This window comes from Arvicanthis niloticus, chromosome 8, assembly GCF_011762505.2.
Source record: "Arvicanthis niloticus isolate mArvNil1 chromosome 8, mArvNil1.pat.X, whole genome shotgun sequence".
Taxonomy (NCBI): Eukaryota; Metazoa; Chordata; class Mammalia; order Rodentia; family Muridae; genus Arvicanthis; species Arvicanthis niloticus.
The window spans coordinates 55,000,143-55,072,231 of NC_047665.1; the positions used below are offsets into that span (position 1 = coordinate 55,000,143).

Genomic DNA, 72,089 nt, shown 5'->3' on the forward strand with positions numbered 1-72,089 from the left:
TTCTTTCAGTGAGAATGTTTAAAATATTGTGGCAGGACTAGACTGTATTATGGTTATCATGTCATTTTTGTTTTTTAGGTTGGTGTTATGAGTCTCAAGTTCTGTCCCCATACCTCACCTGAGAGTAAAATGTCAACTGTAACATTAGACACTATCCAGCTATATACTCCTGATTGCTGGGTTAATTTTGTTGATTGTGACTTTCTTATCCCAACTCCAGGGCTGTCTTACTGCTGAGCTTTTCCTCTGTGATGGGCAGTCACTTTGTTTCACCTCAGTTTCTGAAGACTGTTTCAAACCTGTGTGTGGCCCTGGCTTTCGATGGAAGCAATGCTTTGGCTCTGGCTCCAGACCAGGCTGGGGTTTGGGCTCTAGAGCTTGAAGTCCGGAAATAGCTATACCAGTGGATTCTACATTTTGGAGTAAGTATCTGACACTGAGCTGGGTGAGTGCTTGGCTTGACCTAGAGTGCATCCTCAGCTTAGCTTGACTCTGTAATGTTGGGTGTCCTAAGAAGATACATGGAGATTTTACTGGTACAGTAGGTGAGGTGATCTCAGCTTGACAAGTGGATTTCCTTATAGAATTCATGGAGATGAAATACTAGAGACAGGGAAGGGACTGTGTGCAGGAGTTACAGTTCTCTGACCTCAAATTGACCTGTCTGATTTGGTGCCCTTCATGAAAGAGCTGTAGTTGTAGGTCTTAGGCTTTAGATAAAAGCCCAAGTTTGTGGCAAGAAAAAAATCTAGGTTGAGTTAAGACTGAGAATGTGCTGGGGTTGGAAATACAGGTCTTTGACCTCACTCAGAACTGCTTTGAGTTCACACAGACTCAGGGGTGAATTTCTGGGTTGTTGCAAAATTCTATTTATTTTCCTACCTGTTTCTTTCATTGTTGTGGACAAAGCTGCTTAAAAGATCCTGAGATTGCATTTTTAATTTCATAAGTCAATATTGTTAACATCATTGTGTAACCTCAATTTACATTGATTACACAAGATTCTACCCAGTCATGACCACATAAGTGTTACAAGTACTTTTCAAACCTAAATGCTCCACTCCTCATTTTTGGGACTCAGATCCTGAACTGATCGGAGGAACTCAGACACTGTAGGCTACTCTTCCTAGACATGCCTCTTTGATCTGAAAAATGTTTACTGTGTAGTCTGTTCCCTGGATTAAAAGAATCAATATTCTGACAAGACTTTCTATTGTTTCTTTGAATCAGTTCAGAATGAAGTCCTGAAAAGGGAGGATTATATAAATGAACGTTGTTGTGCTTATATGACACCTATTAACCATATCAATGTCCAGTATGCCATAATAACCCTAAGGGAGAAATTGTGGCACACATACTGTGATGGTTTATATATGCTCAGCCCAGGGACTGGCACTTTTAGAAGATGTGGCCTTGTTGGAATAGGTGTGTCACTGGATGTGGGCTTTAAGACCCTCATCCTAGCTTTCTGGAAGCCAGTGTTGTGCTAGCACACTTAAGATGAAGATTTAGAATCACCAGCTTCTCCTGCAACATGCCTGCCTGAATGCTGCCATGTTCTTACCTTGATGATAATGGACTGACTCTCTGAACCTGTAAGCTAGCCCAATTTAATGTTGTTCGTAAGAGAGTTGCATTGGTTATGGTGTCTGTTCACAGCAGTAAAACCTGAACTAATACACATACCTGGGCCATAACCAATAATTTCATAATTATACTTAAGACCCATTAAACAAGAGGGAAACCATGCCCTGTACATGAAACCTAGTACATTACTCAGTTCTAATAAAGTCATGGATATTAGACAACTTACAATTATTACTTTATTAAAGTAGCATAATCTCTAACAAGAATCTACCCACCTGTCTTTATACCCACTAATAAGTGTAGTTGTCCCTCCTCCCCAAAGAAAATTTTTCTTGCAACAAATGGAGACCACTACAGAAAACTAAACCAAAATCAAGAATTGTGGCACCCAGTCCCTATGGATTCATCTACAAAGTACTCCTGAGCATAAGGCACGGGGAACATTGCCAAAGAGGGGGCAGAGAATTGTCCAAGCCAGGGGATCAGGAAACATGTTGTAAAATTGTTTAACCTAGTGACACTAAAAGCAACATCCATAAAGTCTCATCAATATGACTTACAAACATTGGCTAAACAAAGGTAACTAAGTGGGGGAATGGGGAAAGGGGATGGCATCTGAAGTGTAAATAAAATATCTAATAAAAAATAAGAAAAAAAACAAAGGTAACACCAATGAATATATCAAATTGGACAAAGAACAATCCATGAGTCCTCAACCCTACATAAAGACCTATAGGTAACTGAAGAAAAATAGGAACAAGAAACACATTATTTTGTTGTCTAATATCAAATGGTCAGCTCTGAAAACATTTAGGTATTATTGTATGGACTACATAGGTATATATATATATATATATATATATATATATATATATATGCATGAAATAATAATTACTGAAAATGAGGCCATGAAGTTGAAGGAAAAGAAGGAGGAGCATATTGGAGGGTTTGGTGGAAGGAAAGAGAAAGTGCTATAATTAAATTATAATTTCAAATAAAAAAGTTGTGCTTATTACCAAGATATAGGACACTGAGACCCCCCCGGGCTGCATAGGCAACCAGAATAATGTCTCTTGACTTGCAGAAATCCAGAAACTTGCTCTGGTTCAGATAAGGGTGACATTCTACCTATGGATGGATAATATAAACATATATTGTACTATAAAAAATTCCATTTAATAAAATAGTTTTAAATCTATCTATCTATCATCTAGTGTGTGTGTGTGTGTGTGTGTGTGTGTGTGTGTGTGTGTGTGTGTTGGTGTTCTTTAAGGGTCAAATAAGTTATTAGATTCATCAAAGCTTTAGAAAAGCAGCAAGCACTCTTAACTGATGTGCCATCTCACTACCCCCAAAAGTGTCAATATTAACATGAAAACATTATAAAAATATAAATACAACATAAGAAAATATATGCAAAAACATTTTTAAAAAAAGAAAATATATGCAACATTACAACACAATTAGTGTCTCATATAAAGTGATTTCATACCAGTGACTGAAAGTTATGAGAAATAAGTTAGAACAAAAGACAAATGTGCTTAAATGGTTGATTTGATTGCATAAGCTCCAAAGAAGATGATGACTATGATGCCGTCAGAAACAAGGTCAGCTAATGTTCTGTGAGTGGACTTCATCTACCATTGAAACTCTTGTAAGTAGGTAGCTTGTCAGTCTACTCTGGATACTTTTTATAGCCTCCAGTCAGGAACTATGCTTTTGACTTTGGGGTTTCATTCATATCCACAGATTCTTACATGCATTGGACACTAATATTATCCTGTCTTCTTTACTAAGGCACCATCAAGAAGAGATATAATTAAAAATCAGTGATGTTCTCTCAGCTAAAGACAACTGCTATTAGAATTTTGTGTTCTACAAATCTAAAATAAATGAGAAGTGGCAAGGAAATGCTATGTGACAGAAAGAACACGAAGAATAGAAAAAGAGGCTTGAGTGGTCTCACCTGGTTGCACACAAGCTTGTACTTGAGCCCAGGCTTATTCAGGATCATCACCAGCTGTCTGCGGTTAAAGTTAGACACCCGGATGGACTTGGCCAATCCTGTATCTTTACACTTCTCCATGAACTGGGAAAGGAGAAATTGCATAGGATCATGTATATCTATTCATAAAAGCATGGCAGCAAGTTTTATATCACATTGAAACAAACTGGAGTCATTTGAGGAGAGCTCTCAATTGAGAAAATTCCTCCCTAAGATTTGCAGATAGGTGAGTATGTAGGGCATTTTCTTAATTAATGATTGATTTGAGAGAATTCAGGCCATTGTGGGTGGTGATAGTCCCTGGCAAGTGTTTCTGGATGGTGTAAGAAAGCAAGCCAGGCAGTAAAACAGTACTCTTCCATGGTCTCTGCTTCCAATCCTGCTGCTAGATTCGCCCTTGTTTGAGTTTTCCTGACTTCATTCAGGGCTTGACTGTGATATGGAAATGTAAGGTAAAATTAACCTTTCCTCCTTCAAGTTGCTTTTGGCTTGTTTTATCATAGCAATAGAAACCCTAACAAAGAACTAATGTTAATATAAATAAAAAATTGAACTGTTTATATATGTTTATATATATACAAAAAAAGCTAAACATAAGTATGACAAAGGATTAAAAAATAAATTAAAAACCAAATAATCTAATTTAAAAACTGTATTATGGAACCAATAATGGAGTAACAAATGAAAAAAAATATAAGTGGCTAAGAAATAATTTTAGAATATTCAACCTCCGTGTCTATAAGGAAATGCAAATAGAAACAATTTTGAGACTTAATCTTAATTCAAAGCATGAAAGATCATGGGGAGAAATGAGAGCATACCAGTATAAATATGGGGAAAATAAAACACTTATTCACTGTTGTTAGAGGTGAACATTGGTGTAGACACTAATGAAGTCGATTTAGATGTTTCTCGTGAATCTAGAGATATGTCTACCATATGACACAGCCATACCACTAGGAGTACACCCTCCTCTCAAGACACTTGCTCACCCATTTCTGCTCTACTCACAGTATCCAGGAAATGAAAACACCTAGTCTCCATCAAGAATGAAAGAGTAATGTAAATTTGGACCATATGCACAATGCAATTTCATTCAGCTATAAACACAAATAAAATTCTGAAATTACCAATTCCTATTAAAATTCTATTGCAGTTGGTAAATAGATAGAGCTGGAAATAAATAATTATTCAGAAGGAAGCATCCCAAAACAAGGAAGATGAATATCATGTTTTTTTTAAATATGTGAATCCTAGCTATAAATTTTACATTTTGAACTTACATTAGAACACTGTAGAGGTCAGGTGATATGAAAATGGCATGGAGCAGTCACCTTCAAGGGATAGGAGAACATAGGAAGGATGAAAACAGAATGGAAGTGATGGAGGAAGAAGTGTTGAGTAGTTTAGGGAAGGGATGTTGGAGTAGGGGGGATTGTACGGGAGAAGTAACCTCCTCTAAAGTCTTATGATAAAGCCAGATGGAAGCCTACTAATGTAAAGGCTTCCACATACATATATATGTAGATAAGGGAAACTTGAATGAGGTTACCCTCCAAGGAGGGGAGAATGCCCTTCCTAGTTACCATAGAATATCAAATAAAAACCAGGTGTTGTTGGTTCTTAGAGTATCATAGACACCCCCAACAATGTGAGTTGTTTTTTGGTACCCTCCATAACTTGATAGTAAGATATTATTGCTGCAAATAGCACATAGTTGACTTGCAGGACATGAAGAAGTAAATCTGGTAGTGATCTGGCTTTTTATAGTGCTGGGAGGTGCTGTGTACATGAATGAGGGATAAAAATAATCAGCAAGTTTATTTAGCCATAAAACTTGAACTACAATAATAACCAGCATGGCAAGATGTGTCCAGTGGTGCAATATTGCTACATCTGCTTTTAGAATTGCTGACCACTTTCTGATCAGATTTAAGGATGACTCCAAAAGATATAATTTATATCTGGACTGTTAACCAACCCACAAATCTGTAGTTGTCTAGGTCATAGATCTTCAAGGAGAAACTATTATACTTCTGCTAAATGAATATACCAATAAACTGCCTGCTACCTATTTATGTTTATTTCTACAGCCTAGTGTAGCTCCCAATCCATACCAGAAAGCTCCTTTTTTGCAGTAGATGGCAATTTATACAAGCTCACAATTGGTCAAGGGGCAGAACATAAAAGACTGTGGATTGCTCAGTCCTAAGTTAGAAATCTATATCAAAGGTTTTTCTTTAAGGCTCAGGGATCATTATGGGGGTGGGAGTAGAAGTATGACGAGGCCCGAATTAGTGGAGGGCTGTGGTGAAACAGGTTTGATTTTTTTAATATGTCAAAGTTTTGTACACATGAACTCACAGCAGCTGTACCTGCATGAACAGTCCTCACGAGTTTAGAACCATTCATAATTCCATCACGGATCAGATGGGTCTTACAGATTCCCACTCCTAGCTGAAGGACTATTGATAATTGATGGCTGCTACAGGAGAGAAAATCTGTTTTCATCATGTGTACCTTAGATAGCATGCCAATCTTGGAGCACATCAGCCATGCACATCAAACAGTACTAAGTGGGCTCAGTAAATTTAAAAAAGAGCGCATGAATTAAAATGACAGTGTGGGTAAGGAGGAGTTGTTTATTTAAAAACAACCATATATGATATTTCAGAGAGACCCCTCTCAATTATATTCCAGTCTTCATTTCTTTTTTTCCTTTCTACTTAGTCAGGTTTTCTGTCCCACTACTTTAGGGAAACACCTGTGAACACAGGATGCTTCCTAGACTCAAGGGTGCACACTCCAATTTCATAAGTGAAATGATGGACTGTTATTCTCTTTTCAGGTTCTCTGAGGTCTCACCTTTATGGACTCACCTCCCATATAGCACAGAGACCTACTGTCTCAAATGACAGTTTTCCATTTTCATCTTTTGTATATAGCTCCTCTGATGGCTGTAATAAAAGCAGTTATAGAAATCTCAACAAAGACATGCATCCCCCCTATTGCAATGGCCTTAAGATTCTATGGGAAACAGAAAAGTAAACATCCATGTAGTAATTGGAGAACAGCATCATCTATCAATAGCATAGACAAAGTTAATTAGGCTACATGATGCAAATGGCATACCTTAATTGATATCGGCAAATGAATAAGATAGAGGTCAGCAAAATCTAGCTGAAAGTTTTTCAGTGATCTTTCTAAGCCAACTAGACTAGACCAGAAAAGAAATACCTCCCATCACATAATAATCAAAACACAAAATGCACAAAACAAAGAAAGAATTTTAAAAGCAGTAAGGAAAAAAGGACAAGTAACATATAAAGGCAGACCTATCAGAATTGCACCAGATTTCTCACCAGAGACTATAATAGCTAGAAGATCCTGGACAGATGACATACAGACCCTAAAAGAACATAAATGCCAGCCCAGGATACTATACCCAGCAAAACTCTCAATTACCATAGATGGAGAAACCAAAATATTCTATGACAAAATGAAATTTACACAATATCTTTCCACAAACCCAGCACTACAAAGAATAATAGGAGAAAAGCACCAATACAAGGAGGGCAATTATACCCCAGCAAGAGCAAGAAAGTAAGCCTCTTCCAACAAACCCAAAAGAAGATAATCACACAAACAAAGCCTCCACTGTTAACAAAAATAACAGGAAGCAACAATCTCCTCTCCTTAATATCTCTTAACATCAATGGTCTCAATTTCCCCGATAAAAAGGCATAGTCTAACGGGCTGGATATGCAAACAGGAAGACAAGGAAAAGCCCACACTCACATGGAAATTGAACAATACTCTACTCAATGATAATGTAGTCAGGGAAGAAATAAGGAAAGAAATTAAAGACTTTTTAGAATTTAATGAAAATGAAGACACATCATACCAAAACCTATGGGACACAATGAAAGCGGTGCTAAGAGGAAAACTCATAGCTCTAAGTGTTTACAAAAAGAAACTGGAGAGGGCATACACTAGCAGTTTGACAACACACCTGAAAGCTCTAGAACAAAAAGAAGCAAATATACCCCAGAGGAGTAGATGGGAGGAAATAATTAAACTCAGGGCTGAAATCAACCAAATAGAAACAAAAAGAAATATACAAAGAATCAATAAAACTAGGCGCTGGTTCTTTGAGAAAATCAACAAGATAGATAAACCCTTAGCCAGACTAATCAGAGGGCAGAGAGACAGTATTCAAATTAATAAAATCAGAACTGAAAAGGGGGATATAACAACAGAAACTGAGGAAATCCAAAAAATCATCAGATCCTACTACAAAAGCCTATACTCAACAAAATTGGAAAATCTGGATTAAAAGGACAACTGTCTAGACAAATACCAGTTACCAATGTTAAATCAGGAGCAGATAAACCATCTAAACAGTCCCATAACCCTGGAAGAAATAGAAGCAGCCATTAAAAGTCTACCCACCAAAAAAAAAAGGCCAGGACCAGATGGTTTCAGTGCAGAATTCTATCAGACCTTCAAGGAAGACCTAATACCAATTTTTTTCAAACTATTCCACAAAGTAGAAATAGAAGGAACACTACCCAATTCATTCTATGAAGCCACAATCATGCTCATACCTAAACCACACAAAGACCCAACAAAGAAAGAGAACTTCAGACCAATCTCCCTAATGAATTTTGATGTAAAAATACTCAATAAAAGTCTTGCGAACAGAATCCAAGAACACATCAAAACAATCATCTATTATGATCAAGTAGGCTTTATCCCAGGAATGCAGGGTTGGTTCAATATACGGAAGTCCATCAATGTAATTCACTATATAAACAAATTCTCAGCTGAGGAATCTCGAATGGTTGAGAAGCACCAAAAGAAGTGTTCAACATCCCTAGTCATCAGGGAAATGCAAATGAAAATAACACTGAGATTCTACCTCACACCAGTCAGAATGGCTAAGATTGAAAACATAGGTGACAGCAGATACTGGCGAGGATGTGAAGAAAGAGGAACACTCCTCCATTGTTGGTGGGATTGTAAGCTGGTACAACCACTATGGAAATCAGTCTGGTGGTACCTCAGAAAATTGAACATAGTATTACCTGAGGACCCAGCTATACCACTCCTGGGCATATACCCAAAAGATGTTTCAACATACAACAGGGACACGTGCTCCGCTATGTTTATAGCAGCCTTATTTATAATAGCCAGAAGTTGGAAAGAACCCAGATGTCCTTCAACAGAGGAATGGATACAGAAAATGTGGTATATTTACACAAGCTATTAAAAACAATGAGTTCATGAAATTCTTAGGCAAATGGATGAAGCTTGAGAATATCATCCTGAGTGAGGTAACCCAAACACAAAAGAATATACATGGCATGCACTCACTGATAAGTGGATATTAGCCCAAAAGCTCACAATACCTAAGACACAATGCATAAACCACATGAAACTTAAGAGGAGGAAGGAAGACCAGTGTGGGAGCTTTGATTTTTTTTTTTTTTTAGAAGGAGTAGCAAAATACTCAACCAGAGCTCCCAGGGTCTAAACCTCCAGCCTGAGAACAGAAAGGGAGGGACTCATGGCTCCACTTGTATAGGTAACTGAGGGTGGCCTCCTTAGGCAACAGTGGAAGTGGAGGGCCATGGTCCCCAAAAGATTGGATCCACAGTGTTGGGGAATGCAAGAGCAGGGAGGCAGGATTGGGAGAATGGTGGGAACACACTCTCATAAAAATTGGAAAAGGGGGTATGGGATAAGGGGTTTGGGGGGGAAAAGGAAGAGGAGGTAACAGTGAAAGGTAAATATGTAAAATATCCAATAAAAACAAACAGATAATGGGTCTGGCAAAAAAATTAATATTCTTAAGAGAGATGCAAATCCTAATTTCCCTCAACAATTAATTGACAAAAGAGGAGTAATTTTACAAAAAGTAGAAGCTCTCATTAATTGATATATAGATTGATTAATTGTTGGCTGTTTTATAATAGTCCTTTGATAAAAGAAATTATTAATAAAGAATTCTATTTCTTTAAATAGTGTCTTTATGACTTTCTGAGGGTGGAAGGAACATGCTAGTTTACTCTAGTTTACTCTAGTTTACTCTAGTTACTAGTTTACTCTTAACTTTCTAAAACTGAAAGCTCATGTCAAATCTGCCAATGATTGCCTCTGGCATTGCTGAGACCAATAAAAACTGTGCCACAACTATGTGGAAAGACCCTTTTACCCTTAAATGGGCCAAGACTTAGTTCCTATATGGGGCCAAGGATTGATATGCCTGTTTGATACCACAGAAGGCACAGCTAAATGGCCACCAAAAAGATTAATGAATTAAATAGATACCCCCACAAAACCAGGCCCAATTACAAATAAGATGAATAACAATTGACATCCAGGGAAGAGAAATCTCCCTGAGAATTCCCTTCCTTTTTTTTTTTCCAGGTAAAAATCAATCACCCGTGATGTCTGCTGTTAGGAGTTCTAATCCTGATGGTGGCCTTCCAATTTATACTACTCAGACCTCCAATGGGCCTTTGACAAGGACATCAAACAGCTATAGACTGACATCACTAATCTGAAGAAATCCCTCGTTTCGCTGTCTGATGCAATCCCCCAAAATTGCAAAGGACTTTATTGGACTTGATTTTCTCTTTTACAATAGAAAAGACTGTGTACAGCTCTAGACTGTGTACAGCCCTTTAAAAAGAATGCTGCTTTTACATAGACAAAACAGGGATGATTAAAAAGAGCATGAAAAAGGCCAGAGAAGGTCTTGAGAAAAGACAGAGAGAGAAAGAGAAAAATGAGAGCTTGCACAAGAATTGGTCTTCAACCTCTCCATGATTGTTAACCCTCTTCCTTCCATCTTGGGACCATTAATTAGGTTATTTTTGCTTATTTCCTTTGGTCCCAGGGCCTTAAATAGGCTGAATAACTTTGTGAAACAACAAATAGATAATCTAATAGCAAAATCTATTAAGATACATTATCATAAGTTAGCTATGGAAGACCACAAGACTCTAGATGAGGATGTTACTCTATCCAGGGTGTTCCCAAGTCCCATCTCCACCCAACCTAAAAGAGGGGACTTCTGCCCCTAGACCAAGCAGAGAGGGGCCACCTAGAACCCTCTCTGTCTGGCGATCTGAATTCTTGCTTAGGCTGTGAGAATGTACTTTTACCATGTTACTGTGCCCTACCCTGTCATTACCAACTATTTCAGGTTAAATATTTTTCACTTGTTCCGGCTATAGCCCCACCTAGATGACTTGCATCTTTCTCTGTGGTCAGGAATGTGTCTTCTTGCTTTAGGCTTTCCCCACCCTGAGGCTTGAGGAATGTTAATCCAGCAAGTGTCCTCTGATTCAGGGATAATGCCCTCCACCCAGAATGTGTCCCGGGGAAGTGACAGTAAAGGCCTGAAATCTTACATTCAGTTCTGCCTTCTAAGACTTACATTCTTTTGCTCAGGTCTAGGGTAAAGAAAAAGCCTATGTATGTATGTATGTATGTATGTATATGTATATATATATATATATATTTCATAAAATGATCTTTATAATTTTTCACTCTACACAGAAAGCACATTTTACCAAGGCAGTACTATAATTTTAGATTTTTTATAACACCCTTCATTAATTCATACATAAGCCTAGTATATACACAATACCTTTGTAATGACAAATATGTCTTCTCTCTTCACAACACCATCTGCAATCTTGCTTCGAATAGCCGGTCCTGTTTCCTTTTCATTTTGTACACATAAGCAGAATCAATATGGTGGAATCCAGTATCTATTCCTATTTTAGTAGACTCAAAAATCTTACTTGCAAGAACCTAGAGGAGGAAGAAAGGGTATGATTTGGATGAAGATGTGCCAAGAGATGTGAATTTAAAAATCACCATCAAGCCTCTTAATTAAATGACAAGGCATCAGTTCCTAGAATCAGATTTCTTGCTTTTCTTTTCCATAAGGCCTTACAGAGCTTCCAATAAGTAGAATGAATAACACAGACAGAAGCAATCACTTTCTCAAAAGTTGACTTTTACCTGTTTTGGGGTATTCAGCAGAGAAGACTGATTGGACATAGGTTCAAGCCAATAGAAAGTATTTATTAGCTGGTCTATGACTACACTGGGTATTTAGGATCCTAGCGTAGCATTGAGTTTTCTTCAATGTGTGCTTTTAAGTACCAAAATCATATCTTGGGTTGACATACTTCAGTAAAAAGAACAGTTAGCCAGAAGCAGAACCACAGAAGCCAAAAAGCAAGGTTAGTGGTGATAAGTTTATAAAAAGATAAAAAATATGTTCTGTGGAGATATGTTGTGAGGTTTGGTTTGGGGGACGGGGATGTCTCAGCAGGCCCATGCTATGGCATCTCTTCCCCTTGTGGTACCAACCACACACTGGTATAGTATAGAATAGAGTTTATTCAGCACCTGGGGAGGGTAGTTGAGAGGGTAGTAGAGGCAGAGAGAGGAAAAGAGAGAGCCATGACCATGTGGCAAGAGGGGGAAGGGAAGGGGGTAGAGGTGAGGGGACAGAGGGATCAAGAGAGCAAGAGTGGTAAGAAAGAGAGGAGGAGGAAAGCAGCCCCTGTTATAGTGGGCCAGGTCTGTCTGGCTATTGCCAGGTAACTATGGGGAGGAACATACTTGGCTGTTGCCAGGTAACTGTGGGGTGGAGTTTAGACAGAATGTTAGCAAGTTTCCAATAACTGTGGACTTTGATAGACTAGGACTTTGTTTAAGTTTTGGCGGGTGGTGCTGTTTACATATTTAGTTTTACAGCCTGAATAAAACCTCCATCCTGTGCTAAGGTCTGAGGAGTTTATTAAGGTCTAGGGACCTGCTACATTCCCTAATGGTCTTGCTGAATAAGTAAAATCATGGACTTATCCTGTTTTAGTTTAAGATGCTGTTAATCCAATCAGAATGAGAACTAAAAGTTCAGCAAGTGCCAACAGTAGAGTAATTATCTAGTGGGTCCAAGAGAGCAGAGAATGGTACTAATTATTTCCCAACCATAGCATGATTTTTTTAGAAAAAAAAAAAATACTCTTGATTAATTAGGATAGAAATAGTAGGGTGTTTTTTTCCCAATCTGCTTTTAAACCATTTTAATTACATGCAAGTATTAAGGTCAGTTCTAGGTTGGGGAACTATCAATAATACAATAGATGCAAATAGTCAAGGAACAAGCAAGACAATAAACACAAACAGTCAAAAAAAAACAATCAAGCCAGTAAACAAAGTCCTGTGATCACTCCCTTGTTCACTGTTTCTAAGGGCTTATCAGGATGACCAAAATATCTGCACTACTTCTCTGTCCAAGCCCAAAGTCATTTTCATGTCTGAAGCCTACCTCTTTGTTCTAGCCTAATGTCAGATTCCTGACAAGCAGCTCATTTCTTTGTCCTTGGCCAATGTCAGATTCCTGCAAAGAGGGTACTGGGCTTGATTATTGCTGGCCTAAAAGCTTTAGTTACACCACTGCTTCTGCAATTGCTTTGACACAAGAAGTTAAGACAGCTACTTTTGTTAATCATTTAACAAAAAACTGTTACTAATGTGTTGCGTATTCAGGAGGATTTAGAAGGCATTTGAAACAATGGTTTGAGGCTCTTTATCCTATTCAAATTTTTGGAAGGAGGTTCAGAGTTTAAGAGTAAGGAGCCATTCAGGAGGATTTAGAAGGCATTTGAAACAATGGTTTGAGGCTCTTTATCCTATTCAAATTTTTGGAAGGAGGTTCAGAGTTTAAGAGTAAGGAGCCACCTTGAGTGTCATGCCAAATACCAATGGATTTGTGTTACTTTAAAAACTTACAATGATAGCCATTATAATTAGGAAAAAGTTTAAAGACACTTGCATGGTATTTAGCGTAATTATAACACCTCTCTGGATGTTTTAACTTTGTATGATGAGATTACAAATTTAAAGAATGCTGCTCTGCTGAGCTTTGATGCTGCAGATACTATTGATAAAACAGGAGGTTTTCTTTCAATCCTAGAGATAGTTTTCTTCATCTCATAAGAAGTATGTCTAAGTCTCTCTAAATTTGTAGGATCATTTCTGTAAGGAAATGTAACTGTTGTTGTAAGGCCTCAGGTTCTGCTCAATCAGTGTACTTTGTTGAGGCCCAAGCAAAATGTTGAGGCCCGAGCTGCCCCACTTTGGGCAGCCAAAAATGTTGCAGCCCTCTCCACTCCACGCTTGGAGGCTACTGTTTCCCGGCCCAAGCTGCTGCTTCGGTCTGCGGGTCAGGGTTCAGCAAGAGAGAGAGTGAGGATGGACTCGAAGAATGGAGATGAGACAGGGTGTGATTGAATCCTGTTTATTCTTCAGTCTCTCTTCCTAGTCCAAGTCTCAAGTCTTGAGTTCCTAATTCCTAGTTCCTAGTTGTACTCCTTCTAGCTCCTAGTTCCTAGTTCCTAGTTGTACTCCTTGTTGTTCTCTTCCAAGTGTCTAATGTCTACTTCTACTCCTAGTGTCTGAATCTCTGTTACTCCAAATTGTTCTCCAAGTTGTACTCTCTAAAGTGTCTGATTCTCTGATCTCCAAATTGTTCTGAACTCTCCTGTCTGCCTCTCGCCTTTTATATGTCTCACTTCTAAGCCATGCTTTTTGGTCACACCTTTAAGTCATGCTCTTAGGTCTTGTCTCTAAATATGATCTCTAAGTCACACCTTTAAGTCACACACTTTTAATCTCACACACCTTTAATCTCACACACCCAAGGTATCTAAACCAAGATGTTATCAGAGTGTGCTCACCTGTTGTAGGCTGTTGTAAAACAAGTCTCATGTCAGGGTATATGGCTCAAAATGGCTGCAAAGCTGATAGCCACTTTCTGCTAAAAGTCAGCTCCCAATAGTACTTAGTGGGGAAAACATGAGAAGAGCCATGTTTACTCAAATCATTACTACATGCCCACCAAGTTGTCTCAGAGGTCCAGTAATATTGCTATCCATATGAATTCACATATAAGGCAGAATAGCAGGCATCAGAATAAGGAGAAGTGCTTAGGTTAAAGGTTTCACATATTATAGAAGTTTTAGCCCCTTATAAGTCTTGTAACATTAATTTGGGCTGCACCCCAGCCATAGTGAGTTTTGTCAGTCAATGGGCAGACAGTCTGGTTAGTTTTTATCTTTCTATATTGTACAGTGGCTAGATATCTGAGCATAACCAGAAACCCTGGCTGATTTTTGGCGAGGAATGATTAACTCTTTCCCCAGGGACCATTGCTGTGGCACAGAATCTAACTCTGCAGAGGGTTTTTTGTTTGATTGTTTGTTTGTTTGTTTGTTTGTTTTTGTTTCTTCCTCCAAAGGCCAGAATTCTTTTGAGGAATATTTTATGAAAGCCTCAGCTTTATGAACCCAGTTTTTTACAAATGGAAATTCTCTTGTTTCTGGTAACTGGGGGGTCCAGCTGCAGGACAGCATAGAATTATAAACTCTATTTTTTTAATCTCAAAGTTAAAATTTTATATCATGTGTGTGTGTGTGTGTGTGTGTGTGTGTGTGTGTGTGTGTGTGTAAAGTTGGAATATTAGATTGCTAGTCTACAGTCACACTGGCTAATATCATCCCTATATCTGTTTTCCTCTGTTCTCAGTCTAGGCCTGAGGGTGGTTGGACCCTGTGTTCAAACCCATAGTGTAAAACACAAGTGTCAGGAGGAGGTAGAAAGCCAGGGAATGAAAGGGCCTGGGACCCAATTGAATTTTGATTTCCATGGGTCTGTCATCAGAGACACTTCATTAAACAGTATCCATAGCTTTCACTTTCTTGTCCTGGGTGTGGTGAATCCACCGTTTAATGCCAGCTACCTACACAGCCATAGGAGTGGATAGAATCACTATATGGGTTTCTTTCTGAGTTGATTTTAGTTTCTCCTGAGTTATATGCTTGACCCAGACACTATCATCAGACTGGAACAAGAGAAACTGGTGGTTGACTCAGAGGTTGGCTGCATCTCTTGGATATTCCAACAAATACCCTTTATGCAGGACTGAAATGCTTATAGTGACTTGAGAAATGAATAGTTAGAGAGTTCTGCCAACCGTTGGTCTCTGAGTCTGGGAAGCAATGAGGGAAGTCCTCCAGAGATAATCTTATTGGGGGATGGGGGTAAATCCTTCCTTATATGGGATGCATCAGGCTGAACCAAAGCAAGGCAATAGGCCTCTCCACCCATCATTGCTGGACTATATTGAGAGTTTTGTTAGAGTTTATTTTAATATTTTGTTTATTTTGTCATCTCTGATGTCTACATGTAAGATGAAGTTGTAAAGCTTTAGCTGTTAATTGAGAGACTGTAGCTACAAAAGCCAGGTCATGGTCTGACCCGATTGCTAGGAGGATGCCAAAGAGGGGCACCAGTTTCTGGAGGAGTTTCTTAGCTACTATTTGAGTAGTTTGAGTTCAGGTGGAGAATGCTGATAACCATCCTGAAAAGGTATCTTTAAAAAACTAGCAAGTAATTGTATCCTCCCCCAACAGACTGGATCTTGTTGAAGTCAGTTTTCAACAGTTTGTAGGAATGTTGGTCTTGTAGAGTGAAAAATTATAAGGCCATTTTATGAAATATATGTAGACTTTTTCTTTGCCCTTAGACCTGAGCAGAAAAAGTGCAAGTTCCAGAACTCGGAACTGAAAATAAGATTTCAGGTCTTCACTGCCCCGGACACATTTTGGGTGGAGGACATTATCCCTGAATCAAAGGACACTTGCTGGATTACATTCCTCAAGCCTCAGGGAGTAGACCCACCTGTGGGTGGGAAAAGCCCAAAAGCAGGAAGACACATTCCTGACCACAAAAAAGATACAAGTCATCGAGGTGGGGCTGTGACTGGAGAAAATGAGAAATATTTAACCTGAAATAGTTGGTAATGACAGGGTAGGGCACAGTGACATGGTAAAACTACATTTTTGAGAAGAATGAGTGTGCAGAGTGATTTTCACATGACTCTAAATCATTTAGGGTGAGTTCCTCTGAAATGTTCCACTACTTTTGTTATGTATCCTTGACAACCCCTCACCCCCCTTCCCATTCCCCTGGTTTGTGGTTTACTCCTTTAAAAACCCTCCTCAGACTGGCTGGCGGGGTCAAACTACTCCTGCGCAGTTTGTGCTGTTTGGCTGCTGGCTGCCAGCTCTCTTCCCTAATAAACCTCTGCTGATTGCATCCAGGTATGGTGTCTTGGAGTTTGTGGGTGGTCGCAACTTCCATTACAAATTACTAACCTCTACTTCTGGGGTTCTGACCCAGCTCCCCAAAAGACAACCTTAATATCAGTGTGGCCTGTTTCTACTCTGGTGACATACCATAACATGGCACTACCTGAAACTCTGTGGTAAAGAAATGATAGAGATGTCACAGGGAAAGATCATTCTTCTAGAAACAATTGGCAGGACTGTTGGGTAACTAACCTTCACCAGGCTACTCATCTCAGGTCCACAGAACTTTCAGAGTTGCTCAGACCAAGGTATGTTATACCTAGACTGGCCAGCTTAACTTGGGATGTCTCAGCCAGACACCAGCTTTGTTCTGAAGTGAATATAAAACAAGAGCTCTTACCCAGGAAGGGGTCCACATGAGAGACTGAAGACCCCCAGACTCGGGAGACCCTTACTCAAGTCTCTATACATCATACTATGGACATGGATGGTGGCAAAAAAAATATACTGATTGATGGTCTATTTATACTGTGGTGAACTCTTTTCTTTTCCCTATCTAATAGCCTGGGTTCAGATAAATCAGTTGTGTTCTCTGGGCTGAAGTTCCCGGTTTGGTTAAAGTAACTACTGAAGCTCCCATGTACCTACTTTCATTTTTCATTTTCTTATAGTCTTGGATGAGTGCTTGAGGCAAAAGTATAGCTGAATTGATGGTGGTGTGTTTCTCAAACCAGTCTTGAGGGTGGGCCAGGAGTAGAACTTAGTACTGGGTCACAGTCACTAAACAGCCAGTGTTTTGGTTTTCCATAGAGAAAGGCCTCAAATGTGTCATGGGGTGCTCTGAGTACATGATCTTGAGGAGAGTTAACGTGTTTTATTTCCTTTATTAAATTAGCAGTAGCTATCACAACTCTTAGATTACTGGACCATCCTGTGGCTATAGGATTCTCATTTGGACAGGTATGTCACAGGGCATTTCTATAGCCCAAATGTTTGGGTTAAAATCCCCTTTGTCTTTTATTTAGTCTCAGTCCAGGTTAGAAACTTAGAGCTCTCTTTGTACTGGTGTACAGAGGCCTTGCTGTTTCTACAAATTCTGGTATTCAGAGGCTACAATACTCAGCTGCCAATAGGAACACTCAAATCTATCTCTTGGTCTTTAAGTTGAAATCTGAAGAATGGTAGCAATCCTACTCTGAGACATGCTTATTTTGCCTCCTTTTGTCTGGTAGCCAAGTTTGGCTTTCTTAGTCAACAGTTTGTAACCTAAGGTTTGTAACTCATACAGCAGTACCTCAGTAACATTTTATGATCTCTTTTCCTGGGCAACCTTTGATAGAAGGGCAAGAAGTCTATATTTAGTGTGTTTAAATCCTGAGGAAATCTGGTCCAGGTATGTTGCCTGCTATAAACTCCCATTTGGTCTGTCCATTTAAATGCAATGATGGGGTGACTAACCCCTGTCAATGGGATGCTGAACAGTGGTTCATCTTTCAGGTCCACAACAGTGTAGACGTATTTCTCTAGAAAAACCAGATTCATGAGAATCAGAAGTCCTAGATTTCTTCATAGGTTGGAGAGGCATACAACAGGGTGTCTGGCAGGACACTAAGATGTCTGTCTATCTCTTTAAGCCAAGAAAAAATGGACCATAATTTCCCCCTTCTGTTTCCAAAGTCACTTGGTATAGTTTAACCTGGGCAAAAGTAGTTGATCTACTTGTTGGTTGAACAATGATAGGAGTTTGGTGTTGGGCCAGTCCTAGGGGATTGATTGTTTCTGACAAGGTCAGACACCAAAATAATGCTGTGCATCTGTAAGTTTAATTGCATTTCATCTTTAGAGAAGGTTATGGTAGCTTTCAGTTCATGCAAAAGGTCTTGTCCCAATCAATTCTTTGTTGTTAAACACTCTTTGAGGTATTTCCAACAACTGGGACCTATGTTACAAAATAGGTTCTTACCCACCCTTTGCGGCCATAGAAAGCCCCTGTGATATACCTGTTCAAATGGTTGGGCCTTATAACACAAGATGGCTAGCTTATCTTAGAGTTGTGGTACCTACTACTACTTTAAAATAACCTATGTAACTTTTTTTTCTAATAGCAGGGGCCAGCTGGGTAACATAGAAATCTTTTTGGTAGCTGTCTTTAATCCTGCAAGCTTTACTTTTATTGCTGAGCCATCTTGTCCACTCATGCATTATCGACATAGTAGTGTGACAGAATAAAATGACCAGGGTGGAAATGTCCCTGTAGTGAATGTGGGAGTAATGTGGTACAGGTTTCTATGAGGATTCTTCCTGGGTGTTTTTATGAGAATTTTCTGAAGGAAGACACAGAATTTTCATTCCACCAACTTTGAAATGTAACAATGCATGAGAAATGTGTACAAGTAAATCTCCTAAATCACATCCTAAAATGTCTCACAATCATGACCTTCAGCCCTATGCAAGCACACCACATATTCTGCTTTTCCAAAAGCAATCATATATATATGACAAAGTCTAGGTGTCAATAAGAGTGAGATTAGAAAGAGAACTTGAACTGATTCCGTTGTGATTCTTTAAATCTTTGGAATGCAGATCTTTACTCTGTGTCACAAAACAAACTGTGATTTGGAAAATTTATAGTCTTTAAATTTGCATTTAGAAATGTGACTTGTCATCATTATGTAAGAGGTTTTTGCTGTATCTGTCAGCACTTAAAGCCTAAGTTTATTCTTAGCAGACATCTATCTGTCTAATGTAATACTTTAAATTATTGTCTTTTCTTTACATTTGGGTTATGGCTCTAGAATTTATTTCTTAAGGGTAGAGCAGAAAATTAAATACATGCTTGCCCATACAGTTTAATAATTTTAAAAACTTTGTTTTCTTAAAAAATTACAATGAAAGGATGGTGGTTTTCATATTCCTCTTCCAACACCAGCCTGACTTTCTTAGAAGGGAAGGGGATTTGTCAAGGTGAAACTTTAGATGAACACATTGCTCTCTCTGGTCCTTTCCACTACTTTGATTACTTCAAAACAACTACGTTCTGTCACAATCTTCACAATTATCCAAGAGGTACATGTATGGATGCAAAATTCAGTTAACTTTTCCAATATCACACAGTAGAATAGTCTAAGCAAGATTGTAGACTATTGACTTGCTTCTAAGGACTTGCTTCTAAGCTACTTAGTTATCTACTTCATGTTATAGTCTCATCTATCAATACAGGATCCAATAGTTCATAGAATCTTTTATAAGGTCAGAGAGAGGAGACCAGGTTTTATATTTTACATGCATGTAAATCTATCAGTGTTCAGTATTATGTGGCAAAGTCTACTTATCTCAATTTCAACATTTACTGGGAATTGCTGGAGGTGTCCCTGCAGGAGAACAGACATACTCTTCTGCCTATTCTATGCTTCTCATTTGCAGTAACTCCTGACACACATGTTTTCTAGTATTTATCCTTACTGAAAGCAAGAAAGGAAGATATCCTGTATTGTAGAGATAAACAGCTCCCAATTCTATTAGTATCAACAAGGAAGCTTTGAGGCAGCTCTGTGGAGTAATGACTTTCATATTTAGAAGGAAGCTGGGAAATGAGCTGAAACAGGGAAAACAGAGCTCAGATCAATCAATCACCAATATCCAAGAACAACCTTTCACTAATGGCCTAATTAGAACCTGTTAGGGTAATTTCTACTTATTTTTGTTCTTAACATGCAGTAGCCCCAGTTGGAAGAAACTGTGAATCAGAGATGAAAAGGGCAAGCTCAGTTCCCACATATTATATGTGAGTTTCCTTTTGAGACCCTCCACCCCAGCCCTTCACCTTTTGATACCTCTGGGTTTTGACAAGTGCCATAGCCCAGTAGTGGCATGAGGTGGCCATCATTGAGTTGCACACACTGCTGTTTGAAACTCATTGCTCTTCACTCTTCTGATCATGCAGAGACTACATACTTTTTCTTTCATTTATACAGAGTTAAAAAGGAAGGACAGAGTCTAATTCCTAGTATCTGTTCAATGTTTAACCAATAGCATGTGGGGGGAATGAGGTTGACTCAAAGCAACTATGGAGAGCAATGAGAACCAGTTAAATGATTTATATGATTGTGGTTTCTTCCATAAGCAAGAGTTACTGACACTAAAATGATCAGTTTTAAATAACTTTTCCCTTCATGGTTTCCATATTACTTTAGTAATTATAACATTGAATAATTACCAACAGCTAGAAACTGTCAGAATTGTTTTTAATATTTATTTTATTTCTCCTCCTCTTTTCTTCCATCTCTCTCTGTGTATACAAGTGCACATGGCAGTGGGAAGTAGACGTTGTATTCCCTGGAGCTGGAGTTCTAAGTATTTGGAAATAGCTTGCTGGGAATGACTGGCCTGAACTCTGGTCCTCTGACACAGAACAAGCTCTCTTAACTATATGCCATATAGCCAGCACCAGAATTTTTTGTTCTTGGTATAAAATTTTTGCATCATAATGAGTTTTGTTATATATTTCATAAAACAAAACATTTTATATCATATACAGGTTATTAAGAAAATATCCTGAGAATTTCACACATTATGACTCTCTAGAGTCTAGAATTAAGTAAAGAACAAAACCAAAGACTACTAACTTTTTAACTGTGTCCTAAAAAACAAAATATTTTCAGTTTCTGTTTTTCTCTTCCTCCTCTTTCTCTTCCTCCTCACCCTCTTTTCCATTCTCCACCCTCTCTTATCCCCTCCTCCTCCTTCTTCAAGCTCTAAGATGATTGACTGTAGGTATTTATTGAAGCGCTGGTACAATTTTGCTATAATATCCTTCTGGCCCTGATTTTTTTAATCTGTAAAGATTTTTATTACTATTTCAATTCTTTCATTTGTTATAGGTCTATTTAGGCTGTTGACTTCTTTTTTTAATTTGGTAAATTGACTGGATCTTGAAATTCATCCATTTCTGTTATGTTTCTCAGCTTAATAGACTACAGGTTTTTGAAATGCTGCTCTTAAAACAAAATAAAATTTTAAAATATTGTTTTTAAAACCAAATGAGAAATTTAAATATTTAAAATACTTAAAATATAAAACAATACTCTGAACATTTTCTGTCTATTGTAATGTTTTTCTGTTCATTTCTGAATGTGCTAGTTTGGGTCCTCTCTTGGTTATTTGGGCCAGCAATGGTCTGTTGATCACATTTCTTTTTTCACAGAACTAGCCTGTAGTGAGAATTTTTTATTTCCTAAGATCCCAGTTATGTAATTATTTTTGTTTTAATTCCAGGTGTGCAATATAGAGATGGTTCAAATTGCCCACAACCACTAAGTATAATTGTCTTGTCCTCTAGCAGGGGCATGATTTTTGCCAGATGCAGATTTGGATTTCTTGGTTTTCTTGAGGGTACAAATGCTAGAGCCCCATGGAGGCTGCTGGTCATCCTGCAGGTGTGCTCTCTGCTGCTGGTCCCTGCTGTTCTCTTTGCTGTTTGCTGGTTTGTTAGATTGTTGGATGATGATATCCTGGTGATGAAGATTGGACTTGCCTCTAGGAATTTGATGCCCCTAATCAGCAGGATGTAGTCTAATGAGATCAATGCCCTTCCCTCCCAACCTTCTTTCTTGCCTACCTAGATTTGAGGAGATGGAAGGGATTGAGTTGAAGAATGGAAGTAAAGTTTAAAGAACCAAATAAAGTAGTCAGAAAGTATCATGACCCTAGCCCTCAGATTTGTTGTTTATTTTTTTACTCATATCATTTTCCTTTTTCAGTTTACTGATGTCTACTCTGATTTTTATTATTTTATATTTTCTATTGGTTTTTCTTGTGTTCCAAATTTTGAGTTGTATCACTAAGCCATTTATTTGTGATCCTTCAGATTTTTTTCTTGCAGGCACTTAGAAATATAAATTTCCCTTGTAAATTTCCAGTAAACTGTCTATTTACTAGAAATCTGTCTGTTGCCAATTGTAAATGTCATTGCATTTTTTGTTAAGAAAGTGAGTCATTTCAATCTTTCTGAATTTGTAAAGATTTATTTTGTGTCCCAGATTATGGTTTATTTTAGAAGAAATTCCATGTATTACTGAGTAGAATATTTATTCTCTGATGTTTGGGTCCAATTTTTATAAAAGTTTTAAGTCTATTTGATGTATGAAAATCTTGGTCTTCTATTTTTTTTGTCTGATTAACTGGCTATTGGAGAAAGTGGAACATTCAAATCATCCACTAATGAACTGATGTAATCTATGTCTCTGGATCCAGTTGTAGTGTTTTTCTTTTATGATATTAGACACCCAAAAGTTTGATATCTATCTATACCTATATTTTTCTATATCTATATCTATATCTACATTTGGTATAGTAATACCCTTTTGGTTAACTGTTTCTCAGATTTGAATGACAAGTACTTTTCATCTCTCCGGTTTTTTAGTCTATTTTTTTCAGCTATTAGAATAGTAGCACCCTCTTGCTTACTCTTCCTGTTTAATTGTCCAACATTTTTTTCTAAGTCAGCACATATCTTTAAAAATAAAATGTGTTTCTTATAGACAAAAGGTGAGTCGGCTTTGTTTCTTGATCCATTTAGTAAACCTGTATCTTTTGATTAGAGAATTGAGGTCATTGATATTTAAAGTAATTATTGATGGTGTGTGTTACTTGTGTTGATTTTGGTGTTGTTTGTGTTGTCTTATATTTAACGTTACAAAGTTAAACATTTGTGGTCATAGTTTATGCATAACTGAAAAGGGATACTTGCAAATCATTGTCACTTTTCTTGAAAATGCAGGTTTTGAATGATTCATAAAATGACATATTTTTCACTTTTCTAGAATAGAAAATAGAGGTAATAAATTATATTACCTCTGAAACTGAGAAATATGTTTATATATAAAAAGGCAATGGAATCATTGAGTTAACAATTTGTTTAGGGTTTCCAGGTAGAAACATAACACTTTCAACTGTCCAAATGTGAAACTGCTTTGCTTAGTATAAAATGGTGAACTTTGCTTTTCTTCAAGAATAGAGTCAACAGGGCTGGCTATAACATATCACACACATACCAAGGAGGAAAGCAGTGGCCTCCAGGTTGTCTCCCGAAATTTAGTGAGGCCAACAAATGGAGGATGAGAAGATGAGAACAGAACACATTTTCCCAGGATGAGGATGAGTTGGATTTCACACACACGTTACTTTGGCGTTCCAATTTTTATGCACCTGAGTGCATAAAAAGACAGTGTGTCGGTTGAGCCTAGGGCTAGGCCAATGACACATATTTAGATTCCTTTGGAGTGTAATTTCCAGTTTAGACATCCGGAAACTGAAGACTGTGAAAACATGAGCAGGTTACTATGGACATTGATGAAAAAAGACATGAGACAGTCTATGAGCGAGTTCATGAAAGAAAACTTAAAAGAAGCACAGACCGGAGTAGAAACTGAGAAGTACAGGTACTGTGATATGAGCAATGTAGGAGGGTGTCTGTTCTGCATTCCCCCTGTGTTTGAGAATGAGCAGCAATGTGTCTTTTCTTAGCAAAACCCACATACCCTGACAAAGTCCTTGTTGTTTATGGTTGTTCTTTATTTTGAGGTTTAGGCTGGACACAGAAAACTAAGAGGGTGGTAACAATCATAAGCTTCATATAAAAACTATGGTATTTTACAAATTAGGGGCAAAGTACAGGTTACAGCTTCTGTCCCAGATCCTGGCTTATGCGACATATCCTCAGACTAATGATGGGTGCTGAGCAAGCTCCTCATCATGTGATGATGAGTCCTCTTTCTACCCACATAAGCCAATACAGGAAACAAAGCCACAAGGCTTAAAACTACCACAGCAGCCAAGGTCACCTCCTCCACTGTTTCTCTTTGATTCCCACCAACTGGTCTAGAAATTTAAACAATATTTCTCATATCCTGGAAGTCTACATTCCATTAAAATGTACAACAATACCCTTTAAATTTAGTGAGTAGTGACCCAAATGGTAGAATAAAAGCATTTCTCCCTGACCTAGACCCAAACAACAGACAGACAGCTGTGTGCAGAAGTGGGAAGCTGTGAATGAGAAATGGAATGAAAAAGCAGAACAGGGAAACCTCAAGACACATAAAGTACCCCAACACTTGTAGCATAAAAACACTACCAGAGATAAGAGTAAGAGCATATACCCACTTAGAGAGGTGCAAGAACAGGGAGCCAGGGAGCTCCGCAGTGTAGATCTAGCTTCTAAAACAAATACTAGGCCTAGAATCTATATGTGCCTTTTCTGTTATTGTTATTTTTTTGACTGTTGGGGTTTTTTTATTTGTTTGTTTATTTGTTTTGTAGCTCCCAGCATCAATTCCACAACTTTGTAGCACTTGAGTTGCTGCTCTTCCACTTAACAATACTGTAGGCTAGCAGAGACGAGTGTACAGCTGCTCCAGCCATGAACCAATTCCCAAACACTGGTGAATAATTTATCTTCAGAAAAGGTTGGGAACCAGTCAATGATCCATTCTAAAACGATAGCAGCTAAAATTTATCTGAGATTCAACCCTAGGCAGATGCCATCAGACGGAGAGCAGATAAGGACAAAAATAATTATGATGAAGGTTGCATCTGTGGGTATACACTGCACCAGTCAAATTCACAGTTGGTCAGATTACATGTGGTTGATGTGAGGCCCACTGAAGGGAGCTGTGCTCCATACTCCTACCTTTTTCTATGGAACATGAGGGACTGTACCAGTGCATAAACAAAACCTTTAAAAAATAAATAAACAAAACCTTTACAAATTGGAACAATGCATGTAATATGTTTTCTGTTGTTTTATTGGTTGGTTGGTTGGTTGGTTGGTTGGTGGTTTGCCAGTTGTTGTTTAGTTGTTGTTGTTTGTGCATTCACTTGTTTTGAGACGGGGTCTCTTTGGGTATCTCTGATTGTTCTGAAGTTTTCTATATAGACCTCAAACTCACAAAGCTTCTCATGCCTCTGCCTACCTAATGCTGGGATTAAAGGTGTAGGCCACAGTCTTCACCTGTTAAATGGTTTTAAAGTAAAGTACCTTCATAAAGCCTCATTACCTCACAGAGCTTCTACTTCCACAGTATAGAAGCACAGAAGACATGCCAGCATGCTCTGTTTTTATAACAAGCTTACTTGTATTACCAAAAGGCCCTTCCACTTGTAAGGCTTAAAAGCCAATGGATACCTTGGACTTGCAAATGGCATGGATTAGGTCCAAATTCAGCAATCACAGGGGAGCCAGTGGAAGTTAATATTATGGAGTACAATTGGAAATAAACTTATTACAGATAAACCTAAGACAGAGTGTCAGGAGAGGTGATTACTAAGAAGGCCATAATATTGCTTGGAAGAGATACTCATCCCAACAAATAAGCAAATTGCCACATATAAATATGCAAAATAAGGTTATATGAAACTTTCTAAGATTCATGAATCTAATTTGTGTTTATTGTCTTACTTGTTCCTTGACTATTTGCATCTATTGTATTGCTAGTTTCTCAACCTAGAATCAACCTTAATACTTGTATGTATTAAAATGGTATGAAAGCAAAAAGGAAGAGTGGGGATAGGATAGGGGTTTTCTAGGGAGTGGAAATGGGAAAAGGGAATGACATCTGAAATGTAAATAAGTAAAATATCCAATTAAAAAAAAAAGATTCATGTGTCTACAGAAACAGATTCTAAAGTGAAAGGAGTTAATAAAAATGATAGACAAAAATGCCATAAGAAATATTTTTAAATTCAAATTAAATTCAAGGGTATATTAAGATAAACTGAACAATGCCTTATTAACTTTAACTATTTAACTATTACATTTTTAAATGCTAATAAAAGAGGAACAACAGATGTTGAAAGGCATTGAATTTAAAAAAAAAAAAAAAAAACACTGCTGAGGAAAATTAGCCAATGTATTATAAAGTTGTCTTGACATTAGAAAGAAAAGCAAGGAAGCTTTTACAGTGGGGTCAAGGCTATGTCTATTTCTACAGGAAAAGAAACACAATGGAGTCCATCAAAACTAATTAAAATTTGACATGAGCAAGACAGGTCTCAGAAGCCTTGGCTGCTGACATTGATAGCACGTCCTTATGAAGAAGGAAGATCTTTATGAAAAAGATTTTAAAGCAGATGGTTGATTCTCCTGCTGTCTGGAAAGCCTTTAAGCACTACAACCTGGTTACTTGTCATATTGTCTGTGGTAACTGTACAAGGAACAGGAACAAATCTTACTTATTAGGCTTTTATTCCTAATCCTCCAATTTACATAGCAGTAAGTTAGGGAGACATGGATATTCCTGAGATGGTCAATGAATCATTTTGGCTACCTGGTTCTTATGACAATCATAGACCTATTCAACCTGCAGAGGATGATACAGAAATTATAAATTATACTGTGGGAATAAAAAACAGTTTTCTTATTTGTATGGGTAATAGAATTCATTGTCTAAGTATGACTTCTCAACATTGGTTATCTAAAATTGACTATAGTACTACCAAAAATTCTTATAAAGGGCTTCTTATGCTTAATGCATTTGGATTTGAAGGACAAAAATAATCAATGCTACTAGTTCCATAAATTTACCATCCTGTAAATAATAAAATTATGATTGGACACATTGGCAACAATGTATAGGTAAAAATCCTTGAGTGCTTGTTAATATCTCCCAAAGAAGAGTCATTGATTGGAGCCCTTAGGCTTGAGTGTCCTCCAATCTTCAAGGACTATATTCTAGTTCAAAATTGAAATGGCAATGGTCCAATTCATATAAAACCATGGAAGTTGTCTCTGCTACCAGGAACTCTATTGAATGGCATGGAGTTGGAATGTCAAGTCCTCTACTTCGATTTGACAAATCTATACAGACTAATTTGTGAAAGTTGGAAAGTGCTTTTCACCTCCTTGCAGCAGAAAAAGAAAAGTTAAACTTTAATAATAATAACAGATTTCATTTGCCCTTTAATTTAGATTAAAGTCACACCTTTATGGCTTTTGTGTCATTACTTTATCTGTTACTAAAAAGAACTGCTCAATGCCACCCTGATAATTACTTGTACATGCTGTACTCTTCATATCTTGTCAATGTTAGAATGTTAAATGTTTCTTTGGAACCAGGCAGTGGTGGCGCACACCTTTAGTCCCAGCACTTGGGAGGCAGAGGCAGGTGGATTTCTGAGTTTGAGTCCAGCCTAGTCTACATAGTGAGTTACAAGACAGCCAGGACTACACAGAGAAACCCTGTTTCAAAAAAACACAAAAACAAAAAATGTTTCTTTTGGGAACATATTCTCAGAGCAAGACCAGCAGTCTGGATATCAATGAGGTTGTTGAGATCATGGCAAGACTCACCTGTGATGATGCTAGTACAAAAGCTTGCTGAAAGAATATTAAGAAGACCTCTTTGGATGGTGGGAATGATAATTGCTGTGGTCCCAGGAATCATCAAATTGGCTACTAAAGCTGGAGTTGCTTTTCATAAAAAAGTTCAAAACTGCTGAATTTGTTAAAGACTGCTTTATGTATTCTCATGAACTTCGGACTCAACAAAATAAGATAGACAAAAAAAATAATTGATAAAATAGCTAAATTGTGGCAAGCTGTAATACTCATTGAAGATCAATTAGAACTATTACGGGAACCAATGAAAGTAAAATGTGATTGCAATGTTACTTCTCATTGAACGATGCCTTTAAGATTCAATGACAACAAACATGGCTGGGAAAAGTTAAAATGTATTTGTTGGGTCATCCTAACTTTTCTCAAATTATTTATGATTTGCTTCAAAAAATATAAAACCATTTTCAAAGAACTGCCTAAATTAACAGGGATGAATGTCACAAAATGTCTTCCAGATGTTGTAACTTCATTTCATCCCATGAATCATTTTAATAAGTTTCTTGCCCTTGTGATTTTTATAGTTCTGTTTGTGGTGATAATTTTACTGGTTTTAAAATGTATGCTGATATATCTGCATAATACTCTTACACAATTAGATGAACAAAAGGCTATATTTACTATACAACTCTATACCTCTCCAACAATAACTGTTACCCCTAACAAATCTGTTTGAAGCAAAAAGAAGATACAGTGATCTGTATAGTAAAGCCTTTCTGTCTGGCTTTAAATGCAATGAAGAGTAAAGCCCTTGTGTCTGGTCTTGAATGAAATGTTTCAGCAAACCCTTTTCTATGTTTGGGTCAATCATTAGAGGCTGAGAAATTGTTAAGAGACTGTTTAAACCTTGAAGAAATGTTGTCTCTCTGGAATGTCTACATTTGGTGCTACATGAGAGCTTGCAGCTGCACTAATCTTGGTCCTAAGACACTCCTGGAAAACCTTATGTATGACCATGTCTAGGTGTGGTTAAAAGAAACTGAGATTTATGTGGGTTGTCAGCTCTCATAAGCATCAAAGAGCAAGATAACTTTCATAGCCGGAACCTTTCCCAGCCAATTAATGTTGTATGATGTTTGCATAAAGTAACTGGAGTGAGATAGCTTGGTGTCAATCGTCCCTGAGAGGCTACACCACTCTGCTCCTTCAGAAAATGAAGGCTTAGCATCTTGGTGAGCTTCTCTCTCCACTAAAGCACCTACAGCCAACATCAATCAATGTATAAATTATAAATTTATGAACGAGAGATACGGAAAAACAAACAAAAAATTTAGAAATAATGAAATTCATTAGTGCAATAAAAATTCCAGTTTAAATCATCAACAAAGGAACAGTGAATATTAGATACTGGAGGTAATTCTTCAAAGCATTACTTTCGAAACAAAACTTTCCAGAGTATGTGTGTGTGTGTGTGTGTGTGTGTGTGTGTGTGTGTGTGTGTGTGTGTTGTGATTTGATAGATATCTCAGAATGAATAAAGAGAACATAATAGATCTTTAGGACATTAATAAAAGACTGTGCACAGAGTGGTGAAGTAGCTTGTTTGGTAAAGTGCTTGTCTTGAAAGCAAGAGAACCTAAATTTAATTTCTAAAACCCAGATTAAAAAGCGGGATGCAATCTCTGCCTTCTAAAGCTAGGGCAGCCCTCTTCTACTGTCTTCAGACAACAGAGGAGCATTTTCCCAGGACCTCAGACTCAGGATGAGTTATACCACCAGCTTTCCTAATTCAGCAGCTTGCAGATCATCATCAGATATTCTGATGCCATAATTGAGTAATAAGAGATGACACTTTCAAAAGTAATCTCCAAGAATCCAGTGTTCCAGTTACTAAAAGAGCTGCCTGAGCTCTTGACTTGTCCAAGCCTTTACCACAGCCACTCCAGATGCCTGGCTATGTAGATTTCTTGGGTATAAGCAAGAACACCACATCCAGTTTTGTGGACTCTGCAGATTGCACAGAAGGCACATATGAAGAGGAAGCCAAAAGATTCTGATTTCTTTACTCACCCAGTGGTGATCAATTCTGTGACCTCATCCAGTGGTGATCAGGACAACTAGATAGTGAATTCAAGGCAATCAGAACGATGGAGAAAAGTGTTTTACAGAAGCACTCTCTTGTAGAGAACCTGGAAAACACTGGAAGTCTGGAGGCCTAGAAATCAGATATGATTTCACTATAGATGGTTCTCCCAGGTACTTGTGCATACTTCTGAGGTTGCAGTACTACCTGATAGGGTTCAGCAGCATGACTGTGGTACCCTTTCTGTTGGATGATGTTATGTGTCTGGAATATGAGCAGTGGGCTACCAGCCAGCCCCTCAGGATCATTTTCTTCTGTATGGGAATGTATCCAAGACTGGGAACATTTGGATGCAGGTTACTCCTGTTTCTTTCCAGCGCTTTTGTATTTTGGGACCATGCTTGAACTACCCTGTCTTTAGATGAGTGGAAATCTAATGCCTCTTCAGTTGGCAATGAAACCACAGAGCTATTGAACATGGATATGTGGTATCTTTACACCTGACAGATCCAGGAGGATCAGGTCTTCATTAATAGAAGTTATCATCTGCCTCTTTGGCCTGCCTGGGTCTCTGTTGAGGTACAGTTGTTGTGTGACAGTTTGAGATACAGTATCGTTTGTGTAACTGGGTCTCCCAAGACTGAAATATTCCATCCTGCAGGAACACTCTTTAAGCAGGAAGGCAAGCAACTAAAAATAGCATCAGGAAGTTCCCCCAAACTGACTGGATTTGCCAGGCCCCTCCCTGCCATAATAAAGCAACAAGAGCTGATAGTCTCTCTCAGAAACTAGAGAAACCAAGCTGCCAAGAAGACTGTCAAAGGGAAAAAGCTGCATAAAAGACCTTGAGACCAGATCAGCCAAGAAGAAACCAGCTGAGCTGCCTGGAAGAGGTTTAGAGCAGAGTTGTTTGGAAAGGGTACTTTCCAGACTGTTGAGTTTTCTGCGGAGTGTGCAGTGTGCAATATGCTTCAGGTTTCCCAGCTTTCTGAGCTGTCACAGATATTCTCAGTGCTGGTAGAGCCAGTACCCTTGAGTCTGTTGGTGACTCCTATGCCTGTGCCAGGCTTGCCTGCCCCCCACTGTTATGGAATCCACTTGAAACCAACATAACTCAAACACAAGGTCAATGCAGATGACAAAACGTATTGTAATTAAGATATCACTGATCAATCAGGGCTGCAGAACAGACTCAGGAGATGACCTGCAACAAGGAGCCAGAATGTCGCAGAATATTTAAGCTTGCAAACCATAAACATCTGTTCCAAGTTATTGTTACATTTCTCCACCAATCCTGGGCCTAGGAACATGAACTTAGTTTAACCCTGCCAGCAAGATAGGGAAGTTGTCCTTGAAATGTCTGGACTCAGACAATTGTTTTCTTACAAGATGACCCTGAGAAGGCTGGACTCAGACCACTGTCTTTTTAAAACAGAAGCTATTCAGCTATTGGGAAGTTCCCAACTTCCCTAGAACCTAGAACCTTGAACTTAGTTTACCCCTATGAATAAATGGAGTCTGAAACAAAATGGCAGTACTTAGCACAGGTTGCTTTTCTTGTTTGCTTGTTCCCAATACCCACCACCTCCTGTTCATGTAATAAACAGTGGTATTTGTTAAAGGATCTTTCCTGTACTCTCTACAGTATTTTGGGTGCTAGGAATAACTCTACCTCCTCCAGTCCCAGTTTTGGAATCTTGGAAACTGCTAAGGTTGGCAACTGAGAGACACAGTATAGTGAAACACTTATGCTGGGTTGGGCCATGGTTGGCAAGTTCATTGCCCTCTTCATGGCCCCTACCAGACCATGCTCAGAGCCCTCTTCTGCATGCTCTTTGGGATGATCAAAGATGGCCTCTCTAACCTGCAGTTCATTGACTTGAATTCTTCTTGGAACCTATTAGTACTTGAAATTTCTATCCTCTTTGGACTTGTTCTTCCAAGTTACCTTAGACAAAACCCTCTAATCACAGGTGTAACCTGAATTGATCATGTGCTGAATTCCCTTCTTACAACTCTGAGGTTTGTAGAAGCCATGTGGCTTGTATTTTGGACAACTCTATCCCAAGTACCCTAGAGAAAATAAAAAGCAGGAAATGGAAGACAGGTATGAGCAAAGGGAATAAGAATATTTATGGAATGGAGTCCTACCATTTGTGGTATGAACACTATTTTTGAAATGCAGATGTTTCAAATATCTGCCTAATAGCCCAACTTTTGCAGGTTGTTGTGCTAAATCTCCAACCCCAATAAACCTGTGAAAAGAACACACAACTCAGTAATAATATTTATAAGTTGCATGCCTAGATTGGGCAGATTTATCACTACACTACTCTATTCCCCAGCTATGAGATCCCTTACTACTTGCAGCTTCTTGAGTCAACATGGTTCTTCTCCATTTTCCTTCCACCTTGTCTTCCTCCATATTCCTCTGTCTCCTCCTTCTCCTCTTCTGCCTCCTCCTCTTTCCTCTTTCCCCTCTGTAAAACCTCCAGCCTCACCTTTCCCTTCCACTGCCCAATCACAGGCTCTAGCCTTTATTTGACCAGTTAAAATGGGAAGAAGGTTCACATGAAATCACCTGAGCATGTGATCCACTCTGCAGAATTAGCATCAAAATACAAACAGCACCTGGGCAATCTACAACAGCAAGCTAACTTGAAAAGGCTTTGGGAAGAGTGAGAACAACTGGAGTTCAGAAGAAAACTTCTAGATCACAGTACAGCCTTTGCTGTGCCTGTGCCCTGTGCCCTGGCCACAGTGAGGCATGTATCTGTGGCTCCTTACTGAATAACAAGAAGACATATGTTTGTATATCTTCATTGGCATTCTTCACCTCAGAGTTAAGGCACTTAAGCACAGTGCTATTCGGTTGTGAGTAATGACTGTGCCAAAAGAAAAGAAAAAAAAAGAAAGAAGGAAAGAAAGAAAAGAGAAGTGAGGAAAAGAAAAAAAGAAAAGAAAAGTGTAGGCACCTGCATGCAGTCTCAGTACACCAGAGGCAAAGATAGGAGGACACCTGGAGTTGGTTGGCCAGTCAGCTTGACTAATTTGGAGGCTCCAGGCCAATGAGAGATGATCAAAGAAAAGTGGATAGAGCTTAAAGAATGACAAACACTTTGACCTCTTACTTCTTCAGGTCTCTCTCTCTCTCTCTCTCTCTCTCTCTCTCTCTCTCTCTCTCTTTCTCCTTCCCTCCTCCCTCTCTCTCATACACACATACACACACACACAAACCACAGTCATATGTCTAGTCCATCACTATATCCAAGGGATACAAAGAACAAGCTGTGGTCATAGAAAATATATTCTATGAAGAAATAGCAGAAAATTTCTCAACTCCCGAGAAAGACCTAAATATAAACAAGAGATATTTATAACTCTGATAATATGTGACCTAAAAGACTTTCTACAACTTAACAGTAATTTGCCAATAACACAAACCAAAGTAAAATATTAAAATCTGAAAGAAGAGAGTGTCAAGTCACATAACAGGTAAAACACACTCAATTCTTCTCTGAGGACATCAAAAACAATCTGCTTTATTCTGCACAGTCAGCATTTGAGAATGTTAAACACCCACAGAGAAAAGTCAGTAGAATCTCAGGGCTCAGTCTTTTGTTCAAAACTACACATGTGAGCACTATGTGCCTAACTTCTACCAACATCCCAGACTCCATGGGGAATGCAAGTATATTGTGCAAAAGTCTGGTCTTTTGTATTTTTTAAAAAATTATTTTAAAATGTTTTCATGCAGTATGTTTTGATCATATTCTTTCCTGTCCTTCAATTCCTGAGTGATCATCGCCATCACCAACCTACCCAATTTAACATTCTTTCATTTTCTATCTCTCTCTAACCAAAATTTTAAAAATCCAGAGGGTGGTTAAACAAAACAGACAAACAAACTTTTAAAAAAAATTAACAATATAAAAAATGTCAAAATAAAATGTATACATTTGTGCATGTATACACACACAAAACACAGACACAGACACACATATACACACACACCAAATATGCAAAATCAAAAATCAACAAAACCTGGCATCCACTGTGGAGTCCATTTTGCTTTGGCCAACACCACCTAGGCATGGGGGCTGTTTTGGAGTGTGGTCAATAAACTAAGTAACACTCAACTGGAGAAAATTGATTTCCCCTTTCCCAGCAAGTATCAATTGCAGACAGCTTTTTGTTTCTGGGTAGGACTTTGTGTCCATGTCCTCTCCTCAGTGCTGGAATTTTGTCTTGTTTAAACCTATGCAAGTCTTGTATAGGTGTTCACAGTCTCTGTGAGTTCATATATGTACCAGTGTTTTGTCTGGAAGATAGATTCCTTAAGTCATGCTCCGTCTCTGGCTCTTACAATCTTTCTTCTTTCTCTTTCACATAGATCCTTGAGCCTTGAGGAAGGGTGTTGATAAAGACAACCTATCCGAGGCTGAATGCTCCAAAGTCTCTCATTCTCTGTACATTGTGAACCAATGACCTTAACGTAAGACCAGATTTCCTTTACCAGATATTGGATAAATTAAGAAGTAAGCTTGAACTCTCTGGCACAGGAAAGGACTTTCTAGATGACACTATTGGCACAGGCATTAATAACAATTCATAAACCAACTCAGACAGATACAGACACCCTCAGCCAAACAGTAGGTGGAGCTTGGGAACTCTTATGGAAGAATAGGAGGAAGGATTTCATCCCCTAAAAGGATAGAAACTCCACAGGAAGACCAAAAGAATCAACTAACCTGGACCCTTAGGGCTCTCAGAAACTGAATCACTACAAAAAGAACATACACAGACTGGACCTAGGCCTCCCTGTTCATATGTACCAAATGTGCAGCTTGGTCTTCAGGTGGGTTCTGAACAACTGGAGCCAGAGCTATCCCAAAAGTTGTTGCCTGTATGTAGAATATGTTCTTCTAGCTAGGCTGTCTTGCCTGGCCCCAGTGGGAGAGTGTGCAACTTAGCCTCACAGAGACTTGAAGTGCCTGGATGAAAGGATACCTAGGAGGGTCCCTACCTGCTCAGAAGGAAAAGGGAGGATATATGTGGGAAGGATTGTGGGAGGGGTGACTTGGAGGGGCAGTGAGCAAAATGTAAGTTGAGCAAGTAAAAATTAATTAATTGGTTGATTAATTTCAAAGGAACAATTAATATATGGGACCTCATGAAGCTAAAATATTCTATACAGCAAAGGATACTATCACCAAGCAAAGTGGGAACCTACAGAATGAAAAGTATCTTTAACAATTATACATCTAAAAGAGGGTTATTATGTAAAATATATATAGAACAGCAACAACAAAAACACTAAACATCAAGAAAACAAATAACCCAATTTAAAGTGGAATATACAACTCAACAGAGAGTTCTCATGTTCATTGTGGGTAGGACTTCAAACATGTATAGCCTCTATGGAAATCAGTTTGACAGTTTCCCAAAAGGCTGATAATTGATATGCCTCATGATACAGCTATACCAGTCCTGGATACATACGTAAAGGACTCTAGATGTTACTACATAGATACTTGCTCATTCATGTTTGTTGTTTCTCTACTCATAGGAGCTGGAAGATAAAAGCAGTCTAGCTGTCAATCAACTAACAGATGGATAGCAAGAATGTGGTACATTTTCACAATAGAGTATTACTCAACTGTAAAAAAAAAAAATGAAATTTCCAGATAAATGGATGGAAATAGAAACACTTATCCTGTGTGAAGTAACACAGACCCAAAAAGACAGATGATATTTTTCCTTTATATATGGATGTTAGCTTTTAAGCTTAAAAAATGTGTCTCAATCCAAGCAACCACAGAAATTAGCTAGCTAGTAAGGGACTTGGGGGAGAACAGGATCTCCAAAGGAGGTGAAAATAGAATATAGTGTTATAAAAAAATAAGAGGAAAAGTAGAATAGAAAGATTACATAAGAGATGGATGGGACGCTAAGGTAAAGGGTGAAATATGGAGACGGACAACTAACACACAGCCCCATGTACATTTGCAAGTAAAGAAGTGTGGAGAGGGGAGTATTGTTGGACTATTTGCTTTATTATTTTATTGGAGTCATATACCTCTACTGCCCTTCAAACTCTTATGGCACCTGAATCCAACGTCCAAGGACGAAGAAAACGTATACTATGGGACACACTGTGACACAATACACCTCCACAACAAGAAATGTTTTTTTCTTTCAGGGAGAAGGTTGCAAGGGCAGAGGGCAAGTATTGAGGGATGGGGACATGAATGAGATTGGGGTGCAAAATGTGGAATTCACAGGGAATCAATAAAAAGTTAAATAATAAAAAAAAATAAGTAGAGTACTAAGACTGTACCAAATCTAAGTTGACAAACCCACAAAGAGATCTATGAATGTGTGTGTGTGTGTGTGTGTGTGTGTGTGTGTGTGTGTGTGTGCATGCAGATTTGTGAGGAGACCTTGAATGTAAGATGCCTTGGAACTGGAGTTATAAATGGTTATTAGACACTCTCTGTTTCTCCAGTAGACCCAATCCCTCAGGCTGTTCTCTAGCACTGTAATAGAACACTGCTGCATCCTCCCTTCCTACGTCTACACCTCCGATGGATCCTACAGATGATCCCTTCCTGCCCCCACCGAACACTCATCACTGTGTTGATGATATGGATGTTAGGTTTTAAGGTGGTTGAGGCTACCAGCTTGTGTGGACATCCCAGCCTCAACCACAGGCTACACCTTCCAGAAGATCAGGTGGCCTGTCAGCTACTCTGTGCTGTCTAATCCCATAGATCATCCATCTCATTATCTCCTCCTTTATAGCTGCACCTCACCCTCAAACACCAGCAGGTGTTCCCTGTGATACCAGTTAAGCAGAGAGACAAAAGAGGAAACACACAACCCTCACAGTCCCTGAAAATTCAGAGATAAAATCAAAGGATGTAGAGTAACTATTCCATTGCTGGTGGGAGTGCAAACTCGTACAGGCACTATGAAAATCAATATGGCTGTTCCTCAGAAAAATATGAGTATATCTACCTGAAGACATTGAGGTCTTTCAGTATATGCCTTTCTTGGTGCATACACTGGAAGGACACTCCATCCTACCACAAGGACACTTACTCAACTATATTCATTGTGGCTTACTGCATAATAGGAATGGAAAGTAATCTAGATGCCCCTTAACTGAATAATAAATAAGAAAAATTTGTTACATTTACACAATGGAGTTTTCCTCATCCTTTCAACAAAAAAAAAAAAAAACAAAAAAACAAAAACAAACAAACAAACAAAAAAAAAACGACATCATGAAATTTCCTGGCAAATGGATGAAACTAGAAAATAAATCATCCTGAGTGAGGTAACCCAGACCCAGAATGTCAAATATGATATTATTATTCACTTATTAATGGTTATTAGCTGTTAAGTAAATGATTAACCAAGCTACAATCCTTAGAGAAGTTAGGCAAAGAGGATCTAAGGGGGATGCATGGCTCTCCTCGGGAAGGGGACATGGAATAGATATTGTGGGTGAACTGAAGGCTGATGGGAAATGGGGTGGTAGGGATCCAGTGTGGAGCTGGGATGGACTGAGTGGGTTCAGTGAGAAACACATAGAATTGGGGCATTCGGGAAGGGAGTCTGGAAACCTAGTACACTAGAAACTTCTTGGAGTCCATGATGGTGATTCTAGTGAGGACTCCTAGGAGTGGGGGATAGTAGTCTGAACTGGCCATCTTTTGTAGCCAGGCAAGGCTCCCAGTGTGGCACATTGTATTGATACTAGACATCAAACTCTGATACTCAGCCAAAAAAGAAAGAGCTTTTAACTGCTGGGCCGTCTCTCCAGTTTCCAGTGTCAATTCGATAAGAACTCTTACATTCTGTAACGATATTTTCTCGAGGTCACTCTGCATGCAAAGAAATAAATAAGTATGCTTTCGGGACACATAAGAAATTACCTGCAATTTAAAATTAACAGAAAAATAAAAATGGAAGCCAGTTCTAAACAAGTAAGGTGACAAATAAAATTTGTCTGACCAAGTATCCACAAAGCAACCTGTTTCCCATTTTTAAAATTTAATCAGAGAAGTTTTCATTTTGTAGTGGGACTAGAAGGGACTAGATGGTGATTCCAACCACCGTCTCTGGTGCTACCAACTGGTCTTCTTATTTTTCTCTTGGTTGCAACACTCAAATATTCTGGATTTACCCTGTATCTTCAATTATACAGGTCAGAACTTGATTGGACTTAGTGTCAGAATATACTAAACAGTACTTTGCAGTATTCCATAGCTCCCCTTCCTTCTGCCCTACCTGGGAATAGAAATGTTTGCATGTCATCTGCAGGCTTTGCTTATCTGTTCTGCTTTCTGATCACTCAACTCCTTTGTCATCTTATCCCAGTGATGAATGTGCAGCTAGAATGTTCAAACTTAGGGCCTCCTAGTTATGAATGGTTTCCTAACATGGAGAACATTTAAGAATGGATATGTAAGTACTGGGTTGTGGTAGAACTTCTAATTTTAACTTTAATTAATATAAATTTTCAAAAATTATTTGCCCAGATTTTGAAGATTAAATGTTGCCTTGTCTGTGACAAAACCAGAGAGACAAGCCAGGCACCATTAAACAAATATACCCACATGCTCTATGGCTAACAGTGTGGTACTATGAGATCATAAATTAATTGCATTTGGATCTCACTCCAGTATCTTTCTTTCAGGCTGTTTGAGAACTAATTCAGAATATAGTGAGGGCAGCTAGGTCAAGGTCAGGATAGAGAAACATAATTTATACTGGGTAATTTCAATTCTTTACACTAATGTTTGTGCCATTTAAATGGTGTCTGTTAGATATTATTAGATGTTTTAAAGTAAAATCCACTAATTAGTCAAAGTCCTCAAAGGTATTTTCTAAATATCAAACCATAAAGAAGCTTTATCCTACCCAACTATTAAACCATTTTGAAATACATAGTTTAGTCAACAAATAACTCCATACTAAACAGTGTGCTATTCCCCCCCCCCCCGTGTATTCATTGTAGAAGTATTCAGTCAAACTAATTAACACAGTCAGTATTTTATTTTCCCATTATTTTCTTCAAGAGAAAAACAAAAACTCTAATTTCTGGGCCCACTTAGGAATTTGACACACACACACACACACACACACACACACAGAGAGAGAGAGAGGGAGAGAGAGAGAAAGGAGGGAGAGAGGGAGAGAGGGAGAGAGGGCGGGAAGGAGACAGAGAGAGACAAAAACAGAGACAGACAGACAGATAACAGGAAAGGTGGCAGTTGTTCAAGTGGGATCTAGTGATAAGGTAGGATCTTTGGTAGTGAACTCTAAGATAAAATTACATCACTGGTGGGGTTGTTGAGCTTCTTATCTGGTGATGGAATCTCTGCATAAGAATTTTTCCATGCTGAACCATCAAACATGTGGTTCTAATCAGAAGTGAATCATGTCATCATCATGTTCCTTTGCCTGGCAAACTGTAAACTAAATAAAAATAGAGTATCCACTGTTCTGCGGAATGTAAATTTGGTACAATTGTTAAGCCAAATATAACGAAGCTTCCTATGCCTTCCTGTAAATAATTAACCTAAGATAAGTAGTGATTCAAAGGATCATCAGCCACTGATGAGTAGTCATTGCCACAGTAAGAATACAGAACTTTTGGGGGAGGTAGGAATACCATGTGTCTTGATTGTGTCACATTATGGGTAGTATGGAATACTAATTGAGCAAAGAGTACATCAGAGATATATGTATTCTAGAAGTTTACAAAAACTGAGTTGAAAATAATTGAGAAGGATAGACAACAAGGATAAAAGTTTAGAAAAACAAACAGAATGTTTACACATCTATGCTTTATGATAGCAAGGAAATGAACCAGCCTAGACATCCACCAATAAATAGATAATGAGATTGTGTACATACAAACAATAGGCTGAAAACAAAAGACAAAATGTACCAGAATATAGATGGGCCTGGAAAGTGTACCACAAAGCAAAGTGATGCAAACTCAGAGGGACATTAGCCTATAATATATTCATGTACATATGCAAGCAGATGTGTGGGTGAAGTCTCAAAATTTAGAGAGGAAACCAGGGTAATGTGGTGTTATGTGATGAGAGAGGACAGAATGTGGGCAGGACACATGATTCAGGAATGGGAATTTTAACATTTTTTAGTTTAAACTCTATCATGACAGATATGAAAATTCCGCACATCTGAGTATCAAAGTAGCAAGAACCATTTTTATATTCCAGAAGAATCTAACATGTGAAGCAGGTACTTTACTAGTCTCAGGATTTTTTTTTGTTTTTTGATCCTCTTGACCATTGGTATAGTAAGAATTAGACATGATTCATTCCTTTTTTTTTTTTTTTTTTTTTTTTTTTTTTTTTTTTTTGGTTTTTTTCGAGACAGGTTTTCTCTGTGTAATCCTGGCTGTCCTGGAACTCACTCTGTAGACCAGGCTGGCCTCTAACTCAGAAATCCTCCTGTCTCTGCCTCCCAAGTGCTGGGATTAAAGGCGTGTGCCACCATCGCCCGGCGACATGATTCATTCCTGAACACATTTGACATATTGATTCATTGAAAACATAATTTTTTTTCTAATTCCATTTCAAACTACACTGAATAACTCTTATTTCGATGTTATTTGATATGTACATTTTGCCACTATGTGTAAAAGAAGTACACAGGGAATTTTTAATTTAATTTTTAAAAGAATATAGATGATTTTAGAATTTCAATGATGGTCACATAGAACTTTTCAATATAGTTTTGTTTATGTTCTTAATATTTGATATTTTCATTAATATTCAAGAAATAATTCACAGGATGCAAGGAGACAGAACCCTTGATTCCATTCATAAGGATCTAAATTAGTTCAGCCACTAAGGAAATCAGCATAGAAATCTACCATAAAACCAAAATTAGAGCTAGTGTGAGACTAAGCTCTGAGACAGTCTTTGGCCTTACATCCAGGAAGCCACAGCCGAGCACATGAGACATTACCCAACCCCCAAGAATCATGCTGCTTTTCCTGGTTTAGTAATCTGGAAGGAAGTTTTCACTGCAAATGTCCCCAAGGCCTATGCCCCCAAGGTGTCATTGCTGGGGTCTTATTGTGGGAAAATTACCACTCTTCCCTGCCTCACCAGTTATGACTTGTGTTTTGACCTTTCATTGCCTGAGTGTGTGTATAGCTTATTGAGTCACCAGGCCAGGTAAAGCTGTTGCAATAAATATGTAGGTTTCTTTTCAATGTTAAAATAAAATGTGTATAGACTTCCTTTTCCATAATTACATGTCCCCTTCAGAACACTCTCCTCTTCAGCCTTCTTAAGCCCATGTGGGATTCGGATCCTCAACCACTATAATGGGTTCTGTGTTCTACTTGTCTTGAGACCTGACTCAGATGTTTTTTTTACATTAAGGGCTGTTTCTTATGTTGGAGTTCTGTCATGTGTGCAAACTTCTTAACTAGAAATATATCTATAACATCTAAAATATATAAACAAAATGATCCAGTTCTGAAAGTTCTTAATATATATTCCGATGAATCAAAATCTACCTGTGATAGAGATACTGATATTTATTTCGATCCTATGCAGAAGAACCAGTTTTGGGAAAAAAATGTTCATCAAAAATAAATGGGCAAAAAACCTGTGCAATACATATACCATAGAATTACTCAACCATAAAGAAGACTACAGTTGTGTCATTTTCAAGAAGATAGATAAAAAAAAAAAAACATTGTTTTCCTTTCATATTTCCTTCCGTGGGGTTAGAGTCTTTAATTCATTGAGAGATAACTTGTTTTTGCTGTTTTCAATTTTACTACTTTGTTTGTAGATATAAGAGTTTCTCCTGCAATGTTTTCAGAGCAATCATTCCTTCCTCTATTGACTGGTGTCGGCACCATTGTCAAGGAACAGAATACCGCATGTGTGATGGTCTATTTCTCCATTTTCTAGTCAACTCTACAGATATTTGCATCTCTATTACACACTCATGCTGCTAGTCTGAAATCAGTTGTGAAATGGAAAAAATGGCACACCACCAGATAATCTCTTCAAGTTCTCTTGTTCTTTTAGATTTTATGTCTATTCCATGCCAGTGATCCAATGCATCTCTCCCTTCCCAGTGGCATGTGGTTAGCAATGGGACCAAAGCTGATCCATACAGATAAGAGAGGCTAGTCAGACTCAAAGCTGATCTGTACAGATAAGTGAGGCTAGTCAGACTCAGAAAGAAACAAATGTTACTGTAGATTTATGGGATCAACAGGTCTGAGGAGAAGATGTCATAAGCATTAAAAAGTGATTAGATAAAAGAAATTCAAACAAGTGGAAGGAAGAAAAAGTTAATTTAGGATAGCAGGAGTCTGCACCATATTTATTCAACAAAAACATCACTCATGAAACTATAATCTACATTCTGTAAAACTGTTACACACTAATAAAAAGTATTCAATTTAGAAAAATATCTATAATTCTTGATGTCAAATGGTATCTGAATTTCTTCACTTTCTAAGACTGAATAATATTGAATCATCTATATTTGCCATATTCTTGCTAATTCTCTTTATTCTCATATTTTCCACATATTTGGGGTTTTGTAAGTAAGGCTACTTTGAACTTTGTCATACAAATATCTCTTTTAGTCCCTACTTTGAAATCTTTTTTAAAATATACCCAGATGAACAATGGTTTCATGCAGTACTTACTACTTAGCCTTCTGAGCAAAGTCAATTTTCCTCCACAAAAGCATCATCTTTTAAACACTTAAACAATTTAGTCATGAAATGAATATGGAATAGTTTTATGCAAAATGATGGTATATCTAGTTATAATATTTGCCAAATATTCTCATGGAATTGTTTCTAAGACCTGTAGAGTAGATACCACAACCATAGATAACTTCACATTCTGTATATGCTATTTTGTTCTGCCCTCCATGCATAATGAAGTTTAATTTAAAAATTAAGCAAAAAAATAAATTAGCAACAATAGCTCACTAGAATAATGGATAATCATATTATGAAGTAAGTTTGGTTTTTTTTAAAAATAATTTATTACCCTGCACTGGTTTTTGTGACATGAGAAGATGCCAATGCCTGAATGAAAACACAGTGAAGTGAGTAAGGTAGTATTTTAATGGTGAAGTGTTTTAAGCTAATAAACCAATTTCACTGCAAGGCAGCTATTGAAATGCCAGAGACGTCATCTTAAAGCAGGATGACAGTAAGTGACTTAGATACAAGTTGTTCATATGGAAGAAGCAGCTGATCCTCAGTTCACCAGAACAGAGCAGGTTGGCATCAGATTTCATCAGACTAATGAGGACACTTCTCAATTTAAAGCTCAAGGATTATTTATTTCAGTAATTTCCTTAATATAATTAAACAACAGTTTATTCTTGGCAGCCAAAACTGAGGATGCCAGGAAAGGATACTGATACTGGATATGTTAGATCTGGCACCTAACACTGTGACATCTGTAATATTCATTACATTGGTAAATTGTCATGGGGTAGTTCAGCTTAATGAGAAGCTGGCTCTGGAGACAGCATTGGCCCTGTGGATCGGTGACCCAAGCATTTGTCTCAAAAAGTTCTCCAAGACGGCTTGTTTAGGAATGAGTTGTGTATGCCACCCAGCAATAGTGGAAGAAGAAAAAGAAGCTACTTCCCCAGTCGTTCCTGATGGATCTGATCTGACATTCTCTATTCATCTATTAGTTAAGGTTTTATTCTTGTTCTCCTTTTTGATATATAAGAATAAGTTCATTCAAAACCCAATGGGTATCATGGATCCTTCTCATTACAGAACAGATCTCCTTTTCATTCCCAATATCTGTCCACATAAACTGTATGTATTTGAAACATCCCTTAAGTAGCTATTATTTTTGAGTAACCATATAACAATTACAAAATTATACATCATTGTAATTCTTTCTTTTTCATAGTTTTTTAATATAACATTGATAATTTGAACATTTTTTTTAAATTTATTTATTTCATGTATGTGAGAACACTGTGACTGTCTTCAGACAAACCAGAAGAGGGCATCAGATCTCCATTATAGATGGTTGTGAGCCACCATGTGTTTGCTGGGAATTGAACTCAGGACCTCTGGAAGAGCAGTCAATGCTCTTAACCTCTGAGCCATCTCTCCAGACCTGAACATTTTCTTTTAAAAAGAAACATGTTAGGTCTTTGCAAATAAACAACTTGGAATGTTGATATTTTTGGAATTATATTAATAAAGATCTTTAATATTCTTTGTATTGATCCCTCATTAAGTACATAATTTGGGGATATTTATCCATGCTATGAATTGTCATTTGACTCCCTGGATAATCTTCTTTGGTGTGACAACAGTGACTTGATTTTTTGTTTCTATATTTCCAAACATATTTTCATTATTTAATAGTTTCAGATATTTATATAACTAATTCTAATGTCTTATCCCTATTCTCATCTCTCCTCTTCTTCCTTCATCCTGTAAAATCTTTCTTCCCAACAGACACCCCCTTCTACTTTTATGATCTCTTTCCTCAGCATGGGTGGAAGTTTATTTGAGTGAGGACAAGTTTCCAATAACTATAGCACCAAGAAAGTGACCTTCCTTCAAGAGCCATTAATTGCCAGTAGTGTTTCAGGGATAACTGGAGTCTCATAGGTCCCTCTTCTTCCATGGCTGAGTCTTGGTCAGCCATGACAGGGGCAGTGTGACATGATTCCTGCCCCTGGAACAGAGCCTCCAGAAGTGTCGATGGTTGCTATGAGATAAGACTTGTTTGTGTAAATACACAGACACACAGACACACACAGACACACACACACAGACACACACAGACACACACACACACACACACACACACATATATATATATATATATATATATATAACATTCTTTTAGGGAATGTCTTCTCTGCCAAGGGTATCAATGACTCCATGAAAATTAAAAACAGCAGGAGTCCAAAAATTGAGAGTGTGCCTATGTCTCAGCAAAAATGGTAAAGCTGAGACCTTCAGGACAGCCCTTAAGTTTGTGGGAGAAAACACTGAAAACATGAGTTCAAAACTACATAATTTTTCAACTATGCAAAATATAAGGATGCAATGTGAATTGTTTAAGGAGCTTCACAGATCTAAAGGAGCAGACGCAGCTGCACTATGAGCCAGCTTGTCAGAAAGACACTCAGGAAGGAGATAAAGAAATTTAGGGAATGGTGATTACAGGGCAAGATACTACCCAACTAATTTTTTTATATATGTTTACAAAGAAATACAGGCAGGTTCCTGAGTTCAGGACAAGACAAGGTAAGAATGTAATTTTAGGGTGGGGTCTCAGCCAGCTAGCTTATTGTCTATGCTTAACAAAGGTAGGCAGATCTCTGAATTCTTTTGCAATATTAAGAAAAAAAAATGTGCTTGTAGCCCCTTTCTAAGAAGCAAGGGGCTGGGATCTTGAAATGATCAAAAGGGAACCTGGAGTAATGCCTAAAATGATATGAAAATAAAAGACTGGCTTTTGATCTTCAAGAGATGAGCCATCCAGAGAGTTTTTAGAATAGAAAAAAAAAAAAAAAAAAAGCTATCTTGCTAACAAGAAAACACTGAAGGTCTCAGCATTTACCATTTTTGCTGAGACATAAACACACCCTCAATTCTGGACTCTTGCTGTTTCTAATTATGATGCAATCATTAACCTTGGCATTGAGGACATTCTCTAAAGAAGGAACTTAAAGGAAAAAAACAAAACAACAAAAATAACCAACAGCGAAACACACACACATACAAACACACACACACACAGAGGGAGAAGGGAGCGGGAGAGGGAAAAGGAGAAGGGGAGGGAGGGGGTAGGGATGGTGAGGGAGGGGGAGGAAAAGAGGAGGGGGAGGGGGAGGGGAGGGAAAGGAGAAGGGGAGGGAGAGAGAGAGAGAGAGAGAGAGAGAGAGAGAGAGAGAGAGAGAGAGAGAACAGTTTAAACCAGGAAAGGGGATAACATTTGAAATGTAAATAAATAAAATATTTTGGGTTAGGGGCCTAGCCTTTAGCAGGGCTGGGGGGATGGGATAGGGGATTTTGGGTGGGGGAGCAAGGGGGAATCAGGAAAGAAGATAACATTTGAAATGTAAATAAAGAATAGCCAATAAAATAAATAAGTAAAATATTCAATAAAAAAAAAGAAAAGAGAGAGAGAGAGAGAGAGAGAGAGAGAGAGAGAGAGAGAGAGAGAAGCTGTCCTGAGCAGAACACACACAGAAAGAACAATCTGGTAAACTATCTCTAGCAGAACATAAGCCATCTGCTTATAACCCACAATTTGACTTTTGACTTTGATTGACCCACGATTTGTTTCACTGCCCCTAGACACTTTTCTCAGAAACCCTTCTCCAAGTCGAGCCTGGTTCTTGACATGAGAAAACCTGTTGACAGGCCTACTTGTGTGTAGGTCTTGTGCAGATAGCTCTAGCTGCAAGGTATTCATGATTGCAATGGCCACGTCATGTTCAAAAGATGACATTTTGATGAACATCTTTTCTAGTCTCTGTTTCTTACATTTTCCCAGCCTCCTCTACCATGTTCTCTGAGACTCAGAGATGTGACACAGTGAATTCTACCAGCAGGGATTCTTGGCCCAACTTGAAGCCAGTTATCTGCATTTATCACCACCTGATACAGCAAGGAAGTGTCCTGAGAAAGCTGGGCACAACATAATAACCATTAGAATTTATAAGTAAGTTAATAATAAGATCATTTACCAAAACACTAAGTTCCTTGCCAACCACAGGGTCTTCTTGACCAGATGTATAAAACCAACCTGTGTTTTTCCTGTGGAGCAGGCTCCACAATTAAAGAACACTTGATCATGGCATAACAGTCAGGCCACTATTTAACAGGAAATCACATAATCACATCGTGCAAAACTAGGTAAAATTTCAATGGCTTTTCTCCCCTTGTAACCTGCACAGCACCTTCTTGAAATATGAAGGGTAGCCAGCCAGCCAGAAGAAAGCTTCTAGCTCAGCTCCACTCTGATTCCTTTATGCTCTGTGACCTAATTGTGTAAGACTTTGAGTAATAAAATCGAAATGGTGGGCAGCCAAGAGCAATGACAATCATCCGTATTGTTCTGAGATTTCCTGGAACCTCGTTGACAACACACCCAGGAATATCCTTTGTTGTAATAAGTTTTAGGTATTGATGAAGTTAAATGCATCTGTGTGGAAGGCAGAAGGCATAAGTTGATGTCTGACAGCATTTGTTGCTCCTGCAGAAACACTCAGTTATATTCCTGGCACCCACAGGGTAGCTCACAACTACCTGCTCTTCCATTTCTGTGATATATGACAACATCTTCTGAATTTCATGGGAGCCAGGCTTGCACATGGTTCACGGGTCTGCTTGCAGACAAAACATTCATACACATAAAATAAATTAAAAAATCTAATTTCTGCTTTTCCTGCCTGTTCTCCATGTCCTACCAAGAAAAATCACTGTCAAATCCAGTTTTACTAAGGTTTTTATCTTATGTTTTCTTTCATAGGTATTGAAAGTTTTGTTCCTATACTTAGGTCTTTGGTCTATTTAAAGATAATTTTTGTTTATAAACTGTGAGTCAGTTTGAAGTTCCCCTGTTTTATATGTTGATGTCAAATTTCCCTAGCAGTATTTTCTGAAAAATGATTGCTTCCTTACTGGGTGGAGTTGGTACCACTGCTGTGCATAATACCACATAAATAAGGGTTCATTTCCACATATTTTCATTTCCCCAGAATGGCATATCTCTATTACATTGTCGTACTCTTCTGATCACTGCCAGTTTGTGGTCAATTTCGACATAAGGAAGTGGGAGAGCAGATGTGCAATTACTTTTCAAGTTTGCTGAGGCTCCTGAGGTTTTGTGCCCCCTCCATATGAATAATAGGATGAGTTTTCCCTTTTTGAGAAGTAAAAGCATTAGTGATGTGGTGAAAATTGAGGTTAGTCTATAGAAATAAGCAAAGTAGCACAGACTCAAAAGGAGTCAGATATTCCATACATGGAATATCTGGGGCAAAGGTGTCATGAACATTCAAGAGAGAGATTAGACAAGAGGAAAGGGATTTGAATAAGGTAAAGAAGGGTGAAGTAAATTAGTGTAGTATGTAGATTTATCTCATCAAAGCATACTGTTGCATATGCATATGAGATCATGAAAATACACTCATTTTTCTATATTATACTTATTCACTCATAAAATGTTCAGCTTCAGAGAAAATGTTTTTATGTTTCATCCATGTTATTGAATGATACCTGAATCACTTTTTCAAGGCTAAATAATGTTGCATCCATAGGCAGCAGCTTTGTTTGCCTGTTCATCTCTTTGTCCTAATGTTGACTGTCTCCCCCTGTTATGAGTGTAGTGAATGAGACTCCTTGAGCACTAGCATGCAAATATCTCTCTGATGACTTGCTTTGAATAGTTTGGATATAGACCTACAAGTAGAATATCTCATAGTATTTGATATTAGGTCTTAGAGAAAAATTCTCCTTTCCCTCAAAGGTCATATTTTTTAAATCACTTAAACATATTCAGTTAATACCATATAAATATTATCACTATCTTATTTTTTTTTAATTTTAAGTGCATTGGTGTTTTGCCTGTACTGATATCTGTGTGGGGGTGTTGAATCCCCTGGAACGAGGTATACAGACAGTCATGAGCTGCCATGTGAGTACTGGAAAATAAACACAGATCTTACTGAAGAGTAGCTTGTGTTCTTAAGCATTGGAGCCATCAGCACTCTAGCCTCTTAAATGCTCGTTATAATTCACAATAAAATCTCCCTGATCTAGATATTTTCTTAGTTGGGAAATTTTTCAATGTGGACTTGATTACTTTTATTGCTATATTTCTGTTTGCAAGTTTTGATGGAACAGGTGTGTGATCACATAGGCACTCAGACATCAGCACCATAGACAACCATTTATCACTCTGGAGTATAGATGGCAATATGTTTGTGATTATGTTATATTTTTAGGACAGTGTCTCAGGGGAAAAATGCCTATTATTTGAAGATTAATGGAAGGCTTGTTTGAAGATAAGCAATTTTCTCCACAAGTCTGAGTTTATGAATGTAGGGCAGATAGCTCTAAAGTGACCAAACCAGTTAGGATGGTGCAGTGTCTCCTCAGAAACTGCAATGAACAGACTACAATTCAAAGTTTTATTTCTAAACTGAGAAATGGCAGACTCCTCTCCTAAATATTTGTGAAGAGTGAAGATATTTTCCATAGTGTTGAGTGCAAGAAAATAAAAGATCTATCTTTATATTTCCCCCATATGATTTTGTGAGTAGAATCCCTTTACACAATTTAAGGATGACACATTTGTCTCTCAAAACATCAACCTACCTATTTGTTCACAGATATGGCAAACTGCTCTCAGTGAAAGTATGGATTGCCTCAACACCAGTGTTTTCAATACGTATAAAAGATTCTTGTGAATCTTTTGGCAGAGTTGTAGCTTTCCATGTGGATTAACAAATGTGCCTGTTCAATTCTACAGCATTTAATCACTGGTATAATCTGTTTTATGTCACCTTCTGTTACATCCATCAACCTTAAATTTCACTTCAATCTCCAAAATGCTCTATGTGAGAAGGTGTAATGATGTGTCTCCAATTCTTCATTTCTCCCAGAAGTATAAACCATAGAAAGAAAAAAAAACTATATTAAACTGAAAAATGCAGAAAGGGATAACAGAAAAGGAAAGTGAACAAGGGAGCAGAGCACCCCGTTTACCTTCACATGGAACTGGGGATCATTCTGGGTGGAAAAGTAACAGTAGAAAGTAGTAGAAAAGTACTAGAAAGGGTTTGTAGACATTATCTCTAGAAAAATATAAGCCAAATTAAAATGAAAGAGAAACAGAGATCACTATTGTAGGTTTTTTGAGATACTTTTCTATGTGTACATAGTGTGTGTCTTCATAACAATGGTGAACTAACACAATAGGCATCCCAAGCTTTCCACTCCAGAAATTGTCAGAAATCACTCGGTCTCTTATAAAGCAACTTAAAATAATGTGTGGAATATTCTAATGACAACGTTTATTACATGAAATCATGTGTGTGTCACAATGTAGGATGGTCTAGCAAATTCTTTTCTGTATAAAAATAAATGGACTGATGCCAATTCTTTCCCCACAAATAGAATACTGTCACAGCTCGCTCCACCCCCATGCCATTGACTACTGATTACTCATTCACTTGGCGCTATAATTTGCACTTGTCCACTGGCTTGTGAAAGCAGAGGAAGAAAGAGAATCGGCTAGATCAGAGCAGTGACTGAGAATGAATTCTAAAGTTCAGAAGATAGAATTCAATGACGGTCACTCCATTCCTGTTCTGGGCTTTGGCACTTATGCAACTGAAGAGGTAACAAAAATCGCCTGGGGGTTAAGGGCTGGTGAATAAACACCTATAAGAATGAAACTTACCAATTCCTGTGGGAATTTGGTGGGCTCCTGTTCCTCTGCTTCACCAGGTTAGAGCTGTGCTATGTAGAAGAGAGGCAGACTGTGTGTGCTCTGCTAGGGTTTGATCATGTAATCACTAACTATTCTGGTCTATATTTTTTGAGATACTGTATCCATAGTGCTGAAATACAACAATCAGCATCAGTGATGTAAAATCAGTACATTAATCAAAACAATGTTTTCAAAAAATATATATGGCATTCTAAAATTGTTATACACTGAAAACTGAATGGCACTGTGTTTCACTTTACAGTTAGGGAGGCAGGCAACATCTGTTTAACTAGTTCCTGTTTATAAACCATTATGAATATTATTTGTCTGGTAAAATCTTTAACACTATTTCATAAAAGAATGTTTACAGTTATTTTATTCTTCTTATCCTCAAAATTAAGGTATGAAGTAAAAGCTAATTTTAATTAGCTTTTAATTAGCTTTTAATTTTTTTTAATAACAAAAAAAAATAGGTATGGTTAACAATTTTTATCTTTTAACCAAACTTGGTAAACAAAACAATAATTTTAAATTTTGCTTTATATATACATTTCCTAAAATCATGACTTTTAATGTAAAATCTATTTAAAGTTTCTTTTATGATGTAGATAATTTCTTAAGCATAAATCTGTATCTTTTGAGTATTCATTTTCATCATGCATTTTTCTTTCTGATATGTAAATAGTCTAACTGCTTAGAAAATGATTAACAGAGTATACTAACCACTTTTTTTTTAAGATTAGAGCCTGCTGTTCCCTTGGAATTGATATCTCTTATCAATGTATCAATGTGTTTATTAAGTTATGAAAGACCCAGTAAAACTTACCTGGATCCATTACTCCAAGCATAACTAACTGAAAACATGGTGAGGGGTTGATTCTAGACTCAGTCATACAGATCTCTAAATACTATTTGTTTCTGTTTCTTTAGCATCTCAAGAAAAAGTCTATGGAGTCCACCAAAATAGCTATAGATGTTGGATTCCACCATATTGATTGTTCTCACTTGTACCAGAATGAAGAAGAGGTAGGCCAGGCCATTCGAAGCAAGATTGAAGATGGTACTGTGAAAAGGGAAGATATATTCTATACTTCAAAGGTATGCTCTATATACCCTGCAAATTAATTTAACAAATTAATTTTCACAAATTAATAAAAGGGATGTATTTAGACAACACTGTGTGATTGAACCTGTAGTTGGTGAATTGTGCTTATTAGCTTTCATTTGTTCATGCATATTCACACTTTGAATTCAGTATTGAACATGGTTAGGGTTGATGACTTCTCATAATTCCTATATTTAAATTCATAAGATGCTTAATGGAAAGTCCAGTTGTTTTTTGAGGCTCAACTGACAGTATTATGATTTAGATGCTATCAGGGAGGACTCTGCTGTGAATACATGTTCCTTTGTGTGCTAAATTATTTTCTAAAACTTATGATTATGAATTGTCTTAGTCAGGGTTGTGGAGATGCCAGTAGTACCATGAAATGACCACCAAGAACAGGATTGACCAAGAAGCAAACTGGGGAGGAAAGGGTTTATTCATCTTACACTTTCACATTGCTGTTCATCACCAAAGAAAGTCAGGATGAAACTCAAGCAGGTCGGGAAGCAGAAGCTGATGCAGAGGCCCTGGAGGGATGTTACTTACTGGCTTGCTTCCACTTGCTTGCTCAGCTTGCTTTCTTATAGAATCCAAGACTACCAGCCCAGGGATGACACCACCCACAGTGGGCCCTCCTCCCTTGATCACTAATTGAGAAAATGCCTTACAGCTGGATCTCATGGAGGCATTTCCTCAACTGAAGCTCCTTTCTCTGTGGTGACTCCAGCTTTTTTCAAGTTGACACAAAACCAGCCAGTACATGAATATCAATCATCATATTTATAGATAAGACAGAACATTATAAAAGAACTCTTAGGTATGAAATTAAGAAATAACTAAACTATCTAGTACTGTGTCTACAACATATTAAAATATTTAAAGAACTTCTCTTTGGTTATATAAATTAAAATGCTATTTAATCATTCCCATTAAGTTAAGTGGACGAGAGAATTAAAATATTAAACTGTTTTCTAATACGTAATTCCAGTATGAATTGACACTTTATTTTTGTCTTTAGAAATTTCCTTCCATTTTGTTATATTTACTAATAATGGTATAACCATGTATATGAGAGTTTATATAAGTGGACACCCTTATAAGACAGATATTCAGGAAAAAATGAGTATATTTCTTGTGGTCAGTTTTTAAGCACTTAAAATTTCTCAATACCAGGTGACAGAAAGTCACTGAGTATGGTAACTTATTCATCCAGCACAGTTTTTATTATCTATCCTCTGTAGCTTTGGTCAACATCCCATCGTCCAGAGTTGGTCAGACCCAGCTTGGAAAATTCACTGAGAAAACTTAATTTGGACTATGTAGACCTCTATCTCATTCATTTCCCAGTATCTCTGAAGGTAGGAAATATTGTCTAACTATCTAACTTCAATTATCAACATGACCCTTGTTTTGTAAGCAAATGGATTTAGCTTCTAAAAGTGTATAGAATCTCAGTGTACTTACCTAGTTATAAAACAACAATGTATGGCTGCAGAAATGATGGAAGAAAAGATCTGATTCCTACAAGTTATCCTCTGATCACACACACACACACACACACACACACACACACACTAAAAATAGATAAAATGCAAAAAAAAATAAAACACTACTCAGGATAACATGCAAAAAAAAGTTTACCACATCATATAAATGTGTTGTGGGAGGCATTAGAAAACTCAGGTGGTCCTGCTAGGTCCTGGCCTGACCACCATGTTTCTGCTCTAAGTTCCCGCACTATCACACTATTGGTGGCACTGGTTGGCCCATGGCACCAGCCCAGGACCAACGAGATGTTGGTCTGGCGTCCAGTCCCCAAAACCCAGGGAATATCTGCCACCCTCAGAGTGTTCAGCTCAATCCCAGACCCAGTAGAATGAAGACTCTTAAGGCTTAAAGATTAACCCAATAGATTTATATATCAGCAAATACTCAATACACAAGATATCCACACAATTAGAATTGTTAACCCAATTATTTAACCTTTGTATGAATAATTGCTGGAGACACAAGAGTAACATCTCCTGCCATCTTGCCTCTCCTCCTCTTCCTCTCCTTCCCCCTTCTCGTTCCTTTCTTCTCCCCACTCTTAGCTCTGCCTATGTCTTCTCTATCCAATGACATAGCTCCTGTCACATAAATGAGCAAAGCTAAGGATATATTCACTACTAGGAGTGTTCTTTGGGAATATCTCCACTTATCTATACCTTGCTTCTTCTCTATTATTAGAGATTTGGTCAATTTTTATTTCAGACAGTTCTGTTGATGGTAAATCTGGCCTTTAACTCAAAGCTCATGCTCATTAGTATTTGATGGCTTTTTAAATGTTCCAACAACAAAGTTAATCTTGCAAAGAAATAGTTAACTTTTTCTCCCTCTGAACTTTTCAAGGCCATCGATCAGAACCCTGATTGTTCATCCTGTGCCAAGATGACAACACACAATCAATGCCATATCACTAGTTACTTTCTCAGAGAAAGATCAGCATTATAACAAGGAAATGGATTAGAAGTAGCACAAGTCAACTAGTACACTCCACACGACATGGGATTGTATTTTTTATGATCACACATAGCATATGAAAATGGAAAGGACTATTGCTGAAAGACATCACCTATAATTCAGCACAAAAAGCATTGTTTTAATATGTGAAATGATGTTTCATCTATATTAAGGATTTAATTCCCACCCATAAACTTGTGTGCTAGCATAACTACAGGAGAAAAGGTTAACATGTCTCTAACGGCTGCTCCTATTCCAGCCAGGGGATGAGCTTTTACCTCAAGATGAACATGGAAACTTAATCCTTGACACAGTGGATCTCTGTGACACATGGGAGGTGAGTGACTAAAATAAATGCTGCGAAAAAAAATAAAAAGATAACCAGACAATGTTATGGTTGAGCCATTCTAAGATTCAGAGAACATCGAGGGGAAGGATAGAAAGAATGTAAAAGCCGCAAGATAAAAGCCCTGTGAAATGCTGTCTTCAGGGCGTGACATAGGCAATGCAGATAGGGTTTCACACCAGGTGTGTCCCATCTTCTTTGAGTAGGCCTACACAAGATTAAACCTGTCATCATGGGGGGACCCATGAAGGCCCTATCTTTCCCTGCTGAACTACTGACTATTAATAAACTCTGGGCAAGGGACAGTTATTGTCTTCAGCTGGTATCCACTCAGGAACCCACCAGACACCAGTAGATCTTTTCAAATCTATGGTCATGTAGATGATCCTGGTTAAATTCTGAGGGCCTCCTAACAGAAGGATATAAATGTGGAAAGGAGGCTTGAAGGGAAAAGGGACAGGTAATAGATATGGGAGGGAGATGAGAGTGAGTGAGGGTTACAGTAATCTGAGAATGCACTATGTAATACATGTATGACATTGTCAAAGAACCAACTCTGTGAAAGTTACTGAAAAACAGTAGAAATCTAGGTCACACAACTCCACATGTAAGAGAGAGATGAGTGCCCTTTACTATAGATATTACAGTCTTTCTTGTGACTCTTCTGCTTAAATAATAAGGGAATGCAAGGTAGAGAAAACTGAAAGAGGACTGGGGGCAATAACTGTAAACCTGAGTTCCTCCCTATATGATAATCATGATTGCCTAAGGAGAGTGCAGGCAGTGTCTATCTTATGATCATTGTCTTTTCTGCCAGTTCCTTTATTAATTTTTCCTTCTTAACAATAAATACCCATTAGCTGCATTTCCATTTCTTAGCACTCTTCTATCAACATAGCTTTACATTTCTGTAAATTGGAATCACTGGATTCCAATTGCAAATGTCATTCTTCACTAATGTCTTCTACCCTAGGCCATGGAGAAGTGTAAAGATGCAGGGTTGGCCAAGTCCATTGGGGTGTCCAACTTTAACCGCAGACAGCTGGAGATGATCCTGAACAAGCCTGGGCTCAAGTACAAGCCTGTGTGCAACCAGGTGAGGTTCTTTCTCTACTTTCCTTCAGGCTTTCTTTGATTTCTTCTTGTACTATTGATGGGTGTCTGTGTGTCTTCCCTACATGTTCATCTTTCTTTTATATCTTTCTTTTAAGGTGGCTAAGAGCTGAGCTTTCATCCAGGGTTCTGGGAGGGCTCATAATTGTGTCTTTGCTTGGTAAAGCAAAACAATGACGAAAGGAGACCACAGTGCTGAACTATGTGAAATAATTTAGAGAAGTCAAGGCTAACATTTGGGCAGGAAACCATTAGTCACACTTCAGAAGGGAGGCACATTTAGTCCTGGGTTCTTAAGAATGATGAGACACTGAATCAGGAACAGTGGAGAGAGTATGCCAATACTGGTAGCAGATGAAATCCATACTCAGGAAATTGTGGTAATATGTAGAGTTGATGCAGTGCCTGAAACATCTATTGTGTGCCAATCGTATGATCTGAGGTACTTTTCCTAACTCTTATATAAGAAACATGTTCTTGGTTGAAAAAATGTGACCTATATATTCATGTATTAGGTACATAATGACATATTATTTTCAAATATAAATTCCAAAGAAGCAACACAGAAGGAATAATTTTACATTGGTTTTGAAATGAACCATATTCCAACTTTTAGAACATTTGGAGGAACACTACAAAATACAGTGACTCTAAATGAGTAGTTATCAACCTTCCTAATGCTGTGGTCCTTTAATACAGTTCTTCATGTTGTGATGAACCCAAACCATAAAATTTTGCTACTACTATCATTTGTAATGTAAATATCTGATATGTAGAATATCTGAAATGCAACCCTAATAAAGAGTTAATTTGACACTCCCATAGAAGGATCACAACCCACAGGTTGAGAACCACTAGTCTAAAATGATTTATTTACCATGTTCTATAATACAGGCAAGTGTGTGTGTGTCCACATATGTACACATATGTTTAATATTTTGCTGGACCCATTGAAAGTAATTATAGAAATAACTATTCACTCCAGCATACTACAGAACACCACAAAATTAACTGCTCTCATCCATAATTGAACCTACAATACTACATCAAAAGAAGTTAGAAATTGAAAGTGTTTCAAAGTTTAACTAATGGAAGCTAGAGATTATCACAAATATGTCAGAACTCAAATAATCTAACAACTAGTGACATCAGATTTGATCATTTAGTAAAACTAAACCTAGCCAGATCTCTTCTTTGGAAAGGTAAGATTTCTTTCTTTCCCCTTTATTTAAGATATATTTTTGTCATATAATATGTCCTAATTATAGTTTCCTCTCTCTTCTCTTCCAAGTTCCTCCCCACCTCACTTCCAAATTGGATCCAGCCCCACTCTATCTCTCATTAGAAAACAAAAAGTCTTCGAAGAGCTAATAATAAACTAAAAATGGGTTAGAACAACAACAAACGAATAGGACAAAACAAACAGAAGGATCACATACCAAGAAAAGGTACAAGAAGCAGATATAAACGCAGAGAACCACTCATTCACAAACTCAGAAATCCCATAGAAAGATACTAAACTGGAATCCATAATACATGCAAAGGACCTGTGGTGTATATATTTTATTTATATATAAAAATATAGATAGATAATTGATGATAGATAAATAGATGATAGATAGTAGATAACAGATAGACGATAGATGATAATAGACAATAGATGATAGATAGATGAGAGAGATAATAGATAAATAGATAGATAGATAGATAGATAGATAGATAGATAGATAGATAGATAGATAGAAGACAGTAGATGATACATACATATACATAGATTCATAGATACATAGATAGAAACATCAATAGGATAAACTTTTAAAAAACATGACATTATAAGACAAGGAGTCTACAAAGATGAAATTGAATTTGCTTTCCTTTGGCCATCTGGGCATGCAGCTTTCCCTTAAGAGAAGTTTGTTTCCCCAATGAAACTCCCTCGGAGAAAACCAAATTTTCATTTGCAAGTGGTTATCAATTGAAGATAGTTTCCAGCGTTAGGGATGGGAGCATGTGTCCACTTCTCTTTTCTGCTCTAGGACCCCATCTGCTGCAGACCTACACAGGCCTGTTCCATGCTGCTCAGTCTTTGAGTTTATTTGTGTATTGATCTTGTTGATCTAGTGAGCCCTGTTTTCTCAGTGGACTCCATCCCAACTGGTTCCTATGCTCTTTCCACCTCCTCTTCCACAAGGTTCCCTGAGCCCTGTGGCAAGGAATTTGATGGAGACATCCCCTTTAGGGCTGGATGTCTCAGTTTCTCACTCTCTGTAAAATGTCTGTCTCTGTATTGGGTTACATTTACTGCAGGAGAAAGCTACTCTACTGATGGCAGAGCAAGGCACTGATCGATGAATATAGCATAATATCATTAGAAGTCATTTTATTGCTATGATGTTTTAGTATAATGGTAGTATTTGGCTTTAACTTAAGTCCCTGGCCCATCTAGTCTCGAGTTCTGTATCACCCAAATAATGTCTGATATGAGTTCCATCTCACTGAGTGGGCCTAAAGTCAAATCAGACATTGGTTAGTTACTTCCACAAGCTTTATGTCACCATTGCACTAGTATCTTTCAGGCAGGCCACCATTGTAGAACAAAGAAACTGCACCTGGACTGGTGTTTGCATTTTTTCTTTGGTAGTATGAAGGGTACCTTCCTGTACCAAAGATGCTGGAACATAGGAATAAAAGCTTTGTCTAAGCACCAACAAAATTTTTCCATGTTCAATGAGTTATGTAGGTGTTGTCTTCAGCAATGAGGACTTGCTTGTCGGTTTGTGAAGAGCATTCTATAGTCATGGCTACAGCCTGGGTTGTTTGAGGATTCCCATGGGATCCCTTTGGCTAACAATTCAGTTAGATGTATCCCAATCCCAGTAGTGGTACCTTCATTTACTGACAAGAGATAGCCAGTTGGGACTCTGTCTCCCCCATTGTTTGGTGATTTCATTTAGATCACCTTCATATATGTACATATTTTGGGAATTACATTTATTTTTCTACCATTCAAATGGCTCTTAGTCTTAGCTGTCTCTCCCTATATCTTCCCGCTCATCACCCTTTGCTCTCTGCCTCCCCACGTGATTCCCCCATTCTAGTCCCCTTTCCCATTCACCTACAACTATATATTCCATTTTCCTTTCCTCATGAGGTCTATCTGTCCTCTCTATTCCCTTACTTTATATCTAACTTCTGTGCTTCTACAGGCTGTAATTTGGTTATCATCGACTTAACCAATATCCACATATAAGTGAATGCACATCATATTTGTCTTTCTGAGTCTGGGTTACCTACATACCTACATAGGTTCCATAGGTGCCTGAAATTTTCATGATTTTTGACAGCTGATTAATATATAATTTTGTAAATGCACCACATTTTCTTTCCCCTTTCAACTCTTCAGGGACACCTAGATTGTTTCCAATTTCTGACTATTATGTGTGGACTAGGACAGCAATAAACATGGATGGGCAAATATCTCTGTAATAGGATAAAGTTTTCTTTCTGTATAGGCTCAAGAGTAGTGGTATAGCTGGATCTTGACACAGACCGATTTCCATCTTCCTGAGGAACCACCAGTCTGATTTTCATAGTACCTGTACAAGTTTTGAATGCCATCAGCAAGAGATGATTGTTCTTCTTACTCCACATTTTTGCCAGCACAAACTATGGCTTGTTTCATTGACCTTAGCCATTCTGACAGGTATAAGATGAAATCTCAAAGTAGTTTTCATTTGCATTTTTCTGATTACTAAGGATAACGAAAGTTTCTTTGTTTCTCAGCCATTTACATTTCTTCTCTTGAAAATTCTGTTTATGTCTGTACCCAATTTTTTAATTGGGCAGCTTTCTTGATATCTAGTTTTTGAGTCCAACTTTGTTAATTATATGTAAATGGTGTCAGCTGACCACTCTGCATAAGACAACCAGTAAGGGAGCTCATCCCAGGGAGGCTAATCCTTCTCCCAGCATCTTTAGTTGCCTGTGGTTGTAGGAGTGATACCTGTGAAATTTTCCCCCTTAGATATTAACAATTCTATTGATACTGCTATTCACTTTCTAACATGATGTATTAGTGTAAAGAGAGTTTGACTATAAAGATCAAACTTACAAGCTATAAGATAAGCTACATGTTAATTTCTTTCCTTTAATTATTAATGCTGCAAGAAAGGAATTACTATAACAACCACCTTCATTTGAGGACAATACTTTGGTGTTCTATCTATCTATCTCTATCTCTTTGTGTGTGTGTGTGTGTGTGTGTGTGTGTGTGTCCCTCCATCTCTCCTTCTCTGTACTTGTACTTACTTTAATTATTCTTCATTTGATGTAGAAATCAACTCAATATCACTGGCAAAATATTTTAATAATTTCCTTCAGACTTTACTTCAATTGAATATTTGATCAAATCCTTGCTTTAGTCCACTGCTTATTATTCAAACCTCTGTGAGTTCATTCTCCTTCCACACAGAATGACATGGAATTTATTATGTCTGCCATAGCAGAAATTGATACTAAGCATCCAAGACCTGGTCCATAGTGTTACCGAATCTCAAGAATGCTATTTATTTTATTTTAACTTCCCAAGAGAGATGTTTCATTTGTAAAAACATCATGATATAGTATTGATATTTTCTATTCAGATTTCATGTTAGTATTGCTTATTTTTATTCAGCTTTCTTTCCTTTAATATTCCTCTTTGTCATCAGTATGAGATTTTATATACTTTGATACCTTTCTACTCTCTTTATATACAGGTAGAATGTCATCTTTATCTCAACCAGAGCAAGATGCTGTCCTACTGCAAGATGAATGACATCGTTCTGGTTGCCTATGGTGCCCTGGGAACTCAGAGATACAAACACTGGTAATAATAACAGCAGAATTCATCTCTTAGTCACAGTTGTTAACATATTCTTAGTTCTACAATAGTCAGGTTTCTGGAATTCACTCGTAGTCAAAGTGAGGGTTATTCTTAAGAGGTCCCAGAGGATGGTCAGCTGCTAGTCCACTGACTACATTCCTGGATTCTTTTGGCCATTTTCATCTGTGTTCAATCCTGGCACACACACACACACAAAGTACAATTTCTGGAATTTGTCTTTTCTTCCAGTATTAATGAGGACACCCCAGTTCTCTTGGATGATCCAGTTCTTTGTGCCATGGCAAAGAAGTACAAGAGGACACCAGCCCTGATTGCCCTTCGTTACCAGCTGGAGCGTGGGATTGTGGTCCTAGCCAAGAGTTTCAATGAGGAAAGAATCAGAGAGAACATGCAGGTGATGAAGAGATGGGGCACTAGGAACTCTTTATTTATTTATTTATTTATTTATTTATTTATTTATTTATTTACTTATTTCACTTTACATTGCATTATCAGTCCCCCTCTCCTCCCAGTAACCCCTCACTCAGATCCTTACCTTCCTGCCCCGCCCTCTCTCCCTGCCCACCCTCACCCCTGCCACTGCACATCAAGCCACAGCAGGTCTAGGCGCATCCTCTCCCACTGAGCCTACCAGGACTCTTAAGCTACATCTTTCTTGCTTCCCATATCCTTCATTTTCATTTTGGGAATTTTCAAATGTACAAAAAACTTATAAAAGTTTAAGTGGTACATCTCTTACCTAAATATGTCAGCTTTTAAATTGTTGATATTTTTGTTATTTTTCTATAACACTATTTTGGAGTAGCACCAATGAATTATGGACCCATGTGTTAATACTGTGCCAGTTAGTTATCATCATCTTTTTGATAAAACTTGTTGGAATTATATACAAGAAGGGTCCTCTTCAAGCCAGTTTCTGAGTCTTTTGGCCAGGAATGATTAATAACTGGGCAATTACTACTTTAAATTACATAAAAAATTACTTTTTTTCTTATCCTAACTCTTCACATATGGAATATACAAATTCAACTGTATGAAAATTCTTGAAGTACATTTTCAAAACTATCTCTGCACTTTCACATACATGACATTATCTCTTTTGAATCTTAAAAGCTTCATTTCTTCTTTTGTCTATAGTATTACATATTGTGTATGATGATGTATTTCCACTTAATTCTTAATCTGGTCTTTAAGATTCACTTGAATGTTTTGCTGGATGACTTTAGGAATTGGGAAGAACTTCGCAGATATTTTAATCATTGTCTCTGAAAAAGATTGAGATATATTTTCATAAATAAATATTTAAAATAACATTTCTTCTTCTATAACAGGTCTTTGATTTCCAATTGGCTTCAGATGACATGGAAATTTTAGATGGCCTGGACAGAAATCTTCGGTACTTCCCTGCTAATATGTAAGTAACTTTCATAGCTTTTTATAATTTTGATGGTTCTCTACTTATTCTCTAAGGAGAGAATTTTAATAGCATGTCTGTCAGAAGTAACCTCAATATGAGGACATCAAAGACCAGTGAGTAGAGAAGACACAGATTTGTAGAATGCTCTTTCTATACTATGTCAGAGTTTTGCTCTTGAGCATGGCAAAGAGGGTAATGGATACAAGATCACCTTGATCTGTTGCACCTGCTCTTCCTGTATCCATTGCATGGAGTGCACTGGGTCAGCCAGCATCATTGCAGAGTCTTTAGTCTTCCTGTAGCTCTTGTGATTCTATGTGTATCCTGTGGATATACAATCTGCAGATTTCAATGTCACATGTTTGAATATTGTAATGATCGGCTTCAAAATACCATTTAAAAAAATCTGTTTCATTACTTATCAGGCCAAAGATGAGGCCACAATCCCTGTGGTATTTGGTCAACAGCTCTCACTCCTCTCTGTATGGAATCCCTTATTGAGTCTTACAAATCTAATGGCTGTACAATATAAATCCTTGTACTTTCTTTGCACTTCATGTATACTCATGACCCAGACAAATATTTTCTCAAGAATATCATGGTGGCTCTGGTAAACAGAATACTTGGTATTGATGTTCTACAGCTTGGAGATTTGAAAGCTGAGTCTAAAGACGTGGCAGTGAAAAGACATTTACAAATAATGTGCAGCAAAATGCCTGACTGCCAGAGACACTTCTTAAAGTTTCTTCTCCACACTCACCAGCCTTTCTAGTTCTCTGACTCCTGCCCACAACCATTCTCAGTTCAATACACATATATAAAAGTTATTATATAGAATCCAAGCATGAACTGTCTTTCTGGGACTGGGTTGCATCACTTAATGTAGTACTTTGCATTTTTATCCATTTTCTTTTGTGTTTCATAACTTTAGTTATTCTTTACATTTGATTTAAATTACATTGTACAAATGGACATACATTTTCATTACACATTCATCTGTTAATGGACATCTATACCTGTACTGGAAAAATTTATAACCAATGAAAGACCTTAACTCTCCTTCATGCTATCTCTGAGTCTATAGGATTTGCAAAAGTATGTATAATGTAAAAGAGGTTAAGCAGGAAATTTCTTCTCCTTGTGAGAAAATTAATCATAATTTATTCAAATTAAGCACGGTAACATATGAAATGTACTAGAATACACAGTTGCATGTGATCCAAAGTCATTAGGTAGGTTATTATTTATATTAGCAAAATATGGCTAATATTTTAATAGTATAGAGGAAAATAATCAAGTATGCACACCTTTTCAAAGAAATGGAAATAATGACAAGCAATCCATGATTTTTACTCCTAATAAAATGATAAATTATTTTGTCAGTTTCATGCTACATCATTAGTTTCACATAGTAAGTTCCTTGGACAATGAACTTCAGTTTCATGAATAACGTTCCTGCTAGGTGTAAATCTAACTGTGTCATAAGTAGCTAGTGAATAATTAATGATTTTTTAATGACACTAAGATGCTATCAATTTATTTATCACCTAAAATTATTTTTAACTTTTTATTTTTTAATTTGATATGTATTTAATAAGATGTGCATACTATGCAAGGTCATAGGACAACTTATAGAAGTTGATTCTATACTGCCACCCTGTGAGTCTCAGGAATATAACTCAAGTCACCTAGGATGGCAGCAAGCACTGCTGCCTTTTGAGAAAAATCAATTTCTGCTTCATTGAGAATTTACAGTAAACATCTCTTTGCTTTGTAGAAAGATGTATACTTTTGATTGATTGTCTCTGGGCTCTCTATGTGTTAAGTTCCAAGGAAAATATGATTTGAACAGCTCACTTATTCTTCCTCAGCTCTAATATGCAGTACTGTTTGTAAAAGTCAAAACACAGGTCATCTGGCTTTATCGGAAAACAATTTTTAATTTTTACTTCAGTGGCATCTTTGTAGAGACTGTATACTATATAAACAGTCACCAGAAACATTGTGCATTGTTCTTTCTTACTGCAGGTTTAACGCTCACCCTAACTTCCCATTCTTTGATGAGTATTAAGATGAAGGCCCTTGCCATGAGTTCTGTTAGAAGCTCTTTTGTGTGATGCTGGACTCTCAGATGCCAATACTCGACACACAACCTCCAATCCATACTACTTAGCAACTCACCCCCAGTTTGAGCTGTGTCTGTACATTGGGGAGAAAATTCACTAAATTTTGCTTCTTTTCTGTAAATAAATAAAGTATTTTGCTTAAACCTCACCTACTCCTGTGTATGGGTTGAATGTTTTACCTCCTCCTGCCCCATTAAGAGTTCAAATTGGGCTGCTTGGCAGGAATAGGACATTGGCCAAGTACAAGGAAGTGGGCTTCAGGCAGGAATCTGACCTTAGGCTAGAACAAAGAAGTAATTTCAGGCAGTAATCTAAATTTAAGGCTAGAACAAGGAAGTAGGCTTCCGACTTAAAAATGACTTTGGGCTAGGACAAGAAAGTAGACTCAGATATTTTGGTCATCCTGTTAAGCCCTTAGAAGTAGTTATCACGGGAGTGATCCGGGAACTTTGTTTATTGCTTCTTTGACTATTTGTGTTCCTTGTCTTGCTTTTTCTTTGACTATTTGCATCTATTGTATTGCTAGTTCCTCAACCTAGAACTGACCTTAATACTTGCATGTAATTAAAATGGTATAAAAGCAAAAAGGAAGAAGAGGGATGGGATAAGGGGTTTCTTGGAAGGGGGTTGACATCTAAAATGTAAATGAATAAAATATCCAATAAAACAACCACAGCAAAAAACAAAAAAAAAAAAAAAGAACTCAAATTGATTTATCTGGAAATGTACATACAGTACGGTATTTGAGAGATAACAGCCATTCTATTGACATTTCTACATTAAGTACAGATAGAGTTCTCACCTTTTGTTGAAGCACCAGTTAGAAGGGGTTTTTTCAGTCTGTGTTTCTCCTGGTGTTCAAACAAGAAAATACACCACATGTGGTCTAGAAGGCAGGACACACATGAGAAAAGCAGCCAGCAGCCCCAGAAGCTCAAGGAGTAGAGCTCCCAAAAACTGAGAATGGAGCCTCTGAAAGAGGATTGGAGGGAGCCGAGAGGAGAGTCAGTCTGCAAAGATCTAGAGCTCTTTAGGATCTAAACAGAACCAAACTCTGGTGTGTCCTGATTCCAACCCATAAAAAGATATCAACCGTGCCCTTCTGTAGAAACAACTTAAGGAATACCCAAGATACTTTAAAAGGCCTGTGATTTAAAAATGCTTTTGAAAAAACGTTAATGATCTTGTGGCATGGTCTTGAATATGTATAATTGTGTGTGTGTGTGTGTGTGTGTGTGTGTGTATTACTTCATTATAAGCAAAGTTGTCCTTAAGGAACTTATCTGCAGATGTCAGTGGATTTGCTTACTCCATTTGGATTTCATAATCTTTACTCATACCACACCAGAGGATTACATAATGACATAGCACACATTTTATCAGAAACTTAATTTATATTGTCTAGGTCAGAGTCCCACAGTCATAAATAAGCCTACCTAGTAATCTGAACTGATTTTACTCCAAGTAAAAACATCCAGTGATGACTGTGCTCTTTTATGTTGGTTAAACTTTTCTAAAGATTATCCTGGCCATAAAGATACCCAAGCTCTGGATAACTGGAACAGACACAGAGATCACCCAAAGTGACATTCTCTAGCCAAAATAGCCATTTATAAGGATGTCTTTTATAAGCTCAGCACTGATGGCTTTCTCAGAGAAAAAAAACACTACTAATGCATTATTCTAGATGGTGAATCAGTTATATTTTCTCACTGCATCACACAACAGATGCCAATGATTTGGTCAGACTATCACCAGATGATTCTGGCCTGCTTTATGTGACTTGCCTATGAAGACTCGATAATTAAGAGCTTACTAAATATATAACAGTTCTGTGTGCTGCATATATTATAGTTTCTCATCACAACCCCTGACCTTTATGAGTTTGTGTCTCTGAATAAGGTGTACAATAGAATTTTTGACCCAGAAGTATGTTTAATGGAAGACACACCATCTCTTTAAGTAAACACATACTATATAAATGATAATCAAACAAACAGTCCCATAAATGGATATTTCTCCTAACTCTGGCCTTGACAATATTAAGTTCTAAATTTCAAGGGCATTTGCCTATTATCATATGTTCCCTTGTAAGTTTCAAGAAATATTCTTTAAATTTTCTGTGTTCACAAAGATGAAATCAATATGTAACACACTCACTTCCTCCCACTCCCATTTTTAAAAGTCATTTTTTCTTCTTCTTACAGAACAGATTATATAACTGAGGACAAATGGCACTCTATGTCCCAATGTGAACACACTGTTTGAAAGGAATCTCAGTGGATCTTTATGGAACCCCATGCAAAGATATAACTCCACTCTGCTAGCTCTACTATCTTTGCAAGTGATCACATGGTTAATATGCTGTAAAACCCACCTCTTCTGAAAAAGTGTAGAAAATTTTTTTAAAAAATGCATCTAAGACAAATCCAGAACAAAGATGACAAACTTCATTTGATAAATGCCAATTATATCAGTAAATAATCAGGAAAGAAATTCTTATACTTTTTATAGAACACCTCCCAATTATACCTCCATATTCATGGGGGCCCTTGTGCTTACATATCAGGTAATCCACCTTGCCCTGGGTTAATACAGCTCCATAGAAGAGAGGCTACAAAAACAAGAGGCAAGTGTGTCAAATGTTTTCTAATTTAAAACAGAAACATGCAAATTTGACAAAGAATAAGTATGCCATATTTTCTTAGGTTTGTCAAATGTTCTATCTGTCACATAATGATATAAAAAGCATTCCTTATCCCAACAGGACTAGGACAATACAGGAAACTTACAGAATCCAACACCAAGCACAAAGGTTTTATGGTCTTCAAGTGATACAAAAATAACAAATTATTGACTTCTGATAGTCAAAGACCAGAGGTCACAAGATAAAACCATCCCAAGAAACACTTACTTTTAACTTCCCACAGAATGAACAGAAGTGTTTTCAAATTGCAAGGCCTTCCTGCTCTGTGTGTCTCAATGACATGTGTAATATCATCTACCTAATCAACGATGGTTAAAGAAGCCTTCACATTACTGTATCTAAATCTGCATTTCCACAGTCACATTATCCAAAGCATGGACACTTTTCGATAAATGATGAATTTGTTCCATGGTTTATGCCCATCAAATTGGGGCACCTTGCTGTACTTTCTGATCCAACATATCATTGTTATTATCTTTATACTATACCTATAGTATGCTTAATTTAAATGTGATGGATACGGGTTGAACTTGATCTTGTACTATGCACTGTGTTCTTTCTACATAGGTCTCAGCTGTCAGCTCTCCTTGATCTATAATCATTTCCCAGTTATATTAATAGCCAATAATGATGCTGACCTCCACAGGGTGGGTTGTATTAACCACAGTGTTAATCTTTATGTAGCACAGCTGGAACATTTACAAAACTGACACTTTTCTCACATAAGCCCTGATTTGCCCAGAAATATCTGGAAATTTTTTAGATATCTCCAGACCACACCCTGTAAGAAGAAGAGTGAGCATGAAATTCCCGGGCTGACACACTCACCCCCAGCTAGCCAGTACTAAGATCACAGATCTTAGTTACTTTTTTTCTTTTTTTATATGGTATTTTTATTGGATATTTGATTTATTTACATTTCAGATGTCATTCCCTTTCCCCATTTTCCCTCCCTTGAACCCCCTTATGCCTTCCCCCCCTCCTTTTTGCTTTTATACCATTTTAATTACATGCAAGTATTAAGATCAGTTCTAGGTTGAGGAACTAGCAGTACAATTGATGCAAATAGTCAGGCAACAAGCAAGACAAGAAACATAAATAATCAAAGAACAAGCAAGTCAACAAACAAAATTCCATGAACACTCCCATGATCACTGTGTTTAAGGGCTTATCAGGATGACCAAAATATCTGAACCTTCTTTTCTGTCCTAGCCCAAAGTCATTTTCATGTCTGAAGCCTACTTCCTTGTTCTAGCCTAAAATTTGGATTCCTGTCTAAAATTATTTCTTTGTTCTAGCCTAATATTTAGATTCTTGCCTGAAATTACTTCTTTGTTCTTGCCTAATGTCAGATTCCTGCCTGAAGCTCACTTCCTTGTCCTTGGCCAATATCATATTTCTGCCAAGCAGCCCATTTCCTTGTCCTTGGCCCATGTCAGATTCTTGCCAAGCAGCTCCAACACTCGAGACGACTCCTTACTCTTAACTTCTGAACCTCCTTCCAATAATTTGAATAGAATAAAGAGCATCAATCTGTTCTTCCAAGTGCCTATCTAAATCCTCTTGTATATTCAACACATTAGTAACATTTTTTTGCTAAATGATTAACAAAAGTAGCTGTCTTAACTTCTTGTGTCAAAGCTATTGCAGAAGCAGTGGTGCTAGCAATTAATGTCATTAAATCTGTTATACCAGCAATAATCAAGCCCACTACCCTCCTGCTTCTGCTTAAAGCCTGACTCATTTCTTCCAGTGCTTGCAAGCTATTCTTAGAATACGAAGGTTCTGCGATACTCAGGGCAATCAAACAAAAGCTGGTTGATAGAACTCCATAACTGACATGCTGGATTTCAAAACACTAACACAATTAGAAAGTGTTCAATCAATGCAACTTACATTAAACATTGTAGAAGAAACAAAAGTAATTTTAACTTGACAATTAAAAGAGCCTTAGCATATGTGCTAACACCAGTTTGAAATCCAGATCATGCCCTAAGTTTATCTCTTGCTAACATAACATCATAGAGAACTGCAGCTAACTTCCAAATATGTCTCTGAAAATGTCCAGAACCAGACTTTCAAATGAAGACTATTATTTCCAATGTTGGATTGATTTCTAGACCAGTCCATGCTTGAGTCCGAATAACTGGTCACATTTAAGAAAAATACAAGAGTCATTATAACTTCTCTTTTTGATTCTCTGTTCCACAAGGTCTAAAACTTGAGGCAGGGCAGCTTATCCCATCGGGGTATGTTGATGCTTGCCTACAGTGTGAGATTTCTACCGCCATCTAGTGGCTTGCCCATACTTCCTACAACGGTGGTGTTCTCAGGGAACTGTTTATATAACAACACTTGTAATGTGCCCAGCCATTCTGAGTTGTGGGGAGGCTTTGGGTCCTTTACTTTCATAAATTCATGCTTTCTATAGATACAACAGATATATACAAAGGCAACTTAACTCCCCTCGCTTCACGTATTCATCTGAACTTAGACAAGTCCCCTGAACTGAGAATATTCACCACCAACACATTATATTAGCTTTGTAATAAGTTCTAAAGTCCAGTGAAACAAATGTCCCTTATGTTTTGTAAGCATATATACATGTTTACATATATACTTCTGTCATTGAAGTTTTATAAACATTTGATGAAAATTGTATCCAATTAAAGACAAGACTACTAGACTATGAAATGTATTGTGTGAATGTATGTACATTTACATAAACATGTGAATTTATGTACATTTATATTTTAGTATGTCATCTTCCCTATCACAAAAGTAGACTACATTTTCTTCCACATGTTTAAATATTATTGTATGTCTTAACCACTGAGCCATCTCTCCAACCATCAAAGTGCTTCTTATTAATTACTAAGCCACCAGTCTTTAAAGGGAAAGAAAGGGAAACAGCAAAAATGTATCCATAATTTATTAGCTGATAAATCTGGATAATTAGTATCATTTTATTTAAACTAACCTTTTTGATAAATTTGAATATTATTAAAGCAAAATGAATCCCATCAAAATTGATCAAAAGTATTAAATACAATCTGACAGAATAAATGCAAATGTTTTAATGGACAAAGTAAAAAACATACTTAATAATATTAAAAGGTGATATGGAATTTACAAATGTATACCAAAATCACATTAGAAAGATTAACATTGTAAAAAGAATTAGATCATATTTCAATGCAGTGAGACAGTATCACTTTGTTTATCTAACCAGAGGAAGTCAAGAATAGCCAACATATTTAAGTAAAAAATAAGGGGGAGGCCCGGATACTGGTGGCTGGAGCAGTCTCCCAGCCGATCTACACCCCTCTGGATACTGGAGTTCTGACACAACCAAGATACCTGGAAAGGCAGACTCCAGTCAAAACCAGTGAGCATGAGTAGCATTACAGCTAACCAAATGGCAAAAGGCAAGCGTAAGAATGTAAACAGCAGAAACCAAAGTTACTTGGCATCACCAGAACCCAGTTCCCCCACCATAGCAAGGCCTGAACACCACATCACACCAGAAAAGCAGGACTCAGAATTAAAATCACTTCTCATGATGATGATAGAGGACTTTAAAAAGGACATAAACAACACTCTCAAAGAATTTGAGGAGAACACAGGTAAACAGGTAGAAGCCCTTAAAGAAATGAAAGAAAACAAAACCAAACAGGTGAAGGAATTACACAAAACCGCCCAGGATCTAAAAATTGAAGTAGAAACAATAAAGAAATCTCAAAGGGAGACTACCCTGGAGATAAAAAACCTAGGAGAAAGATCAGGAGTCATAGACACAAGCATCACAAACAGAATACAAGAGATAGAAGAGAGAAGCTCATGCACAGAAGATACCATGGAAAACATAGACACAACGGTCAAAGAAAATGTGAAATGTAAAAAGCTCCTAACACAAAACATCCAGGAAATCCAGGACACAATGAGAAGACCAAACCTAAGGATAATAGGTATAGATGAGGGTGAAGACTCCCAACTTAAAGGGCCAGTAAATATCTTCAACAAAATTATAGAGGAAAACTTCCCTAACCTAAAGAAAGAGATGTCCTTAAATATATAAGAAGCCTACAGAACCCCAAATAGACTAGACCAAAAAAGAAACACCTCCTGTCACATAATAATCAAAACATCAAATATACAAAACAAAGAGAAGATACTAAAAACGGTAAGGGAAAAAGACAAAGTAACATATAAAGGCAGACCTATAAGAATTACACCAGATTTCTCACCAGAGACTATAAAAGCCAGAAGATCCTGGACTGATATCATACAGGCCCTAAGAGAACACAAATGCCAGCCCAGACTACTATACCCAGCAAAACTCTCAATCAATATTTATGGAGAAACCAAAATATTTCATGACAAATCCAAATTTACACAATATCTTACCACAAATCCAGCACTTCAAAGGATAATTGAACTCCAACACAAGGAGGGAAACTACAACCTAGAAAAAGCAAGAAAGTAATCTTTCAACAACCCTAAAAGAAAGTAGCTATACAAACATAACTCCACTGCCAATAACAAAAATAACAGGAAAAACACTCATTTTTCCTTAATATCTCTTAATATCAATGGACTCAATTCTCCAATAAAAAGACATAGACTATCAGATTGGATACATAAACAGGACCCAACATTTTGCTGCATACAGGAAACACACCTTTGTGAAAAAGACAGACACTACCTCAGAGTAAAAGGTTGGAAAACAATCTTTCAAGCAAATGGCCCCAAGAAACAAGCTGGAGTATTGATTCTAATATCAAATAAAATCGTTTTTCAACCAAAAGTAATCAAAAAAGATAAAGAAAGACACTTCATATTCATCAAAGGAAAAATGTACCAAGAGGAACTTGCAATTCTGAACATCTATGCTCCAAATGCAAGGGCACCCACATACATAAAAGAAACTTTACTAAAGATTAAAGCTTACATTGCACCTCACACAATAATAGTGGGGGATTTCAACACCCCTCTCTCAGCTATGGACAGATGATGGAAACAGAAACTAAACCGAGACACAATGAAACTAACAGAAGTTATGAACCAATTGGACTTAACTGACATCTATAGAACATTTCATCCTAAAACAAAAGAATATAACTTTTTCTCAGCACCTCATGGTACCTCCTCCAAAATAGACCATGT

General features: G+C 37.5%; 1 protein-coding gene and 2 pseudogenes across 2 annotated transcripts; 2 read left to right on the top strand and 1 right to left on the bottom strand.

Moving 5' to 3' along the window:
• Positions 1–2,577: 2,577 nt before the first annotated feature.
• Positions 2,578–20,690, bottom strand: LOC117713403 (aldo-keto reductase family 1 member C1-like; annotated as a pseudogene).
• Positions 20,691–30,051: 9,361 nt separating this feature from the next.
• On the top strand, positions 30,052–32,449 carry LOC117713404 (solute carrier family 23 member 2 pseudogene; annotated as a pseudogene).
• An 18,019-nt stretch (positions 32,450–50,468) lies between these two features.
• Positions 50,469–64,364, top strand: LOC117713814 (aldo-keto reductase family 1 member C18). Of its 2 annotated transcripts, XM_034510284.2 has the most exons (9): positions 50,469–50,627; positions 51,650–51,817; positions 53,069–53,185; positions 54,589–54,666; positions 55,649–55,771; positions 60,546–60,655; positions 60,902–61,067; positions 62,005–62,087; positions 64,119–64,364. In XM_034510284.2, the coding sequence occupies exons 1-9, from the start codon at positions 50,544–50,546 to the stop codon at positions 64,159–64,161; spliced, it is 972 nt and encodes a 323-aa protein (XP_034366175.1). In that variant the 5' UTR covers positions 50,469–50,543; the 3' UTR covers positions 64,162–64,364. The 2 variants fall into 2 exon arrangements, with proteins under 2 accessions (XP_034366175.1, XP_076795518.1); XM_076939403.1 differs by lacking the exon at positions 53,069–53,185.
• The last annotated feature ends 7,725 nt before the right edge of the window (positions 64,365–72,089 follow it).

What these genes read in the sequence shown, in the direction of transcription:
- LOC117713814 (XM_034510284.2), top strand. Translation starts at nt 50,544, where the DNA reads ATGAATTCTAAAGTTCAGAAGATAGAATTCAATGACGGTCACTCCATT. An exon ending in GCACTTATGCAACTGAAGAG is followed by an intron (nt 50,628 to 51,649) that starts GTAACAAAAATC and finishes CTGTTTCTTTAG; the next exon opens with CATCTCAAGAAAAAGTCTAT. An exon ending in ATCTCTGTGACACATGGGAG is followed by an intron (nt 54,667 to 55,648) that starts GTGAGTGACTAA and finishes CTTCTACCCTAG; the next exon opens with GCCATGGAGAAGTGTAAAGA.